Genomic DNA, 72,089 nt, shown 5'->3' with positions numbered 1-72,089 from the left:
TCCCAGTCCTTGATAGATATCATGTTGAGATACATTTTGGTAGGGTCTGTCGATTTATCAATATACAGCTAAAGGTGAAAGAACCTACATTTGTGTAGACTCTTGCGTGGATCACGCAGAACTAAAAATTATTATTATTTTTTCATTACGCGCGTGTGTCGCGATATCACGTGTGCAACGCACGTATCCCACTGCATGAGAAAGCATACATTGTATGCACACGCTTGGTACTTGATACTTGATTCAAGATATGGATTTGTACATTACTAACACATTGTCGTAAAAGTTGGTATCTAAAAAGGTCTATGCAAAACCCCCTACATACCCCCTGTGTAGAAAATATCAGACGGTTATTTATTACTCCCCATCACGCTCAATAAACCGCTAAAACTGATAAATCGAGAATGTGTTGAGAAATACAGGCATTTTTTGGCAAAAAATATGTTTTGCCCCCCTCTAGAAAAAATCCTGGCGACGCCCATGCTACAAGCATGGTTTAACGATCACATGTACAATTTACCGTAATTTCCTGCGGATAAGGCGCGCGGCGGATAAGGCGCAGGTCCCTAAAATCACCCCCCAAAAAAATTCAAACGCCAACAGATAAGGCGCACCGCCGCATAAGACGCATGTTTAACCGCACACAGAAGAACACCAGGCGTCACCCGGTGTCGGTACATCGCCACAAAGGGGCCATTGTGTTGCCTTCGAACGATCACACTATTCGGAGGATGAATTAAACCGTAACCACATTGGCTGGTCACATGTAGAGCCATGAAGAAAAGACCAATGTACATGTAAATTGATACCGACCTTCATCCATTCAGCCAACGCGCGCTGTGCATGCTTGCTTGCGGTTTCCGATCCTGGCCTTCCTTGGCCTTTTGTTAATGCAGTGCGGCCCAATCAGCGGCCAGAAACGATGGTCCACGCGCTGTCTGAAGATATTGCAACACACACGCTGGATCAGATTCCTAGACTTGCCCAGTCCCTCCGAGCCAGATGTTGCGCCCTCTACCGGTGACTAATACAAAAACTAGCATCGCCTATGTATATACCATAGGAAAATAATCCCGTCACACCGGGGGAGACGTAACAAAAATGTTTTATTATATTTTTTAAAGATTGTTGTAATGTTTTTTTTGTATTTAAAGTTCTTTTCCTTTATTTCAAACCTATAATTTGTTAATCACGTTCATAAGATATTTGTTTAATACATCGCTTCTCTTAGTGTTAGTTTTGTTTTCAAGATCATTAAACTTATTTGATATCTTACTAATAAAATAAACGAAACAGACACATGAACCATCTCTTTTCTCGTTTGGTCGTCCTGATAAGGACGGTTTGTTTTGTTGGACTCTTCAAAGTTTATTTGAAGCTATATGTCAGCGGAGTATATGCTATAAGCTATATGTCAGCGATGTATACATCGCGGAGGAAGAGACAGCCGATCGTCGGGCAACAGACCTCGACGACGAGTTGCTGGCTATGTTTCATAGCGACAGCGAGGATGACGACTTTGACGGCTTTCCAGACGTCTAGACAAACAAGAAAAACCAACTGGCTCTTTTCAGAGCCACCACATCATCAAAAAAGAGATTGATATTGTGCTGTCTGAATAAAGTAACAAATAAAAAGTTCAAAGGGTCAAAAAAGGTTTCCCAAATCATAAGAAAAGTCCCAACAAATCCAGAAACATAAGTCTTATCATAATATTATCCTAAATATAAAAATTTCTTAAAACAAAACTCCTATTACCATATTTAAAATAAAAATCCTGACCTACTATTATAATAAGATAATACAAATTCCCATAATACTTTTTAAAACAAACGTCTAAAAAGAGGCAATTAATAAATGAACGATTTGAACGTTTAATGAAACAAACGAAAGTGCAACAAATAAACATTAGTACTTCATATTATCCTAAGTCTAAAGCAGACTTCGAAGATATCCTGTACAATAAACACCCTCAATGTTCACACAATAGAACTTGAGTGAATGCGATTTCCAAACGTTTAAGTAATTCTGATTGCAGCATTTTCGGAATGAAAAAACGGCCACAAAGAAAAACGTTTGTATGACGGCATTGTTGGAACGAAAGCACGATCACTAAGGGGGATCAACGCATTGCGGCATTGTTGGAATGAAAGCACGATCATGGGGGATCAACACATCGCGGCATTGTTGGAATGAAAATACGGTCACAATGTCTGGAGAGTTGAGCCTTGGTTGACCGCATTATTGATTGCGGCATTGAAAGAATTCTTCACACAAAGACCGTCACTTTGAACTCAAGCGACACCAGATAAGGCACCTGTAGATAAGGCGCAGCGATGTTTTTGTGGTCTAGAAAGTCAGATAAGACGCGTCTTATCCGCAGGAAATTACGGTACATGATATCAGTTATGATCATTACAAGGTCCAGGTAAGCATGGTTGAATAATCATATTACAACTTGCATACTATATGCAGTTGGGCAATTCCACACTAATGCGCCCAAAAGTGTGACATTTGAGAAGACCTTTAAGTTTTGATGATAAAACTGCAGTCTTGGTCTCTCAATTTTTGCTGTAAACATTGCAAGCTTTGAACAAATGTCCTTACCTGCAAATGATATAACTGGCTTTGTATTTTAGAAAATATAGTGGATGTTGTTTTAAAAAGTGTTACGATAAATGTACGTAACGAAGGACAGACATTTTAGATAAAGTCACAAAGTAAGCATGAAGCTTACTTTGTAAGATGTACCCTAGAGGAATGCTTATCAGTCAAAACCTAGAAAACTCAGAGTCAGTGCGAAGAATTATTTGATATTTTATAATCAGGATTTATACGTACCGGTACAAACAGACTGGACATTTGTCACAAAATGTCTGTCCCTGTTCGTACGTAACCCTACTCACATCATAAATTTGAAGCCAGTGTGAAAACTGTTATATTTTTGCTTGATAACAATGTAAAGTGGCTTATGTCACTGGAAGTGCCTATTAGAAACTTAATTTGTCCTAAGCACCCTTTTCCTAGCAGTGTGTCTGTCCACGTTACATACGTATCACACAGAAAAGATGCCTGTTATTTTCTTTAATATCGGGTAGATCCCATCCATACATAAGCGCAATCGCTTCTCACAGTTCCCAAGGGACTACGGATATCCATACAATTAGAAGTGCAATCGCTTCTCCCAACAATTTAGAAGTGTAGTCGCTTCTCCCAACAATTAGAAGCGCAATCGTTTCTCACAAGTCCCCATGGACTAATAGGATATCCCTAACATTAGAAGTGCAATCGCTTCTCACAAGTCCCAAGGGACTACAGATATCCCTACAATTGGAAGCGCAATTGCTTCTCACAACAATTAGAACACCCTCGCTTTTTACAAGCTGATAAACGCTGTGAATAATTTACTTATCTGCAGCACAAGAGCCCATGGAGGGAGAGTGGCTTAGATCAATCATTACAATGATAATGGACGTGGCCCAGCACCCCGGCGATAGTCGCTTGTCCGTTTGTGCTGACCCTACCACTCATAATTTGACAAATAGACAATGGGCTCTTGTGCTGCAGATAAGTAAATTATTCACAGCGCTTCCAAACCATCCAAACAACCTGACAACCACTAATTTTTTTAAATTTTTTTTTTTGTGGGCCTGCCCAGCTAACACATTCACGTTGTAACAACGTTGCAAAAAGGTCACGTTTTCGTGGCGGCAACGTTCAGAAAATTACGTTGCGGCAACGTAAAAATGTTGACTCGCGTGCACGTTGCCACAACGCTATTACACAACGTTTAAAAGACGTTATAAAAACGTCAATGAAACATTTATTACAACGTTTTCAGTACACGATCCTGCAACCCTCCAGCAACGTAATTGTCACCTTTATACAACGTCTTGGCACGTAAATGCAACATGATTACGACATGATTACCACCATGACGGAACGTTACTGCAACTTAATGGCCACTTAAAATGAACATTTATACAACCTTGTGGGGACATGATTACACCATGATTGGCACGTTACTGCAACTTTTATTGGGACGTTCCTGCAACCTTATAGGCACGTCACGACAACTCTTTTGCCACGTTAATGCAACTTGTTGGACATAACTACAACCTGATAGGCACGTTTCTGCAACCTTTATGGGGACGTTCCTACAACCTTATGGGCACGTCAGGGCAACTTTTTGGCCACGTTAATGCAGCTTGTAGGACACATTATTGCAACTTCATGGCCACGATGTGGGGACGTTTCTACAACCTTAATTGTTAGCACGTCAATGGCTCATTACAGACGTTACTGCAACTAAGTCAACACGTTCCGGTAACTTTGTGGGCACCTCACAACTTTTCAAAAACGTTCACGCAACTTATTAGATACATCACTGCAACTTTGTGGGGACCTTGTAGCAACATTGTTCCTGGCACGGTTTATTAACTAAACTAATCGTGCAACGACGATATACCTGTCTGCAAACAATAAACAAAACAAAAATTAACCATCAGACTTACTGTTTCTACATTTATTACAAAGAATGTATCCGGTGAATGCATGGAAGCAAACCTTCGTCAATCATTATTATTACAAAGCTAGTATAAATCTGATATAACAGTACAATGTCGCTTTCAGTTCGCCTATTTAAAAATAACACATTAAAGCCTCTTGATTCAGTTAGAAAACCAATGATCTAGTTTTGTGTGTGTTTTTGCTGGGAAGCAGGAACAGTAAAACAGATTGCCCGCCAACGGCATTATTTTGTCAGTTTCCCTTCAAAACGAAAGAGTGTCAGATTTTGTGCATATAATTATACATGTATTCATCTTCAGCAAGGATGGGCACAAGTCTATTTATTTATATGCATATATTAACCTTTAGCAAGGATTTAAATGTCCTGAAATTGCTAAGCTGGGCAGGCGTACATCTCCGGGTGACTACCAGTTATGCTATAAGTAACTTTAACGTAAAATATTATTCTTCAGGCAACGTGGGACTGAGTTTTCTGACAACATATTTTATGTTTTCTGTTATTTTTGAGTTTCATCCCGAAAACACAATTGGTTTTTAAACATTGCTATCTTAGTAATTCAAAAGTTACACAATTTGAACGAACTTTGTCAACAAAAATATCAGGACGTTTTTACTATTGGCAAGTAAGTTTATATAATTTAACTGTTTGCGTTCACATTCGAGTCAATCCCATATCCGTTTAGAATCGATTATACAATGAAAAGGGACATCATGAACCAGTCTACTTGCATAGTGGATCTGCGCGGCCTAAAATGATAAAACCTCCTATTTTTCCCCAATATACAATGCTCCCTCCAAAAAAAAAAGAGCTAACAATACTTTCTTCATTACCATTAATTAGTCATTGGGACTTCACCTTATATTTCTTTGGTTCTCATTTTTTAATCGACCCTATTTTGGGATATGTTTTTCCGCCGACAATTTCCAAAACCCCATTCACAGACAATTTTTTTCCAAATAAAAAAACAAAGAATATTGCATTCGAGCAACTAGCTCTGTGTTATTCTGAAATGTTATTTAAATTGAATATCATATTTTTTTCTCGACTTGAAAATTACGGCTTACGGAAATCAGAGGAAGAAAGACAGATGAGAGAATTTTGCCTCTCATTATAATATTGCTGCCACTACAACTAAATTGTTAATGAGATGCTTCGTCCAGACATTACTGTAAGTCGTCTATAATTGGCCAAAATGGGTTTTTTAAAAATTGTATTCAGTGATATCAAATCATGATAAACTTATTGCATCATTTAGTTTACCATCTTTACGAGTGCAACTTTAGTTCAGATTGTTATTGCTTTTTGACTGACCGACTAGGCTTCATATAAGGGCAAATAAAAATAATTATGAGAACCACGGAGATAAATAGGGAAGCCCTAATAGGCCTACAAGAAAACAAATTTTGAAGAGCACGAACGATGCACTTATTTTCACGCAAAAGATGCAGTGTCGTTATTCATCATCTACAGGGTTTGCAGGGTCGACAGGGTCGGCGGGCTGAACAGCGTTGGCAGGGTTGGCAGGATTCTGCACACACACACAAAATAGAAACAAATAAATGTAAAGATTTGTCCAGATGGTGGACAGCCGATGATGACCAACCGACTTATTTTTGGATTATCTGTCACTTCTTTTTGGATCATTATTGTGCATGAGAAGGTAAACAAAATGTACTGACATTTCATTTTTGTGTTCCGCAAGCGTACTGCGATTAATGCTTCAAAGGCAATTCTGGTAAAGAGTACACCATCCGCAAACAACTTCCAGTGTACAAGTTTGTATATCTTGGATAGATATTACACTGTTGTCTTCAGCCATTAGTGTGAAGTCGACATTAAGATAACTTTGCCTTATATAAAAGAGTTGTTTTCTTACTCTGTAGGCCCAGGCCTACTTGTTAATTTTACAGGCAACTTAAATACTGTTCACAGTAATTTGGTGTAATTAATATTACCCTGAATCTTGCCCTCCGGGCTTGTTTAGTGGGGCAAACTTCCAGAATGAAGCTATGTCCTCCCCTCGCCTTGGCCTCTGCTACTCGACGAGTTGTCATGCAGGCCCCTAATAAATGATAGAAAACATGAATTTAATGCTATATCAAAATGTACACGAGAAACTACCGACATTTTAAAAGGAAACAGCAATTCGTCTATTTCGACCAAGGTGTATTTTCAACACATTAAAAGTTAATTTCACCATCTTACAGAGATACATGTATAAAAAGGTCATGTATGTTGAATTACTTACAGCAACAACCTTGAAGAGATGTATGGGTTGGTCTTCAAAATAATTAGAAACTTCTTCCCTCGAAGACTGCTGAAGTTAAAAGTTAAAACATGCCACATCCAGCAGCCAGTGCACTCACGTATAGCAAACCTGTGTACTGCCTACCTGGAGAAAGGTTAAGGTTGAGTAATATGTAAAACTAATAAAGTTTGAACACAGTATCATGATGTCCCCGTGCTCTTCAACCCATATAATGTCTTATTTTTCACACACAAAAACTAGTCTACAAATGACCCTAGTTTTAGAAAAGGCTTTTATAGTTCGCGTATTTTTCATTGATCTTGTAACAGTGCTGACCTGGCCCTGAACCCTACTCCATACACTTTGGTCAAACTCCCATAAATCACGCCAAACCCTGGGAGCTATACAGCCCGAAAGCCCGGATTGAAACTGTATACACTTGTTATGTACGAGCCAACGAAAGCCAGATGACCGTTTATACGAGTACAGTCCTGGTACGTGAACTTTAGGCCTGACCCTTGGGACTGAAATGCTAATGCGCGTTGCTATTAGTATTACAACCGTACACTGTCTTTGAGCGGGAATTTTATAACGGACTGTTTATGCTTAAATTTGCGCAAGTTTTAGTTAAGAGAAAATCAAATCAGATCTATAAATTAAGAGATACCCCAGGTATACAATTTCACGGTTGTTGGCTCGGGTATCATGGGTATCTCAATACAATATTGTTACAGTTTGATTAATTCATCAATTTGAAAAAAAATAAAAACATAAGCCTATACTATAGTACACAAATCAAAAGTCTTCTCGATATAATGTATACACTTCCAACATTTTGCCATTTGCTAAAACAATATCTGTTTTATCTAAAATTATAACTATCGAACAAATAACTTTCCAACCTAAAGTGTTGTTAAAAAGGTCTAACATGTCTCACATGAATTCGAGTAAATCTGATCCACATGAATATTATTTCCTTGGAATATTACCAAGATTTTATTATTAAATTGAAAACCAGATGACTTGAACGTTTCTTTCAGTGTATGATCCTCCAAAACTGTTCGCATTGACGAGCCTCCAATCTCAATTGAGGCACATATTTTCACTCTTAATTAATCTACATTTATTCTGATCGAGTCTGAAGAACATTTTCAACATTTATAAAAAAAAACCAAGATGATAGGCATAGGAAAATCTTCATTTTTTTACAGCGACTTTGTTCGAAAAGTTGTTTTACTTTAATTTGATCCAATTTCTTCAGATTTTTAGACAATGTGTTCGACACAAGAATGAAGCCAAGATACAGAAAATGTCATTCCTACCTTCTAAGAAATGCTGTAGTGAAAATAACTTGCTTCAGTGGTGACCATGGCTAATTCACATCAACTGAACGGCGAGTCGGCGACCATTATACTAGTGAGCTGCTGCTGCTAGATCGCTGACTCGACTGAGCAGAGCGATTCAAATAAGCTATCACGCGGTCTGGACGTGGAATTTCTGCTGACGCGCATGCGCCATGGTAATATTTTCTTTGAGAACAGGAATCATATTTCAAGTTACGTTGGTGTGTGCAATAAATATATACATTGAGTATACAACAATGAATATGAGCGGGAAACAGTCGCGCTTTGACCACGATCTCATCCATCTTAGACCATTAGAAAAATATATGGAAACATTATATTCCTACTACGACAAAACACACATGATGATGCTCGAAATTTCATGAGTTACATTATTAATGCAAGGCGGCACCCAAATGTTAATTATTATCAAATAAAACATCATTAATTAAAACATTATGTTCACTTCACATTCAGTAAATCGTAATCACAATGTTTTTGTCAATACCACAACAGCATGGATCATAACCCACAGCATAATTACAACTTAAATTCAGTGTCAAAACACCTTTATAAAACGTTACAGCAACGTGAGGTTCACAACATAGCAGCAACGCTGTGAAAATACCAAACTGCAATGTCACGACAACATGATATTTACAACTTAACAACGACATTATGATGAGACTTTTATGCAACGTCATCATAACGTCATGAACACAGCAACGTGGTGTACATATTTATCTACAACGTCATGACAACGTGAGATTGACAACATACCAACAACGTTGTGAAAGTACCCACATACAATGTTACAACAACGTCATGATTATTACATCACAGCAACGTTTTGAAATACCAAACTACAACGTCGTGTCAATGTGATTTTCACAACTGAAAAAAAAAAACGTTATAAAATAACGTAGATGGAAGGTTAACTCAACGTCATGATTATAACCTCACAGCAACGTTGTAAACATTCTAAATTACAACGTTCTCACAACGTAACATTGACAACTTAAAAACAACGTCATGAAAACACCTACATTCAACGTAACCACAACGTCATATTTATTACTTTATTACAACGATTGTGAAACGACCACCATACAACGTCAATACAATGTCATATGATGACTTTCGTACAACGTTGTACAAATTACCGATATACAACATTTTTACAACCAACAATTATACAGTCAAACGTTGTGTCAACGTTGCTTGAATGTCATCGTGACACGTTACCAAATGACAACATTTTCACAACTTTGCACAACGTTGTGGCAACGTGATGTGTTAGCTGGGTGGTTACCCGTTTGTCTCTGACTTTACTGTAACTGGAGACAATACTAAACCAACAAGATGCATGATCAACTAACTACTGTTTATCCACTAAACCCTTGAATAAACTCAATATCTTAACATAATAAGAATACACATTCCACAATACTTTGGATTTCGCACCACGTCCCAGCTAATACAACTTGCCACAACGTTGTGCAAAGTTGTGAAAATGTTGTCATTTGGTAACGTGTAATGATGACATTCAAGCAACGTTGCCACAACGTTGACTGTATAATTGTTGGTTGTAAAAATGTTGTATATCGGTAATTTGTACAACGTTGTACGAAAGTCATCATATGACATTGCATTGACGTTGTATGGTGGTCGTTTCACAAACGTTGTAATAAAGTAATAAATATGACGTTGTGGCTACGTTGTATTAGGTGTTTTCATGACGTTGTTTTTAAGTTGTCAATGTTACGTTGTCAGGACGTTGTAATTTAGAACGTTCACAACGTTGGTGTGAGGTTATAATCAATAATTTTGTTGAAATACATGTGTATCATGTTGTCGTAACATTGCAGTTTGGTATTTTCACACCGTTGCTGTTACGTTGTGAACCTCAGATTGCTGTAACGTTTTGTAAAGGTGTTTTGACAATTTAAGTTGCAATTATGTTGTGTAAAATCACATTGTAGTTACGATCCATGCTGTTATGGTATTGACAAAAACATTGTGATTACGATGTACTGAATGTATAGTGAACATAATCTTTTAATTAATGATGTTTTAATTGATATTCATAAATACCTAAGACGGTGACTGCTCTTTGTTCCGACACCCCTATGTTCCGACAACCTAGATTGTGTTACTCCCTTTTAGGGTTAGGGTTAGGGTTAGGGTTAGGAATAGGAATATGTGCAGTCGGAACATAGGGGTGTCGGAACATAGAGGTGTAACCCCTAAGACGGTTTAGGCATTCCTATTGGTCGAGAGCCTGTCACGTGGCTGGTCTTAAACGGATGATAAAGGCATGGCTAGCTGGTTTTAAACACTTTTCCAGTGTCACATGAAATTTGGACTCCCATGAAATCCGGTGCCTTTTAACGTTTCATTGGTTGCACGTTCAAATTCCCCACGTATGCATGCCCAATACTACCAGTGAATCATTATTTCATAGTCCGATATTCACACTACACAAGCCCAGCTGCGTTTTGCGCGACATCGCGCAGTACGCGCGACCATGGAGGTGGAATGCGCGATGCGCACGCAATTGTGGAGGGGCATTCCATATTATAGTCAGAGGGGTGTTTCGTAAAACATGAAGTAAAATTGTTGAACAAAATGGTTAACAACGTCTAGTTTTTGACTTGTTTTGATTTTTGGACCGAAAAGATTTGTTTTTTTACCAAAACAGTATTTATGAATGGGAATAAATATGTGTTCCGTCGGTATTAAACACTCTGTTTAAAACCGGTGAGAGTCTGGATGGGTGCTAATTACCCATCCAGACTCACACTGGTTTTAAACAGAGTGTTATAATACCGGTACCTCCGAAACACACGTTTATTCCCTTAATAATTAACATTTGGGTGCCGCCTTGCATTATTAATGTAACTCATGAAATTTTGAACATCATCATGTTTTGTTTTGTCGTAGTAGGAATATAATGTTTCCAGACATTTTTCTAATGGTCTAAGACGGATGAGATCGTGGTCAAAGCGCGACTGTTTCCCGCCCATATTCATTGTTGTATATTCAATGCATACATGTACCTCATTGCCCACACCAACGTAACTAGAAATATGATTCTTATTCTCAAAGAAAAATATTACCATGGCGCATGCGCATCAGCAGAAATTCCATGTCCAGACCATGTGATAGCTCATTTGAATCGCTCTGCTCAGTCGAGTCAGCAATCTAGCAGCAGCAGCTCACTATAACGGTCGCTGACTCGCCATCCAGTTGATATGAATTAGCCATGGTCGCCAAGCAAGTTATTTTCACTGCAGCATTTCATAGAAGGTAGGAATGAAATTTTCTGTATCTTGTCCTCATTCTTATGTCAAACACATTTTCTAAAAATCTGATGAGAGGATCAAAGGAAAACAACTTTTCGAACAAAGTCGCTGCACAAAATAAAGATTTTCCTAAGGCGAGCCATCAGATAACAGACCGTTCGGGTACCGGGTCCGGTATGCTAATTTCTTTCACCCCAATCGGTACGAAGCCAGAAGCCACCCGGTCACTGAAGCGTGACGCCCCAATCGGTCCAAACTGGTGACTCAGGGTTTGACAATAGGCAACATAAATTGAAGTCTGGCCATTGTTGGAGGATTATTCGGCCCGCTGGGATTACCAGCGGCAACTTCTATGAAGCTCATCACAGTCATTATTGCCTACTGGAGGATTAGCGCGTCGCAAATTGGTTCCTTTGTGATGAGCCAGAGCCATGGTGCAGAAGCCTGGTGGAGTTAATCCAGGCCGATCGGTTCCATGCAAGGTCCCAATCCCTTCAACATACTGGGCGACATTTTTCTAATGGTCTAAGACGGATGAGATCGTGGTCAAAGCGCGACTGTTTCCCGCCCATATTCATTGTTGTATATTCAATGCATACATGTACCTCATTGCCCACACCAACGTAACTAGAAATATGATTCTTATTCTCAAAGAAAAATATTACCATGGCGCATGCGCATCAGCAGAAATTCCATGTCCAGACCATGTGATAGCTCATTTGAATCGCTCTGCTCAGTCGAGTCAGCAATCTAGCAGCAGCAGCTCACTATAACGGTCGCTGACTCGCCATCCAGTTGATATGAATTAGCCATGGTCGCCAAGCAAGTTATTTTCACTGCAGCATTTCATAGAAGGTAGGAATGAAATTTTCTGTATCTTGTCCTCATTCTTATGTCAAACACATTTTCTAAAAATCTGATGAGAGGATCAAAGGAAAACAACTTTTCGAACAAAGTCGCTGCACAAAATAAAGATTTTCCTAAGGCGAGCCATCAGATAACAGACCGTTCGGGTACCGGGTCCGGTATGCTAATTTCTTTCACCCCAATCGGTACGAAGCCAGAAGCCACCCGGTCACTGAAGCGTGACGCCCCAATCGGTCCAAACTGGTGACTCAGGGTTTGACAATAGGCAACATAAATTGAAGTCTGGCCATTGTTGGAGGATTATTCGGCCCGCTGGGATTACCAGCGGCAACTTCTATGAAGCTCATCACAGTCATTATTGCCTACTGGAGGATTAGCGCGTCGCAAATTGGTTCCTTTGTGATGAGCCAGAGCCATGGTGCAGAAGCCTGGTGGAGTTAATCCAGGCCGATCGGTTCCATGCAAGGTCCCAATCCCTTCAACATACTGGGTGGGCTCAACCCCGAACGGTCTGGGGAGGGATTCTAATTTGAGGGCTCGCCTAAGCCTATCATCTTTGTTTTTTTTTAAATAAATGTTGAAAATGTTCTTCATACTCGATCAGAATTAATGTAGATTAAGAGTGAAAATCTGTGCCTCAATTGAGATTGGAGGCTCGTCAATACGAACAATTTTGGAGGATCATAAACTGAAACAAACGTTCAATTCATCTGGTTTTTGTTTTAATAATAAAATCTTGGTATTGTGGCGGTTTAGTCTCTTGAGTCTGCTACCACACCACACCCACACCCCAGCAATAGTTCAACCCCAACACACCTCGACGAACGGGGATAATGACGACAATAAATGGGGACGGACACAAATCATACAGAACCAGTATCCTTCCTTTAATTTATTCTGCTTACACCCGCACGCCTTTCCAAAGGCGCTTCGCCTACGTGACAAAGTCAAATTCTCACAGTACACGTTTAATTACAGTGAATGAGGATTACTGATTCGTTCAATATTCATGAATTGACAAGCGCTATATTAACTAATTTCCAGGGTGGTTCTGTAATTAATGATCTATACTGTGATTGGGGTCTCGATTATCCGAGTAAATCAAACTCACACTATGTATGAGGCTTCTTCCCTGGACTTCAACTGATTCGCTAATTGGGACGTCTGCTCAGGACGATTGCCAAACGGGAAAAGAGGACGAGCAACGCCCGCACTTGTTTTTATACAAAAATGCCATGCTAAACTGGTACCCTCCAACTGTGTGAAGTACACATAAGACGGCTGGAAACCAACTAAGGCATAGCCTAGCAACCTAAAAACTTGGTTGTCCCATTAATCGATTCTGCATTACGCTACATTGGCGCCTTCTAGGTTTGGTCAGTCCCTGACCTATGAACTGATACAAACATAAAAGCAATGCACCTACTTTTACGAAACTGTAAAACTGTAAACTTTGTCAAATATAAACTCTTACTTTAAGAAGTAAACTCTGACAATAAACTTTATAGAAAACTTTGAGAAAACATTAACTTTATAGAAAACACTTTGAGGTAACAATAAACTTTAAGGAAACACTTTTGGGTAACACTTAGACTCTAGGCGCGACAGCTCATATACTCTATGGCAAGTGTCTGACAGTCTAGAGTTCAACAAAATGGATCACTGTTTGCCTTCTAGCGGGTTCCAGCCACGAAGTTAGTATCAAAGATTCGCTGGGTGTGGTCCTTAGTGATGAGCATTCCCTTGTGGAATACACTACGCGTCACCACCTCTGTGCTCTTCTTCACGTTGGCGATTTTCTCCAACTCTTCGTTTGTTATCCCTGGTCCTACGCTCACGACGCCATCCTCTTTTCACACCAACCTGCAGATCTGAGTGGCTTGCTCGGGTGCAGTATCCTCTGTGGTAGGCGGGGCTTTCGGGAAAACTACATCATAATGACGTGAACGATGCTCATGTACGGTCTGTCTTGCACCATTGACTACAGTTGTGGAACCTTCCTCTGTGATTCTCACGGCCGTACCAGAAAGCAAGTAATCGATCCGGAGCTCCGGAGGCGCAGGCGCCTTCCTCTCTTCATCCCGCGGGAGGGACTCGGCTGCTGAACTCTCCTGCTGCCCATCAGCTCCTTGTTGTTGACTCGGATGCGTCATCGCAATCGGGGTCTCCATCAGCTACATCGGTGCTAGAGTGTTCCTGTAACTCTGGCGATGCTAGAGGTGATGAAACTGGCCCCAGCTTGAGCATGCCATCAGCTACATCGGTGCTAGAGTGATCCTGTAACTCTTGTGACAGAGAAAATATCGCATCAGCGGTAGAGCGAGACGAACGAAAGCCACATTGGCTCTCAGGAAGGATCTTGTTGGCAATGACCTGCAGCCTAGGCAGTAGCACACGGCAGAAGACCTTGCCAGCTTAGCTCAGTAGAGAGATGCCCCTGTAATTACTGCAGTCTTGTCGATTGCCTTTGTTTTTGTACAGAGTGATTATATTGGCGTCTTTTATATAATCATGAAACTACATGAAAGCCAACACAGTCCAACACAACGGCTCCAAATCCAGGAAGTTCGACATTCACCGGGGCGTCAAACAGGGTTGCGTGCTTGCTCCTAGGGACCCTGTTTGGAATCTACTTCTCTGCATTACTTCACCGTGCATTTCCTGACCCCTCAGGAGTACTGCTCCACAGCTCTGGGAAGTTTTTTAACCTCTCACGCCTCCGTGCAAGAACAAAGATCAGAAAGGTTCTCATCAGAGAGCTCCTGTATGCAGACGATGCTGCCTTTGTTGCACACTCCGAACCTGAACTTCAAGACCTCTGCAATTCTTTTGCCAAAGTGTGCTCGGAGTTTGGCATGAAGATTAGCCTCAACAAAACAGTAGTTCTCTCTCAGGGGACACCAGCTCCACCCAACATCTACATCAATGGTTCAGCACTAAGTGTGATAAACAAGTTCTGCTACCTTGGTTCCACGATCACTAACAACAACTCTCTGGATGCGGAGATCGACACTCGCATTGGGAAGGCTTCAACCACCTTTGGTCAGCTTCGTTCCCGCGTGTGAGACAACCGGGACCTCTCCATCAATCTCAAAATCCGTGTGTACACAGCTTGCGTACTGAGTGTCCTACTTTACTGCAGCGAGACTTGGGCCACGTACAGCCGCTAGGAGCAATGCTTAAATTCATTTCACTTCCGTTGCCTTTGTTCCATACTTGGCATCACCTGGAAAGACCGCGTTCCCAACTCCTCCATCCTTGATCTCACTGGAGCAACTGATATGTTCACCATGCTGAGAGTACGTCACCTTCGATGGACCGGTCATGTTCGCAGAATGAATGATGGTCGCCTCCCTAAGGACATCTTCTATGGTGAACTGGCTGATGCCCCACGTCCTCATGGTCGCCCTAGGTTGCGCTTCAAGGACGTCCTTAAGCGAGACTTGTCTGCCTTTGACATTCCGCAAGATACCTGGGAAACTGTTGCACTGGGTCGCTCCTCCTGGCGCTCTGCTATCCACTCAGGGCAATCAGTCTCTTCACAGACCAACATTGACGATTGTGAAAGACATCGAACTCATCGTCGTTTACGACGAGACAGGCCAAGATGATGAAATGAGAGGACTCCCCTTTCAATTTGGGTATGTCGCTTCCCACCTCGTTCTGCTGCATGTTAGGTGGTATGGGGGAGGCTAGAGGTGATGAAACTGGCTCCAGTTTGGGCATGCCATTAGCTACATCGGTGCTAGAGTGATCCTGTAACTCTGGTAACAGTGGAGGTGGTTGGATCGGTTCCAGAGGGGGTAGCTGTTGCTCTTCGTCCCTGGTCTCTGTATAATCTGGTACAAAATCTGCCTCCTCCATTATTCCTCTTTTGATAAAAGTCTGCTGATGAAAAACATTTTTAAGTATTCATGTTCTATATGTTCGTTCCCCAGCTAATGCTGGGTAACAGAGTCTATATGAGTGTGTGTGCTAAAAGAGTCAGAATTGTTTAATACAAGTGGTAGTCACCTAGGGAGGGTGGAATTTTGATGAGTCTCCCGCTCCGTGTGGAGACGGTCTTACCGACCTGGCAATCTGGGTCAGGTTGGAACAACAAATCAATCTCTATATCAAGTGATTCATCTTCCTTTTCAACTGGTGCTTCGCTACTTACATGTAGAAACTTACTGCGTTGTGTCCGCAGCCAAAATGGTATTTCCATGTCCTCGCACCTTTTGATAAGGTCGTGATGTACCACTGTGCTTGCCCTTTTACCTTTTATTCGACACAACAGGGGGGGGGGGGGGGGAAGCACCTCAGTAATGAGGAAAGGACCCTGCCAAATTGACTGAAGTTTACTTGATTGACCAGTTTTGTGAGTCTTGTTTAACTTGTACACCACATCTCCTTCCCCATAAGTGCTTTGGTTCTTGGAATATTCATAGTACTTCTTTTGATATTGTTGGGAACCTCCAATTGTTTTCCTTGCCAGGCAGTGGACTGTGCTCAACCTTTCTTCGAGTTCTGCTACGTATTCGTGAGGTTGGTTACTTTTATTGTTATTGTCTTTAATATTAAAGACCAGGTCAAGGGGTTGTCTCACCTCCCTCCCCAACATCATCAGATTTGGAGTGAGACCTGTGGTACGGTTTGGGAGAGCGCGTATAGCGCCAGTGAGGATGGGGAGGTCTTTATCCCATTTTGTATGGTCTCCCTTCAGATAGCATCTTATCATTTGTAGTATGGGGCGATTATATCTTTCCACTTGACCATTAGAGCTGGGGTGGTACCTAGTTGTACGTGTTCTAGCTATGCCTAACAAGTCACAAACGGCTTGGAAAAGAGAACTTTTTAAAATTGGTGCCTTGGTCGGTATGAACTGTCAAAACAGGTCAAAAATTAAAACTAATTCCAATGATCACCCCTCTAGCTATATAATTGAATGTCCAGCTCGCGAGTAAGATGTAAACAACTCCTTTTATGGAGATTGGCGCACGCGTACTGCGCGATGTCATGCAGATGCAGCTATGGCGAGTGCATTGTGAATTTAAGACTATAAAATACTGACTCACTGGTATTATTGTGCATGCCTTCGCTACAAAGGATTGTGGAAAGCCATCCCCTGTAACGTTGAACATATTTTTGCGCACACTGGTGTGTCTGCAAACAAAATCCATCCTATGAGAGCACAAAGACAATAGTGGTGCAATGTACACAGCGATGCATGGAATTTGGTATGTTTGAGGATTTCGTTAGCATTTGTACCATGTACTTGGTGATTTCAGTAACCGTTGTGTATGTGACATTATAAGTGTATTTACGTTGATCAAGATTGTTATGCTGAATCTAAAAACAAAGTTGATTATGTCCACTGAACATATTTGTATCGTCCTATAGACCTCATTAAATCATTTGATTTGACGCCACATTTGTCATAATCCGTTTATGGAAACGAGAGTTACAACCGCCAGAAGGCAGTGCCTGAGTGACCACGTACGTTACCGAGGAATACAGCTACAGCTGTACCGTATGAGCCTGTGAGAGACGATGCAATCATGCTTCTCCAAAAGTCTCTGCAAAGTACACGTAAAAACATTATTTGTGTAGGGACAGCATTGCATTCTACGCATTGAGCAAAAATTGATGTTCGAGATAGGTCTTTCTACAGTATTGGGTAATTTTTACGGACAAAGGTTACATGAATATTTTTTTAAGAACCATCCATTGAAGAATTACAAGTTATGTGATATTGTCGAGTATGTATTAAAGATATGGCACTTTCCACAGTAAAGTGTACAGAGTGACCCAAAATAGGAATTCTTTAAAGAAAAAAAATTAAAAGGTCAACTATGATTTGGGTATACATCCATCTTCTCAGAAGTGTTAGTGAAAAGATAAGATTCTCTTGTACAATAAAAATATACAGAGTTGAATAGTAGTACTAGCAAGGTATTGCTTACGTAATGGGACGGACATGAGGGTACCACATGGAGACTACCAAGAAGTATTACAAATGTTGTTGTGCGTTTTTATAAAGTAGAGATAAGTATCCAATTGTCGTTTACTCTAGATTAAAAAAAAAAATCATATGGTGGAAAAATATTGAAATGTATACCGGACCACAATACTTTTTTTCACAAGGGCAGTGAAGATATTTCTATTTTTTAGTGACAGAATCTGGTTTAATACATTTAGAGTATTGTATGAAGAGCTTAATCAATCAGTGTTCTTGTTGTGCTCCCTTTATTATAATCCTTTTCAAAAAAATCTGCAAAAAAGGGCCCTGTTCTGCAGTGAAGGTGAATATTGGCGTCTATAGGCTTACCTTCGTAACATTGACGGACAACAAAAACATGTCCATTAAGTGTGAGATTTTCAACACTTCATTGCACTAATTTTTCAGTTTATTACCCCTCAGCCGAGAGGCTCGAGGGGTATTGTCATCGCCTAGGGCGTCCGTCCGTCCGGATGTGTGTGTGTCTGTCTGTCCGTCCGTCCGTCCGTCCGGGCAGCTTAGTTTCCGGATGATAACTTGAGTTAGAAATGTTGTTTGGGGTTGTAACTTCGGTAGGGGGTTGCCCTTGGGAGTAGGCAAGTTGGGATTGGTTTTGAGGTCAAAAGGTCAAAGGTCAAGGTCACCGTGGTGAGTTAAATGTAAATGGTTTCCGGATGATAACTTGAGTTAGAAATGAGATTTTGGTGTCTAACTTTGGTAGAGGGTTGCCCTTGGGAGTAGGCAAGTTGGGATTGGTTTTGGGGTCAAAAGGTCAAAGGTCAAGGTCAGCATGGTGAGATAAAGGTAAATGGTTTCCGGATGATAACTTGAGTTAGAAATGAGATTTTGGTGTCTAACTTTGGTAGAGGGTTGCCCTTGGGAGTAGGCAAGTTGGGATTGGTTTTGGGGTCAAAAGGTCAAAGGTCAAGGTCAGCATGGTGAGATAAAGGTAAATGGTTTCCGGATGATAACTTGAGTTAGAAATGAGATTTTGGTGTCTAACTTTGATAGGGGGTTGCCCTTGGGAGTAGGCAAGTTGGGATTGGTTTTGGGGTCAAAAGGTCAAAGGTCAAGGTCACCGTGGTGAGTTAAATGTAAATGGTTTCAGGATGATAACTTGAGTTAGAAATGAGATTTTGGTGTCTAACTTTGGTAGAGGGTTGCCCTTGGGAGTAGGCAAGTTGGGATTGGTTTTGGGGTCAAAAGGTCAAAGGTCAAGGTCACCATTGTGAGTTAAAGGTAAATGGTTTCCGGATGATAACTTGAGTTAGAAATGAGATTTTGGTGTCTAACTTTGATAGGGGGTTGCCCTTGGGAGTAGGCAAATTGGGATTGGTTTTGGGGTCAAAAGGTCAAAGGTCAAGGTCACAGTGGTGAGTTAAATGTAAATGGTTTCAGGATGATAACTTGAGTTAGAAATGAGATTTTGGTGTCTAACTTTGGTAGAGGGTTGCCCTTGGGAGTAGGCAAGTTGGGATTGGTTTTGGGGTCAAAAGGTCAAAGGTCAAGGTCACCATTGTGAGTTAAAGGTAAATGGTTTCCGGATGATAACTTGAGTTAGAAATGCGATTTTGGTGTCTAACTTTGGAAGAGGGTTCCCCTTGGGAGAAGGCAAGTTGGGATTGGTTTTGGGGTCAAAAGGTCAAAGGTCAAGGTCAGCATGGTGAGATAAAGGTAAATGGTTTCCGGATGATAACTTGAGTTAGAAATGAGATTTTGGTGTCTAACTTTGATAGGGGGTTGCCCTTGGGAGTAGGCAAGTTGGGATTGGTTTTGGGGTCAAAAGGTCAAAGGTCAAGGTCACCGTGGTGAGATAAAGGTAAATGGTTTCCGGATGATAACTTGAGTTAGAAATGCGATTTTGGTGTCTAACTTTGGTAGAGGGTTGCCCTTGGGAGTAGGCAAGTTGGGATTGGTTTTGGGGTCAAAAGGTCAAAGGTCAAGGTCACCATTGTGAGTTAAAGGTAAATGGTTTCCGGATGATAACTTGAGTTAGAAATGCGATTTTGGTGTCTAACTTTGGAAGAGGGTTCCCCTTGGGAGAAGGCAAGTTGGGATTGGTTTTGGGGTCAAAAGGTCAAAGGTCAAGGTCAGCATGGTGAGTTAAAGGTAAATGGTTTCCGGATGATAACTTGAGTTAGAAATGAGATTTTGGTGTCTGACTGAGGTAGGGGTTTGCCCTTGGGTACAGGCAAGTTGGGATTGGTTTTGGGGTCAAAAGGTCAAAGGTCAAGGTCAGCGTGGTGAGTTCAATGTAAATGGTTCCGAATGATAACTTGAGTTAGAAATGAAATGTTGGTGTCTAACTTCGGTAGGGGGTTTCCCATTGGTACAGGCATGTTGGGACTGGTTCTGGGGTCAAAGGCCAAAGGTCAAGGTCACCACGTTGAGTTAAAGGTTAATGGTTTCCGGATGATAACTTGACTCTGGCTGAGGGGTTTCAACAGCAACGCTGTTATTTTAAATATTTGTAGTATCACAAAGTTTGAACAAGTTCCTCCTCTAGATCACTTCTCTGACTCCCTTTTTACCCCAAACCCCAGCCAGTCCCCAGCCACACCCCGTATCTTGTTATGAGGGTGATTTTAAGGAGTTCCAATTATCTGATAAATTTCCTTCTTGTTCATCAAAATCATGGCTAGAGCCGTGAATGAACTTTATTAATTTTTAATATTGGTATTAGTGGACATTACTTCAGGTTGAATTTGTTTAGGCTGCCCTCAATATGTGTTAGTGCCAAATCCACCGTTTGAGACAGTTATAGCGCCCTCTGAAAAGTTTGTTGTTATTATTATGGGATGGCGAGTGATAGGAGTGTGGAGGACTAAAGTTTTTTTTCTACCTTTTAACAAGCTTTCTTTTGGACTCTCTCTCGACTTATGGATATTTGTGTGTGTTTTGGAGCTATTGGTTATAAGAGGAGCTTCTCATAAACTGTAAGAACACAGTAGGCAAGGCAATATTGAAGAAAATAGAACTGATTGAGGGCCTTGAATGAACAGTGTGTGAACTTGTGTTTATTCTTCTGAGAACAATTGAAGCGTTGGCAACTTAGGCCCAGTCCTGTCCACCAAATAAACGTGAAAAGTGTGCTTCAAACTGAACTTCAGAAGGGCCCATAAATAGGCACGTACCAGTTGAAAAAAAATGTCCAGTTTACGGGAGGAATACTGTTCCATAGACTGAGTTACAAGTATACACAGAACTTAGAATAGAACTGAGTACAGAGTAGGCCTACCCTGCATAAATTGCCAGAATGGATGAACTAGATCATTAAGTCATGTTGTCCACGGTTGACCCATGGTTACCGACACCCGAAGCCAGTCCGGGTGGTGCTGCGGGTGGTGGAGAAGAACCAAATGAAGAGAGTGCCGGTGCCTTAACATCCTTTCTTCAGCAACAGGGGGAATCAATGAAACAGCAAAACCAACTGATGGAGTTGTTGGTTGAGTGTCACATAAGATCATCCCTCCCCCAAAGACAGATACAGCCATTCAGTGGAAACCCGCTTGATTACCATGCATTTGTGAGGGCCTTCGAGCACACCATTGAACCCAAGAGCAACAAAGTTTCCAGCCAAGACCAGTTTCAGCACAACTGTGAGTGGTGAATCAGAACAAACTGGAAGCAGTGGAGCCTGCATTTATTGCAGTGATGCTAGCCATTGCATAGAGAACTGTGCAGTACTGGCCAGCAAGCCATATGAAGAGAGAATTGAGTTCTGCCATGCCAAGGGGCTATGCTTTGGGTGAATGCGTGCATCATCACATCTTGCAAGAGACTGTAAGAAAAGACAGAAGTGCAGCATTTGTCGACGGTGGCATCCTACAGTACTACACAAGAATGGAAAAGCCCTCAGCAGCCTGATGCTACACCAGTCAGTGCCGTCGATGGAAAGCAAACTCGGCTTTATAATGGACAGACCGAGGTACATGTAAAGGACAATGTTAAATGCAGTTTAACAAACTCCGACAATGTGTGTCCTACTGAATCACAAAGAAGGGGTGGTTCCAGTCATCCTGAGGTCAAGAAAGACAGGAATGCAGACAAAAACCTATGCATTCTTGGACTCCGGCAGTAATGCAGTCTTCTGTGCTGATGCAGTGGTGACCCGGCTTGGTGAGAAAGGAAAGACAGTCAACATACAAGTATAAACTTTGACTGACGAGAAGGTGGTGAAGGGTCGTGTGTTGTCAGATCTTGAGATAACGGACCTACAGAGTCAAACAGTCATCAGTCTCCCAGAAGTCTACACCCAGACACAAATCCCGGTAGTCAGAGAAGACATCCTCACCCAAGATGACTTGAAGGAATGGCAGTACTTAGACAGAGTTGAGCTGCAAAATGTTGACGCAGAGGTGGGGCTGTTGATTGGAAACAATGTCCCCAAGGCGATGGAACCACTTGAAGTCATAAACAGCAAGGACAGTGGCCCCTTTACCTGCCGATCAGTCCTTGGTTGGCAGGTTTATGGGTCAAAGAGAAATTAAGGTCAACAGAGAACCAGCTCCCATAAAGTAACAGTGAAAGCCAAAGCAGACATTGATAATCAGCTGGAGAAGCTTTTCAATCATGACTTCAATGAGAGGATCATAGAAGACAAGCCAGAGAAGTCCAGACAGGATTTACTCTTCACCCAGAAGGTGGAGAACTCCATCAGAATGGTTGGCGACCATTACAAGATTGCACTCCCACGGCCCATCTGCAAAGGAAGTTCCAGAGACAACCAGAATTCCAGAAGGAATATACAGGCTACATGGAGTCCATGCTTAGCACGGGTTACATGGGGAAAGTTCCCGACGGAGAGGCAAGAAGGGATGACGGCAGATTATGGTATTGTGGCGAAACCGACCCCTGACACTATTTGTGGCGGAACCGGTGATTGGCGGAACCCAGGGAAAACTGGTCTTATTTATCCCAGGACTCTAGCCAACTCCTATTATCCCACAAAAAATATTTATTAGCCTAACGAACGGGTGAGCGGCTACCCATACGCAAGGGGGGACAATTAACGAACGGCGGACTAAGCCTAGGGGCTGTTCGTTTGGTGGAAATATACCACCGTTTTGTGATTGAGTAATCAATTGAATGTAATTAGAGCAATATACAAGTAGCCCCAATAGGCCTCAAGGTGAATTCAGGTAACCCTCACGGCAGACCTAGGTAACCCTCACAGTGAACCTGAGTAAACCTCACAGAGACTAGTGATTCCAAAGACGGTTATCGATAGGATTTATTCAAGAATCTCAATCATCAATAGATTATTGTAAATAATTGCAGCTTAACAATATTCTACAATAATGCACAATAACAGCAATTACGAGGCGATGAATATCTCTCATACAGACAGTAACCCTCACTGCTTGTAACAAGGGTCAACTGCACCCTTTGTAGTAAACGTAGCCTTAGGTAACCCTCAAGTGGTCAACTGCACCACATGATAATGAACTTATACAAACATAATCCCTGTCACAGTTCCAATAATTACCCTCGCACAGATTGAGCTATCCCAATAAACCTCACAGAGGAAAGGTAACCCTCAACCCAATTCAGCGTCAAAGCAGGCTGTACTATGTAATCCAAATAACCCTCACATGAACTGAGCGGTCACAATAACCCTCACGGGAAACCAATTACCCTCAGAGTGAGTTATACATGTACAATATAAACCTTACGTGCAATAAACCTCACACAAAACAGGTAACCCTCACAAGTGCTCAGAGCACGGCAGGGAGTAAACTCGTCAGGCTAGCTAGTTCACTGATTACGGCAATGATCGCCTCAGTCATAAACCCCACCGAATGGTGTCCAACCCACGACAAGCAATCTACCACCGAATCACAGTCCCACCAGCCTCTCAACCCAAGTTCTATAACTCCTAGCCCTTTTGTTCTAGCACTAATCAAGACACAATAATCAGCCTTAATTTCACGACTAGTATTCCATCTAAATCTTTGTCCCAAATTATCTTAGACATTCGACACTGAATAACAGACCTTGAGCTACAACTTCACTCAATATATATTAGACAACACTTAGCTCACTGCTAGCTAAACCCAGAGCATCAACTCCCGAACCCAGCCGCACCAGAGCGTCCACCGTCAGAGATGAGCTCCTACTCCCGACCGGGGAGTACGCAACAGCAAAGAAGACCCCAGCAACGGCACCACGACTTGACTCGTCCCTGAACCCCGAAGCTTGGCTTCTTGCGACTTGGCAACAGCACCAGAACGCGTTCCTACTGCATTGACGCCATCTTGCGAACTAACGAGATGATCCCAGGACCCACGCTAAAGCATGCTAATTCGCGCACAGTCTTCCCAATACGCGATACTGATTGGTCAAATGCACGCCATGAATCATTAATCTCCTGATCACGCAGCACAATTTATTGCTGATTGGTCAACGCGCACTTCGGCATTATAAGCACGCACCGGATGTCCTAGATCACGCGCATAAATTATTCCTATGACCTAGACTCCTACACAAGTCTACATATACCTGTACCCCTGTTTCGCCACAGTATCTTCCTCATCATGGTGTCATGCATCCACAGAAAAACAAGATAAGGGTGGAGTATGACTGCACAGCCGACTACAGAGGTGTCTCCCTCAATAAACAGTTGATACACAGCCGTGTTGACTAGGTTCAGGCAGGATCAGGTTGCCCTCATGTCTGACATTGAAGGCATGTTTTCCCAAGTCTTGGTGCCCAGAGACGACAGAGATCTGCTGAGGTTGTTATGGTGGGACAATGGTGACATCAAGAGACCCTTGACAGAGTACCGCATGACAGTACATGTCTTTGGTGCAGTCTCTTCTCCTTCATGTGCAAACTACGCTTTGAAGAAGACAGCAGATGATCATGCAGGATGTGAAGAAATTGCGCACATCATCCATCGCAATTGTTATGTCGTTGATTGTTTGTGCTCAACCCCGACAGTGTCAAAGGCAGGCCAGCTTGTCAAAGGTTTGACTGAAACATGCAGCAAGGGAGGATTCCACCTCACAAAGTGGGTGAGCAACAAGAAGGAAGTCTTAGAGAACATCCCAAAAGATGAAAGAGGCAGAAACTGGAAAGACTTGAACATCGATGGTGAGAAGTTGCCCGTTGAGAGAACGCTTGGCATGATGTGGTCCATTGAAGATGATGAGTTTGGATACAAAATTGAGATGAGAGATAGACCACCGACAAGAAGAGGTATTTTATCTACCGTCAGCTCTGTCTTCGACCCCTTGAAATGTGTCTCACCAGTTGTGCCTCCAGCCAAGCAATTACTGCAAGCAGCATGTCGGATGAAGTTGGGATGGGATGAAGAAATTCCACCAGATCTGAGTAAGAAATGGCAGAATTGGCAGTTGGAACTCCCAAGACTGGCGGAGTTCAAGATGGTAAGATGCCTGAAGCCAGATGGATTTGAAGAACCAAAGTCAGTCACCTTGCACCACTTTGCTGATGCCAGTGAGCTGGGCTATGGCACCATATCTTTCCTGAGATTGGTGAATTATGAAGGTGAAGTCAAGTGTTCATTCCTGATGAGTAAATCACGGGTCGCCCCACTCAAGCAGGTGACAATTCCAAGAATGGAGCTAACAGCAGCGACAGTAGCAGTGAGAGTTGACCATATGATCAGGAAGGAGCTGGAGATCGAAGTAGATGACACCTACTGGACTGATAGCATGTCTGTGCTACGGTAAATCAACAGTAGAACAACCAGATTTAAGACATTCCTCGCCAACAGGTTGGCATTTATCCTTGACGGCTCAAGTCCAACGCAGTGGCGTCACATTGAATCTCAACACTCAATCCTGTTGATGTCTGTTCAAGGGGAAGGAGAGTTGAGCAATTCCTACAGATGGATGACTGGAAGAATGGCCCAGGGTTCTTACTTCAGCCATGATGAGTGGCCCACAACACCAGAGCTTGGTGCAGTTGAAGTGGGAGAAGACTCGGAGGTTAAGAAGAATGTTCATGCCTGCACCATCAAGCCAAGTGAGATGGAGAAACAGAGCCTGGATCGAGTAATCGAGCACTACTCAGACTGGATGCGACTGAAGAAGGCAGTTTGCTGGTTGCTAAGATTCAGAAGATGGTTGATAGGCCAGCCCGAGTCCCAGAAAGCTGAACAAACTCCGCAGGGTGGACTAACTCTGAAAGAACTACAAGCAGCAGAGAAGAAAATCTTGCAACATGTTCAAAGCCAAGCATATGCAGATGAGATCAGAGCCCTTGCCCAGAGTACAGAAGATGATGGAGGGAGCAGACAAAAGATCAAAGGAGTGAAGAAAACCAGTTCCATCTACAGAGTTGACCCAGAGAGCTGTTAAGAGTTTGAGGAAGATTGAGCAGGGCCTCACTGCCAGTTGATGCTAAGCACCCCATCATCCTTCCCAAAGCCAGCCACGTGTCAACCTTGATCATAAGACGCATTCATGAGACATCCGGACATAGTGGAAGGACCATGTTCTTGCAAGTCTTCAACAGAAATATTGGATTTCGGGTGCCAACTCCGCAATCAGAAAAATAGTCGGCAAATGTGTGATGTGCAGACGGTACAGAGCCAAAGTCATGGAGCAGAAGATGGCTGACCTCCCAGCAGACAGGATCAAACCTGATGAGTCCCCCTTCACCAGAGTAGGAATGGACTACTTTGGGCCACTAGAGGTGAAAAGAGGTTGCAGTGTGCTAAAGCGGTATGGTGTGATTTTCACCTGTCCTAGCTTCACGAGCTGTGCACATTGAGAAGGCTGACTCCCTAGACACGGACTCATGCATTGATGCTATCCGGCGATTCATTGATTGCCGGGGAAATGTGACAGAGATGAGATCGGACAATGGCACCAATCTTGTGGGTGCTGAAAGAGAACTTAGAACAGAAATCAATAAGTGGAACCAGGCTCAACTGAACAACAGATTGCTGCAGAGGAACATTCAGTGGACCTTCAATCCACCTGGAGGGTCCCATCACGGTGATGTATGGGAAAGGCAGATAAGAACTGTAAAAAAAATGCTTTTCTTCCTGATGAAGCAGTTTATTTGATGATGTTACGTCTTACAAGGAGCAGTTGAGGCAGGATATATTTGCAGAGTTCAAGCCAAAGTTGCAGTGTATGAATGGAGATTTGATTTGCACATGTTGTGATTTCAAATGAGGTGCGAGCCAAGCGCTGCCTCTACCCTTATGCCTTTGTTTCAAACATGCAAAAAAATTGTGAATGGAACCCTCAAGCCAGCTAGTTGCATTCATGTTCGCGATTCAGGAACAAGGACAAGACATTGACTGTCGCGAAAATCTGTTTCAAGGATCAAGTTTGCAGTGACATTGAACTTTGCAATTGACAGTTGAAATACTTGGAGTGGAACTTCAAAAAACTCTTGAGTCAGTGACACTTGCAGCTTATTTGTAATATAAAGATGAATCATTGTGCTAAGTATATTTTTTTGTGCTCAGCTTTTACACATGTAAAAATGTTTGTATGATCACAAGTCATTAATTGAGAACAGAGCTCTTGTATTGATTGATTTGGAATATGTAAGTTAGAAACTGAATGTTAATGAGTGTTCATATTTTGATTCAGTACATTGGTTATACAATTTGACCCCCAAAAAACAGTTGGCAGTAGGTGTGAGGTTAACGCTAAAGATTGTTCAGGTGACCAGTCTAATAATTCAGAAGCTCAGTTTTGCCAGATGTCAAGTGTATTTATTTTTTGCAACATTGCCATAAAATGTACAAGTTGAGTATGAGATGTGGACTGTTAAAGTATTTTGAATCTACATGTACTTCTAACAGGATTAATTGTACAGTGGAATTGTTTGCTAGTATACAATGTACATAAACAAGCTGATTCTTCATGTGATTTCAGTTTGAACAAGTGTAAACTAAAGATTCGGTATTAATTGTTCTTGCTACATAGAATACGCATGGATTTGTCCAGTGTATGTAATTCTCAATCTCGAGCAAATTTTGATGATCATTGAAGGCATTGTGCATTTTATGAAAACAATAATGTAAATAGGATGAATTTGATTCGTTATCACTGTTGTTTAAAAATGCAAGAGGCAGATTTCAGTATGTCTTTTTGTTTTGGACTCATTGTAGTACTCTAGACGGTTGAATAATTGAATAGAATATTTGCTAGTGTGATATTCTTACAGTGTTAAGTTATACAGTGTCTAGTAGAAATGGAGGTTATGCAAATGCATATAAGTTAAGGTTAGTTGAGTGGTCGGTTACAACCCGACCACTCTTTGGAGTTGTTATGATTAATTGAGTGGTCAGGCACAACCCGACCACTGTCTAGAATTGTTCTCAAAAATCTTCTTTGTTTGGTTCTTTTTTTTTCCGGATAATAATTCTCCGCGGGTTTTCTGCTAAACGGTTTATGGTATGAAGTTGTAACTTTCAACATATATCGACCCTGATCCCGAGTGGTACATATTACTCTGACGGCATGATGACGACATCGGGTGTCAAATTACAAGCGATTTTAGCTGAAAAAGTGACCAATTACTTTCACCTATAACTCTTGAACCGAATTATCGATAGTGTTTGTGTTCAGTAATCAGATAGACCATGAATTTATAAACATTTTCTGTCATGTGCGTGGACTCGCTTGACCTTTACTTCCGGGTCTACCGGAAGGTCAAAGTTAGGTGAATTCAAAATGAAGACTTAAGCCTCATATCAAAACAAAGCAGAATTGTTTCCAAACAGTTTACGGTATGATCTAGAAACCTAGTGTAAACTTGCACCATGTTACGAAGATGTTATAGATTTTGTTACGTTATCATGATGTCATTAGGTATCAAATTACTAGCGATTTTAGGGCAACTTCTGACAAATTAGTTTGCGCTACATGTATATCTTTTGAACCAAATAGAGTATCGTGTTCGGTTTTTCGTGAGGTTGTAGACTGTGCCTTGAGAAACATTTTTTTGTCCCCGTACACAAAAACCACTTGACCATCACTTCCGGTGTTGCCGGAAGTGCAATGAAAACCTAATATAATTCAAAAGCGGAAGCATTTTACTACCGACATATATATTATGCAAGTGTTTAGTGAGAAATGTAAGTCACAAAAAAATAGTGTGATGACGCCAGTTATGAGTTGTTACGATTAATTGAGTGGTCGGGCACAACCCGACCACTCTCTGTTTTTGTTCTGATAAATCTTCTTTTTTTTCCCGGACAATACTTCTCCACGGCTTTTCTCCTAAACCGTTCCTCATATGAACTTGTAACTTTCAATATATATCGACCCTCATCCCTAGTGGTGCATATTACTCTGACGTCATGATGACGTCATCGGGTGTCAAATTACAAGCGATTTCAGCTGAAAAAGTGATCAATTACTTTCACCTATAACTCTTAAACAAAATAATCAATGATGTTTGTATTTCATAATCGGATAGACCATGAATCGATAAACATTTTTTGTCGTGTACGTGAACTCGCTTGACCTTCACTTCCGGGTCTACCGGAAGGTCAAAGTTGGGTGAATTTAAAATGAAGACTTAAGCCTGAAATCAAAACAAAGCAGAATTTCTTCCGAACGGCTTACGGTATGACCCAGAAACCTAATGTGAACTTGTACCATGTAACGAAGATGTTGTAAATTTTGTTGCGTCATCATGACGCCATCAGGTATCAAATTACAAGCGATTTAAGGGCAACTTTTGACAACATAGTTTGCGTTATATCTTTTAAACTAAATAGAGTATCGTGTTTGTTTTTTCGTGAGGTTGTAGACTATGCCGTGAGAAACATTTCGTGTTCCCGGACACAAAACCACATGACCTTCACTTCTGGTGTTACCGGAAGTGCAATAAAAACCGAACATAACTCAAAAGCAGAAGCATTTTACTACACACATCAAATTAGGAAAGTGTTTAGTGAGGAATGTCAGACAAATGAAACAGTGTGATGACGTCATCTTTCGAAAGGGCGCCCCCTAGCGGCACATAAAATAGTGTGAGCTTTCTTTAATTTGACAACCATTCATTCAAATTTTACCACATCGCCCCTTGATATTCTTTGATTAACCACATATAACTTGGCAAGGTTTCAAATTCATGACGTCATCAGACCAGAAGTTACTTCTATGAGAATTTGAAAACAATCATATTTTAAATGTAATTCTTTCAATTGATCCATGTCGATCTTAGCCCAAAAAAGATATCCATAATACAATGTTCACCTTTGCTTCCAAATACTGTTTCATCATCAAACCGGAAGGTGGGTGTTATGAATACATACGTTATTTTACTTTACAATGAACATCTCTTTCCGTTTTTGAATAGTGACGTCATCAACCAAGAAATAACTTGCATACATGTGTACATAGAATGCTTACTCAAATTGATCACACCATTAAAGATGTATTTTTTTACTTGAAGATAAAAATAATTGATTTTACTGGAAATGATTTATTTCGAAATCCTTTGTTCTTACATAAAAATATTCATAACTTAAAGGAAACATGCAGTGGAAATTCAGCTCATCTTGTTTTCATGCACATTACTATGTGTTGCAACAATACATACAAGATCTTAATACTTGTTTTCATTGGAAGTGACAAGAAAGTGGTAGTTTTTCAATTATTAGTAAATCCTTTCATCAATATATAAGAGGGCGCTATTTTGCTTTTGTCACACAAGGTACTCCTTGCCACAGGTGTGTTATGAACAGTACAAATTAGTCCTTCAAAATTACCCACACAAATTTTTTTTGAAGAAATATTTGCCACTACGATTGTCCAAATAAGCTGTTTTACATGATAAACAATAAAAAGTGGAATTTACTCCAAGAAAATAAAGAAAACTTTGCCATAAATTTGTATACACAAAGCTATGGAGACACTACGGTTCTGCCTTGAATGACATCACGCTTTGGCTCATGAATATGGAAATTTTCATTAGCATAAAAGCTTAAATGTTGAAATTTCTCTCTTTTACTGTTACAAAGGAGGTCGAAACTTCAAAGTTACATGGCAAGAAAGCTGTTTAAATGTATTTAAGTCATATAAATCCTACTACATGTTCCCGTTAACTGGACAGTGTTTCATAAAATAGTTGTCTACCCGACCACTCTGCGTTTGTAACAACAAACGGAAACTCTAGTTGAGTGGTCGGGCACAACCCGACCACTCTTTGAATCTGTTAGAATTAATCTTTCTTTCTTTCTTTTCAGTACAGCACGTTTCCGCGGGTTTTCTCCTAAACGGTTTATGATATGAACTTGTAACTTTCAATATAAATCGACCCTCATCCCAAGTGGTGCATATTACTCTTACGTTATTATGACGTCATCGGGTGTCAAATTACAAGCGATTTTGGCTGAAAAAGTGACAAATTACGTTCATTGATAACTCTTGAAAAAAGTAATCAATGATGTTTGTATTCTGTAATCAGATAGACCATTAAAGCTATAGTCCATCATTTGCAGCCATCCGTAAAGTAACTGGCGTAATTACTGTTGAAAAACAAACTTGGTTGAAAGATAGTAAGGGAACTAAACTCCCTGTGAAATTATTCTTTCTGGGAAGCTGTCATTTTGAAGTAATCAACGAAAGAAGGCATTTACAACGGTGATTCTTAAGAAGCACCGTAGGAAAATTTAAATTAGTAGTTCGTTTTGTTATTCAGCGCAGTGCGCACAAGTATTGGAACGACGCACACGCTCGCGCAGTTGTTATAATTCGTCGGATCAGTGCGCGACGCCGCGTATAGCTGCAATTCAAAACAATTCAAAACATGATTCAGTAACTTTTGATTTGAAATTGAGATCTTAGAATGCTGCTTTTCTCGGAATGTACAGCTGAAGCTTAGCTGAAACTTCATCAGGTTAGTTGCTCAGTATCCTTCATTAGATTTTGAACACTTTTGTTGCTTCAAACGAACAAAATGCACTAATTACAAATGATGGACTATAGCTTTAATTGATAAACATTTTTTGTCGGGTACGTAAACTCGCTTGACCTTTACTTCCGGGTCTACCGGGAGGTCAAAGTTAGGTGAATTCAAAATGAATACGTCAGCCTGAAATCAAAACAAAGCAAAATTTCTTCCGAACGGTTTACGGTACAATCACAAAAACTTATACGAACTTGTACCATGTTAGGAAGATGTAATACATTTTGTTACGTCATCATGATATCATCAGGTATTAAATTACATGTACAAGCGATTTAAGGGCAAATTTTGACAAAACAGTTTGTGCTATATCTTTTGAACTAAATAGAGTATCGTGTTCGTTTTTTTGTGAGGTTGTAGACTATGCCGTGAGAAACATTTCTTGTTTCCGGACACAAAACCGCTTGACCTTTACTTCCGGTGTTACCGGAAGTGCAATGAAAACTGAATATAACGCCAAAGCGGAAGCATTTTACTACAGACATATATAGTGTTGCGTTCCCGCAAATTGCGCAGTTCACTTCCTTCCCAACCAATCCATCCATTCCACTCAGTGCACAGCGTAATGCTTGCAGCGATCCTGTGTGCCCTCACACAGGTCAAAGCTTTACCACAAAGTCTTAGACACAGGCACAAGTGTGCAGCACGTTGTACAGTACGCTATTGTATAGCGCGCAATGCACATGTAGTTACTTTCGTGACATTACTTCGCATTTTGGCTTCATGACCTTTGAAAATACGGTAATGCGGAAAATGAATTTTGCAGCCTCAAAATTACTTACTCCCCAAGTCCTTTTATCCCACAAAGTATAAAATATTTCAATGTTTTACAGCATGAACACTTATATGAAGTATTTACATGAAATGACTCTTAAAAATGCAGTACCTGTCTGGGCGTGGTATCCATACACAAAATTTATAAGAGTTGAAATGTGATTAACTCTTGCAAATTTCCATTTGTTGGACTTGATGGAGTTGCCCTTTAAGAAAAAAAGTTCATTAAAAAAAAGAAGATTTTATCACCAAGAATAATTACCGATCAAATTTTTCTCCCTGTCTTTTGTCTGTAGATAATGTTTGAGACATTTAACACACCAGCTATGTATGTTGGAATTCAAGCAGTGCTGTCTCTCTATGCATCTGGACGTACTACTGGTATTGTCTTAGATTCTGGTGATGGCGTTTCTCACACAGTACCAATCTACGAGGGCTATGCTTTACCTCATGCTATCTTGAGGCTTGATCTTGCTGGCCGAGACCTTACAGATTACCTGATGAAGATCTTGACTGAGCGAGGCTACTCTTTCACAACAACAGGTCAGTTCACATGTTATTGAAACTCCAGGGATATAGTCAATACCATACAAACATTGAATGCTTCAAATGGTGTAGTAAAAATAACTTCCTGAGGTGATCCATTAACGTTGTTTTCCCATAGACTCTACCCAATTGTTAAGTTTGAAAAAAACAAAAACACACTTAGGCCCCCAACAATTGGAATGTCATTGGCAGCTATTGAGCTGAGTGAGGACTAAAGATCACACACACATTCAAATACAAATGGGACTAAATCATTTGAGTCAAGACCGAAACAATTTGGGTTTTTTTTAATATGAGGAACAAGTTCACTCTCTTTTTCAGAAATATTGAGGGCGATTTTTGTCTGTTTTCCTTTGCAAAATTACATGCATTCTTGGAGGTGAGAAATGTTGTGTTTCATTGTATTTAATGGGTATTCATCAGTTCGACGCGGGTTTTTGTTTTTCCTACTCTTTTTTTTTCTTCAAATGTCGGCTGATGTTGCAGGTGACGCTCTGATCCCCTTAAAACTCTCACAAATATCCTTCAGAGTGGATCTTTAGGTGACCTCGGTAAGGTCATAAGGCTTGAGAATTCTGCACCTACTTATGATCTCCACCGACATGAACATTCTTCGAGAAATTTTAATAGTCAAGACAAAAATCAGAGAAAACAGTAGTAACGTTAGACCATACAGCAACATCGACATGATTAAAAATGTGCAGCAGCAGGATTCCAGTCAAACCAGTGGGCTTGAAAAAAGAAACTTTTTAATTTTGCCGATGTGCACATCTATGGCAACGTGCGCAGACCAGAAACCGGAGACTTTTTTTTTTGGCCTGACATGTACTTTTTCCCTATGTTATTTATATGAAATAGAGCGAGCCACATATTTTTGAAAATATTGTTTTCCTAATTAGTAGCTTTCTTTTTGGCTCGCCCTTTAGATAGCTCATTGAAATAACTTTTCATTGTGGACATTTTGTCCACATCGCTTTGGATTTAACGTTGCTTTTATAAGAGTTTACTTAAGAGTTGTTCCGATTCCTTTTGTCATATTGCAGCCGAGAGAGAAATAGTTCGAGATGTCAAGGAGAAGCTGTGTTTTGTTGCTTTAGACTTTGAACAGGAGATGGCCACAGCAGCATCTAGCTCAGCTCTTGAGAAGAGCTATGAGCTTCCTGATGGTCAGGTTATTACCATTGGAAATGAGAGATTCAGATGTCCAGAGGTCATGTTCCAACCAGCTTTCATTGGTAATACCATTTCTAAGTGGTTCTTTTTTGTGTGTTTTATTGGCTGTTTTGGCAAATATGCCGAAACAGCCTTTGTTTTCGTTAAGATTTTTTATTTATTAATTTTTTTTCCTTCCCTTTTCTTTTTGTTCTAACCCAAATCCCATAGACTTTCTACACGGTATATTAACCACTCCACTTTTGACCTAAAACAAACTCGTATTCTGATAAAACTTACAATATATAACAACCCCATAAGTGAGCTTGTGTCCCGAAGAGTGACGTCATGATTACGTCATCATGGGTCACGTGACGTCATCCTAAACATGCAAACTTTAAGACCCTATATCTAAAGAACTGTAAGTCCGATTGGGTTGAAACTCGGTATGTAGGTTGACCAGGATGTGTTACAGGTAAAAATTGAGTTGACCTGGTCATCATGACGTCACCGTGTCATTTTATATTGTTTTTTTTGAAGTTTTGGACCTTTAATTCAAAATTCTTTTTGTATTATGTTTGCTAGGTAACAGGTATATTCACAAAATTGTAACAATTGTGTGATGTCATTATGACGTCATCAAAAACGCTATTTTTTGAAACATGTAAAAAAGTAAAACTGCTGCAAACTGCTTACTGACTGGATGGACCTGAAATATATAAATCTTAAAATTAATGTGGCCTGACGTTGCGAACTTAGCAAGTTCTTCTTCAGAGGCTAAAACAGAAATGACAGAGGTACATACATTAACATGGGGGTGCACACAAACATGCAGGGCTGAAAGAAGAAACACAAAAGGAGGATTAAGTGGGAGAGGTGTAGAAAGATGCAGGGGAGGGTGGATGAGAGAACAAAGAAACAGAGGGAGATGGCAAACCACAAGGGGTCTGGTGTGAACAGGGGAGGGACCAGAAAGGGGAAGGATCAAAGGTCACAGGGAGTGGGAACGGACAAAAGAGTGTGAGAGTGAAGGGATGATGCGGGGGGGGGGGGGGGGGGGGGGGGGGGGGAACAGTATTGAGGTGGAAAGGGATGAAAGATGGGGGAAGATGGGTAAACACAAACAAGGAAGACCAGATGGATTATCTGTAACAGAAGACAATGGAGGAAAAAAAGGATTAATCATTTCCAAGTTGGATGTTGAGACCAAGTGGTTGAATAGTTCGAAGACGATTCATCCACACTTTCTCTCTGCTGAGGCGAACTGAGTCCTTGCGATGGCCAAGAGATTCAATGCCCTGCAAAATCATATCAGAAATGGAGTGGTTAGGCAGGTTGAAGTGATGACCAACAGGGGTGTCTAGTTTCTTGGTGTTGACCGTTGACCGGTGGGCATAGAAACGCTTCTTGAGCGTATTCTTAGTCTCACCTACATACTGCACTCCACAGACCCTGCAAGAAATGAGATATATGACATTAGAGGTGTTACAAGTGATGTTACCAATGGTTCTGTGGGTAGTGACAGAAGAGTAGCCAGAAAAGGAGTCAGACTCCTTGATATGAATCTGGCAGACAACACATCTGAAACTGCACTTGAAAGTACCATGCTGGGTGGGAGGGGATGCATCTAAGGATGGGACTTCAGCTCGAACAATCATAAAAATGTTGAAGTTTTTGGTTCTAGTTAACTTGGGGAAAAAAATTAAATGCAGTTGTCATGTATCATCTTTATAACTTCAGTTAGGTTCATATCATTGCAGTATATTTTATGATTTTATTGAGGAATTTTAATTCAAGGAAATGTTTAAGTTTGTAATTGTTACATGTACATGTATACTGGTATAACATGTACGTGTGTGTATACCGGTATAACATGTACATGTACACTATGGATTTTGGGGATGTGCATGAGCTTCTGGTTTGATCTTTTAGTTTATGGGGTTGGAGTAAGGATGGGGTAGGGGAGGGTGGGGTGGGGTGGGTTGGGGGGGGGGGGGATTGGGGGATAGGGTTGGAGTTAGGGTTTGTGTGAGTAGGATGAGTAGGGGAGCTAGGATGGGTGGGGCGGGGTGGGTTGGGGTGGGGAGAGGGTTTGGAATACTGGGTTTGGGTGGGGTGGGGATTTGTAGGGGTGGGGTGGGAACAGGTAGGGAGAGACAGGTAGGGAGAGGATGGGCATGGATGTAGGGGTTGGGTTAGGAGGGGGTTGGGCAGGGGGCGGGATATAGGATCGGAGTAGGGGTTGGGTTGGGGATGTGTAGGGATGGGTAGGGATGGGTTGTTGTAGGTGTTGGATAAGGGGAGGGGGCAGTATAGGGATCAGAGTAGGGGTTACATAGGGTCAGGTGGGGATGTATGGGTGGGGAATCGGGTGGGCGGGATATTGGAATTCGAGTAAGGGTTAGGGTGGGGATGTGTAGGGGTGGGTAAGGACAGATAGGGGAAGATAGGGTAGGTGGGTGTAGGGGGTTGGGGTAGGGGAGGGTACGGGTCAGGGGAGGGGGAAGGAGATAGGGATTGGAGTTTGGGTGGGGTTGGGATGTGTAGGTGATAGGGTGGGGATGGTTAGGGGAGGATGGAATGGGTGTGGGTAGGGGGTTGGGAGGGGGAGGGGGCGGGTTGGGGATGGGGTAAGGTTTTGGGATGGGGTAAGGTTTGGGGGAGGTGGTGATGGTGCTGTGTCTACATGTACATGCATACCCATTCTTGTTATGCATTTGTGGCGACTACACAAGAGTTTTCCCATGGTAATACAAGTACGGGGACCAGAAGACACTGTTGGGGCTGCAAAAATCCACAACTGGGTCCTAATTACCCTAACAATGAAAAACTCCCCCATAATTCAGTGACGGCTAACCTATATACATATGTATTTATTAGGTAATCTGTTAACTTTTTATGTTGACATTTAAAAACTGACCCCTACACCTAGGCACATCAACAAGAATCCTGATCCCCTTCCATCATGCCCATCCCCAACCCTACCTTCAGCCTCCCTTCCTGCCTTGGACAGCGAGCCATGGCGGCTTCGCCGTTCTAGTTAAAATGCGGAAAAGCCTGTGTCCTGTTCATCGAACAGGCATAGGTCTAGTTTTTCTTACTTTTTCTTCTTGTTCTAACCCAAATCCCATAGACTTTGTACATGTTTTATTGACCGCGGCACTTTGGACCTAAAACAAACTCGTATTCTAATGAAACTTAATAAATGTAAAGACCCCATATTAAGTTTGTGTCCTGAAGAGTGACGTTATGATTACGTCATCATGGGTCATGTGATGTCATCTTATATGTGCAAACTTTAAGACCCTATATCTAAAGAACTGTAAGTCGGATTGGGTTGAAACTTGGTATGTAGGAAGACCGGGATGTGTTATAGGTAAAAATTGAAGTGACGTCATCATGACGTCATCGTGTGATTTTATATCGATTTTTGAAGTTTTGGACCTTTAAGCCATATCTCACAAACGCAATATGTTAAATTCAAAATTCATTTTGTATTAGGTTTGTTAGGCAATACGTATATATACATACACATTTTTTAAAATGTCTGACGTCATGATGACGTCATAAAAAATGCGCTTTTTTGAAACACATTTAAGGGAATGTTCGATCGTCATGAAACTTTAGTACACAAAATCTTGACTGACGTCACGATGACATCATCGGTAGATTTTTAACAATTTTTAAAAATATTTACAATTTTATTCTGCTTACAAAATTTAAACACTTTTATTCATCCGATTGGTTTCAACATCAGGGCTCGGTCATACTGTACTTTCAATGAAAGACATCTCTTGGATTGATGTTGAAACTTCCGGTAAACTTTTGAGACCATTTTTACCCAAATGTGTGACAAACATGCTCCTTTGAAACAAATTAAAATTCCTAACAGGATTCCTAACTGGTTCAACGTTGAGTACCTTGTTCTTAGAAAAGAACTGGAACAAACTAAAATTCATGCTCAAACCACCAAATCTCAAATTGATTGGGATGCTTTTCGTCATTTGAAAAAACAGGATCAATAACTTAGCCAAAAAGTTAAAAATTAATGTTCGCAAGGTCAGGCCACATTAATTTTTAGATTTATATATTTCAGGTCCATCCAGTCAGTAAGCAGTTTGCAGCAGTCTTACTTTTTTTCAAAAAGTTAAAGCGTGAATTCTATGAATCGTCTATTAATGATGCCATAAACTTCGTACACAAGCGCGGAAGTGGCGTCAGGTTGCAACATTTTTCCCTGGCGTGTTTAGCATGTGTATCGCCACACCCGTACAACCAAGCCATTTTGTGTGTATAGGCTCCTTACGACAAAATGGATAGTTCAGACGATGATTTCTTTCTGACTAAAACTAGTTTTTGCAGTGACGGCGGCGAATGTGACAGTGAAGATGCATTGGTAATTTTCGGAAAACAAATTTTCACGCAGACGGTCCTATTCAGGCTCATTATGGAGAACAGTTGTCCGACGTGTTCAAAGTGTGGATTTGTAATTCTGAATCCACACTTTCATAAAGATTCGTCGGTCTGAATCCACACTTTGTGACCAGTGTAAGAGATTCGTAGATCCGAATCCACACCTTAACAATAGTGTGACGTCATAGCAATGGTTTAAAATGGGGCAAACTGCTTGGCCTCTCGTTTTGGTTGCTTGAGAACTGCTCATGCAGACAATTTATGCGCAGGATTCAACATTATACATGTAGTCCTCTCAGGTTGAACGCAGAGTTTTTATGCAGTGCATGTGTGCTCTTGATTTTTTTCAGTGCAATTGTTTTGGGTGTGTGTATCTGTATATTGTTTGTTTTTACTGGCTGGTCCGTGATTATTTTTTATATATTTTAAGTGTTTTTATGTACTCTGCATTTTACTGTTTACTGTCTTTAGTGTTTTCTGTAATTGTAATTTTAAATGAATTGTTCTGTATAATTGCTGGGCACCTCTGGAAAAGTAGCTACGCCCTATAGCCCGCTATCTCCAGACACCCGGCACTCAACACTGAAAACAGCTGAGCCCCAAAACTAGACACACAACCAGCTAGTCTCTCACCGAACAATGATCACCACTGTAACAATCAGTCCCAAACAACAAAACAGCGCGCGCTCACCCAGGCACGCAATATATACCAGGTACGTGTAGACGCTAAGTCACGTTTACGAACCACGTGCATGTACTAACCCTATGGTGCGCTAAACCTATGGGAATTGTTAACCAATCACGCATGTCCAGCAACTTACGGAGCTCGTAAGCTCCACCCAGTCACTGCACACAAGTGATTAAGCGTTAGTGCTATGATATGACGTCACAAATAAACAGTTTCCGCCACAAAAGCCTGAGCATGGCAGAAAATGTCCCCATACTCTAAAGCCATAATACAAAAATAAAAGGAAAGTGTGAGCATCTTAACTTCTTCTAAATAATTCAATATAAAACTTAAAGCTTAACTTAATCTTTAAAATTCATAAGAAAACATAAGGCTTAACTTCTTCTTTAAATTACAATGTAAAACTTAAGGGGGAGCCCTGATATCAAAGTTCATTAAATATTCACAAAATATAACATGTACTTTACTTACATGTACTTTACATGTACAAGTGCTTCACATGTGCAAAATATAACATGTACTTTATCTACATGTACATGTACCTTACATTTACCAGTGCTGCACATGTGCAAGAACACCAAATCCCAGCTCATTAATTATTCACAAGATTTTTGTGCATGGTACAAGGTGTCGAAAATCCATGTACCTGTACAACTTCCCCAAAATTTTGCTAATTAAATATTCACAAGAAATTTAAGGAAAAACTATACTCTTCTAGATCATATTTAGTTCATTAAATATTCACAAGGAATTTAGGGGAAAATTTGCACTGATTTTAAGGGCAGAAATTTGAGGATAATCTTAGACTGGTGGAATGTACACTAAATTTGATGGCAAGATATTCGCAAATCCAATTTTACATGATTTAACAGGATAAATTTTACAGAACCTAAACCAAGATTTTTTTCCAATTAAATTTAAACTTTTTTTTTTCTTTATCGACAATAAACTTTTACAACAAACATTTTTAGAAAAACTTTTTAGAAAACTTTTAAGAAAACATTTTAGAACTTGAATATTAGAACTGTTTAAAACTATGTAAAACTGTAGACAATTAGTTCAATACACAAAAAAATTAAACTGGAACGCGTCGTTCACTGGAGTCGAGGGATGCCCGTTCTCATCAGCGGACACTTGCCTGTAGCTCATCCGGTAGTTCTCTTTGGAGACAATGATGTTGCCACACGGCCATGTCTGAGATGATGACTGGACCCGCACAGTTGCCGTCCTTATCCTTTTTCGGGGGGGGGGGGGGGGAATGTCTTTCTGGAATGGGGTACTTTGGGGCCTAGTTGGGATGCTCATGCCACCTCTTCCAGTGGGGGGATGGATGGAGGATGTGGGGGATGAATCAGGGGAGGCTGGAGCCTCTTCCCTTAGACGACCTCAAAAACACATCTCAACAATAACCATTGTCCGTGACGGGCAATGGCCCGAGCAAGTCTCTTGCTACTCGTTCCTTCGGAACACGAACTCGATAGTACCGTAGGGACGCAACCTTCTTTTTAGCAGCGGACTTTCTCCTGGCACAGATATTGCAGCCTCGGAGAAATGACTGCACGTCCGCAGACATGCCTGGCCAGAAGTACCTGGCTTTGACTTTGGCCAGAGTTTTGTTGACCCCCAAATGACCACTAAGTTACCCACCGTGCAATTCTGACAGACTTTCCTCTCTAAACTTCAGTGGCAACACCAACAGCCTCCGGATGGACTTGACCTTGACCTTTAATCTGACCCGACAAAGACTTCACCAATTCAGCCACAGAGTCCAAAGTTTTGGCCTGCTTATTGAGACCACCTCGCAGCCTGCTCCTCGCTCCACATATTGACCTCACGACACGACTCAAAATGGCGGAAGTACTCCTTCCAGAGCACCTTTCCGCTGTACCAATCAGGGGTTATGTTTGGCTTGCGGTTTGGTCGCTCCAAACTCTCCATCTGACCCACATCACCATGGACTCGTGCCTCTCTTTTCAGTGGCCACGGACCCACTGACGAGATGTCAACTCGAGCTGAACTGTTGTTCTTTGCCTCGACTGGTCGAGTCGCAAAACTTAACAATTCGCTCTTCACCTGTGTAGGGGTTACCATCCCCATGTCACCAACGAACGGGTTGGTACTCGCCAAACCCCGTTCCACGCCACCTTCAGGGATAAACAACATCAGATCATCCTTTTGATCATATGTCTCCCTGGCAACAGGCGTCGACTGCGCTCGAGGGAATATCCCTGAGCTCTGTCCTTTCTGAGGTGTACTTTCCATGAAAGTCACCTCCCTCCCCACTTTAGGGGCTGACTCAGGCACCACATTTGCGCCTGAAACTCTCTCTGTTGCTCCAGAGACATACCCGGAAGTCTCTTTGGGCAACCTGAGCTCAACATCGGAATCAATCCGATGGCGCACACGCCGATTCGCAGCTGGCGTGCCCATGTTTCCTTTCTTTTGGGAAACACCCGACTGCGACTCCATGGCAGCCTTCAACTTCTTTACAATGAGGTCATTTTTCCACTGCAGAAATTGGGCTTCCATACGCAGTCTTTGCACCTCGGCCTCAGCACTTGAGGTGCCCACTCGACCCTTCGAGCCTTCGCTCATGATTCTACAACAACCACAAAAATAACCACAGAAATCAACAACAATAATTCAACAATTGTGCAATTCAATTATTCAACAGAGAAATCAACTTAATCATTTACAATCATCCCACTTCTGACACCATTTGTGGCGGGAACCCCCCGGGCCAACCTAAGTCTGTTAGGATAAGTCTGACTCCTAGTGGTGTGAAAACAATCCTCCCAAACCAAGGCTCTTCCCTAGACGAGAGATCACTCAAGATGAAATCATCGTAGGGCATGTGACATCATGTGATAAACTTTATTTTTGGAAATATTCTAAGCATTGTGAACAACCTTTAACTGTATTAAACACTCTAAAAAGTGACTGCAAAGGACAAACATAGCATAAACATTTAAAAAATGCGAAAAAGCCCTATGTTAATTCTGTTTGAACAGACATAGCTCTAGTTGTTCTGATTTTTTTTCTTTCTTCTTTTTGCTCCACAAATCCCATAGACTCTGTACACGATTGTAGTACACGCCACTTTTGGCATTTATCTTTGTCCTACATTATTCAAATCATATGCATTGTCCTTATAGCAAAGCTGTGTCCCGAAGAGTGACGTTATGATTACATCATCATGGGTCATGTGACGTTATCACAAACGTGCATATTTTGAAGTGCTATATCTACAGAACTGTCATTCCGATTGGGTTTGAAACTCGGTATGTAGGTAGACCGGGATGTACTTTAGGTAAAAATTGAGGTGTGATTGGCTGTTTCGGCAACCAGCCGAAACAGCCTTTGTTTTCGTTAAAGGTTTTTCTTGGCTGTTTCGGCAACTGGCCGAAACAGCCTTTGTTTTCGTTAAAGTTTTTGTTCTTTTCTTTTTTTTCTTCTTTTTTAGCCATTCCCCATAGCATTTGTACACGTTTTCATAGTGGAAGGCACTTTGGGCACTAAAATCAATCCGATTGACTTTATACTCGGCACTTAGACCAGCATCTGAAGATGTGTATAAAGCACGACAGGTAGCTTTTCATTGTAATGATATGGTCTCCTGGAGAAGATTGCGGACAAAGATTATAGCAGGTATAGCCGTGGCAAAGAAACAGTATTATGCCACTCGGGTTGCAAAACTCACACAGAGTAAACCATCGGCTTGGTTTCACCGAATTCGCATGCTTACTGGTAATGACAAAGACCATTCGTCAGTGTATATTCCAGGAGTTGATCCAGATAATGCGTTCATGATAGCATCTACTATTAATGAACATTTTGTATCAGTTGCATCAGATATGGATTGTGTTGACCTTAGTAGACTCCCAGCATATTTACCCTCTTCCCAACCTTGCCCGTATTTGTATCCATGGGATGTTTATAAGTCGCTCCAAACTATTAAACTCATGTCTACAGCTGGAGGGCCTGACAATATTACAGCACGGTTAATTAATCATTTTGCCATCAAACTCGCTACTCCCCTTACTCATATTTTGAATAAATGCTTCCAACAAGGAAGAGTGCCCAATGCTTGGAAACGAGCTATTGTGATACCCATACCCAAGTCCAGCCCACCCTCTGTTGACAAGTTAAGACCGATATCTCTGACTAACCACTTCGCAAAGGTTGCGGAGGGATTTATTGCAAAGTGGTTGTTGGAGGACATTGGCCCCAGGTTGGATCCTGCCCAGTTTGGAAATCGCAAAAATTTCTCCACAAATCATTATTTGATCAATATGCTTCACCTTTTGTGTTGAAATGCTGATAAATCAAGATCGGTTGCTACTGTGACTACCACAGATTTTTCAAAAGCATGTGATAGGATTAATCACACAATAGTGTTGAATAAGTTAATCCATTTGGAAGTGCGCCCTTCTATCATTCCATGGATAGCTGACTTCTTAACCGCTAGAGAACAGTGTGTTCGTTACCACTCAATATGTTCCAGTTGGTTGACCTTAAATGCCGGAGTCCCTCAGGGAACCAAACTTGGCCCTATTTTATTTTTAGTTATGATTAATGATGTCAGACTTGAGGGTGATAACCTGGCCGTGTTCAAATATGTTGATGATTTATCGATTGTTGAGTGTAGACCATCTTCGCAGAATTCTTGCTTGCAGGACGCCATCGACAGCCTAACAAATTGGTCTATGCAAAACAGCATGAAATTAAATCCTTAAGTAAGTGCTTTCAAATGAATGTTCATTTCTCTAGAAATAGCCCTGTAATGCCTGTTATTTCTGTTGATGCTTATGAACTCTGCATTACATCACATATCAAGGTTTTGGGGGTTAATATCAAAAGTGATCTCAAATGGGACAAAAAGGTGGACAGCATTGTCAAACGTGCTAATGGTAAAATCCACATGTTAAAGGGAATATACAACATTGCAAACATCGAAAAATAAAACTACCACGTTTTTATGAAATACCTTACTAGGATGTTGGTAAATGACAGTCTAAAGCATCCTGTAAAATTATGGCACCTGGTGTGAAGTCAATATAAACAATAGTCTTTCCTATGAAACAAGAAGTCTGGACTCTAGAACCTCTCATAGCCTGGCACTTGCCTCTGATAACGAAATAAAAGGGGTTTGTTATGTTGGGAGACATAAACAAAGGCTAGCCTAGTCCTCAGCTTCTACTGACCAGCCCCCAGGGCATGGAGTTCATTACCCTACCATATGGCTAAAGGAATGTCCACCCAGGGCTCGGACCATGCTGTCTGAGTATATCCTTCACTGTACAGTGAAAAGGCACTGTCTCAGAAAACTAAAATATAAAGGCGACTTTTCTCCCTAAAAAATACTATACAGGTTGGAAAAGTCAAATCAAACTACAATGTCAATCACATCTATGAAGTATGAACTTTCATTAACTCTAGCTACTTGATCACAGTTGACTTCAGTAAAACGAAAAATAAAGAAAAACTAGAAATGTGTTTGTGGACAAACACAAGCTGTTTCGGATATTTGAAATACTCTGAGCACGGGATGAACAATCAGTGACGTCACTATAAATGTCATCTATAACAGCACATTATAATATGTACATTTCAAGTTACAACCAAATCGAACATTTTAGTTCTGTAGATATAGACCTATAAAAGAATAAAATGCCCCTTAAAGGGACTTCACATGACACTTGATGATGATGCCACTTCAATTTCCATCTATAACACATTCATGTGAATTTGCATACCATGTTTTAACCCAATCAGACTTGTACTTCCGAAGTTCAGTTTGAAGAAAAACGTGTACAAAACTAATAGGGAAACAATGCATATTTAATGTGATGCAACCTGACACCTCATGACTCCACGATGACGAATTTCTTCTAGGACCATCTATGGGTAGTGGTCTAAGTGTGTACCAAGTATAATGTCGATCAAATTTACGAAAGTGCCAAAGTGGAGCGTTTTAAAACGTGTACAAAACCTATGGGGAAAATGTACATCTTTAATGTGAAGTAACGTGACACCTGATGACGTCACGATCGCGAATTTCTTCAAGGACCATCTGTGGGTGTTGGTCTCAGTGTGTTCCAAGTGTTACGTCGATCGGATTTACGAAAGTGCCGAAATGGAGCGTTTTAAAATGTGTACAAACCCTATGGGGGAAAATACATCTTTAATGTGACGTAACCTGACACTTGATGACGTCACGATCACAAATTTCGTCTAGGACCATCTGTGGGTGGTGGTCTAAGTATGAATTAAGTTTAAAGTCGATCGGATTTACGAAGATGCCAAACTGGAGTGTTTTAAAACGTGTACAAAACATATGGGGGAAAATGCATCTTTAATGTGACGTAACCCGACACCTGATGACGTCACGATCACAAATTTCTTCTAGGACCATCTGTGGGTGGTGGTCTAAGTATGTACCAAGTCCGAAATCAATCGGATTTAAAAAAAATGGCAAAGTGGACTGGTGGAAGAAACGTGTGTTAAACCTATGGAGAAAAAGTCTGAAAAAGGAGAAGAAAAAAAAGAAAAAACTAGAAATGTGTTTGTGGACAAACACAAGCTGTTTCGGATATTTGAAATACTCTGTGCACGTGATGAACACTTGATGAAGTCACTTCGAATGTCATCTGCCAAGTGAAAAGTCAATCGGACATACAGGTGTATAGTGCCAAAGTATTATTTGAAGAAAAACGTGTACAAAACCTATTGGGAAAAGTGCATCTTTAATGTAAAGTAACCTTACACCTGATGATGTCACGATCCCAAACCTCTTCTAGGACCAACTGTGGGTGGTAGTCTAAATGTGTACCAAGTCTCACGTCGATCGGATTTACGAAAGTGCCAAAGTACAGTGTTTTAAAACATGTACAAACCCTATGGGAAAATATGTATCTTTAACGTGACGTAATCTGACACCTGATGACGTCACTGTCACAAATTTCTTCTAGGACCATCTGTTGGTGGTAGTCTAAGTATTTACCACGTCTGAAGTCGATCAGATTTACGAAAGTGACCAAAGTGGAGTGTTTTTAAACGTGTACAAAACCTATGGGGAAAAATGCATCTTTAATGTGACGTAACCTGACACCTGATGACGTCAGGATCACGAAATTCTTTTAGGACCATCTGTGGCTGGTTGTCCAACTATGTATGAAGTCTAAAGTCGATCGGATTTATGAAGGTGCCAAAGTGGAGTGTTTTAAAGTGTGTACAAAACATATGGGGAAAAATGCATCTTTAATGTGACGTAACCCGACACCTGATGACGTCACGATCACGAATTTCTGCTAGGACCATCTGTGGGTGATGGTCTAAGTATGTACCAAGTCTTAAGTTGATCGGATATAAGAAAGTGCCAAAGTGTACTGGTGGAAGAAAAACGTGTACAAACAATATGGAGAAAGAGTCTGAAAAAGGAGAAGAAAAAGAAAAAAAAAGAAAAACTAGAGGTATGCGTTTGTGGACAAACGCAAGCTGTTTCGGCTGTGACGTGTGTTGATGACATGACGACATCACCTCAAATTTCATAGATATTTGATACGTACATTTATAGTTACATGCCAATGGAATCTCTAGTTATACAAATACCATACAATATAGGCCCTGACAATTATCCCTTTAATGACGGCACATGACGTGATAATGTTTGAAGCAAATCTAAGTTTGAAGCCAATGGAACTAGCACTTTCAGAGATAAATGGTGTGAAATATAATAAATACCATAACTTGAATGTTTGGTCACATGGTATGCGATGACGTCATGAAGGCGTCATCATGGTGTGATCATGACGTATAATGTGGTTTTGTACTCATATCACACCCTGGAATGCTTGCGTACCAGCTTTGAACCCAATCGGACTGGTACGTCCTACAGATAGAGAATCTTGAGAACTATAGCCGTCAGGTGATACTGTACAATAGTACGTACGTCATTGTGACGAAAATTGTTTTTGAGCCATCAGTGTGTGGTATTGTAAAATCTAATGTCGATCAGCTTTAGCAAACTGTCAAAATATAATTATTAGCTGAAGAAAACATGTACAAATCCAATGGAGAAAAGCTGCACCTTTTAAAGTGATGTCAGGTGACATCAACATCAATAGGATATTTGCATATGTTGCAGGGAGTTAAGGTGAAAATATGGGTAAGAGACGCGCTGATAAAACAGCACATTGGATCGGGGTTTGTTAAATAGCAACAACGCTCTGAATCAAGTGAATATGTGATAAAAGGAAAAAAAATGTAGAGCATTGTGCAAAACAGGGTTCCAGAGCTATACGGGGCCGTCTATTGTAAGTCTGCTCATATGCCTATGCAAATAGCTAGACAATAGCGATAGAGAAGAGAGTGAGGTTTATCGCTGTAGTACTAGAAGTGTGGAGTTGGAGTAGTTGCTTTTTGGGCAATTTTCTTGAAATACTATGCAGGGCGTAAACCAATGTGTCGAACTGGAAGTATTAGTCAGCTTGTGGGACTAAATAAAAACTGACTATTTCAGGTAAATCTCAGGTCATGTATCTTTTTGAGCTCCATATCTTGATATTTGACGCGCCATTTTCAAACAGGAGGAATGCCTAGTCCTGTTGCCGGGAATGTTGGATAGTTTTTGTTTCTCAGCACCACCCAACCGTTACTAGAAATATCCTTTTCCACTGTAAACTGTTACAAATAAAAAGTGTATATTAGCTTTTATGACTGCCTAAACTCACAGTTGGCATCCAGTTTTGCCCTTACTTAATTTTAACCTATCTTACTTCAGTTCCCCACCATTTCCATTTGTCACATAGCATTCTTTGAGCCGCACACCTCCAATCCTGTTTGTATCCAGCCCCCTAAAAGCCATGGCTAACCTCCAACACGGAGTGGCCTGTCATGAAATTTGGCCTGCGTGTCATTTTGCTTGTGTCGATCTGTGATTTTGGCCTTATGTATTGTCCTGGCTATGGCCATGAGTGCCGGACCAATGCAATTGCACGTCACGTACATTTTTGGGCATTTCATCAATGGAAACACTAGAGGGCAGCAAACAACTTTAACAGTAACATACATGATTCATGTTGGGAGTGAAAATACCAATAGTACTGAGCAGACGAGAAGGGAATTAAATTTAATCACGTCTTGGAAAGAATTCCATATACGGACTCCAGTTATTTTCCTAGATATGAATTGAAAAGTACCAAAAGTTGTAAATCTGACGAAGAAACGGAAATTTAGGAAGGGAAAAAATCAAGATTTTCTTTAAAAATACTTTGACGTTTCCTGTCATGGCCCATAGAGGTGGAGGCTTATATGGAATTCTTTCCAGCGTTCCTAACGTGGCGCACTTGAACAAATCCCCGAAATTCCCACATTAACATTTAAGAAATTCTCTAAAGTTGTTAACTTCTGATAAATCATGATTATCCCAACTCACATACCCAACTACAAGTTTGTCACATTTACGTAAGCCGCATAAATCTGTGGCATCATGACTGTACCGCGTAGAGTGCGCGGGGACCTGGCCAGCTGTAGGGCAGCAAGGCATGCACGCGCACGCTGTCAAAATGTCAAGTTGGATAACGGTCGAGTTGTCCGACCCCATGTGTACAAAGCCTATGGAGAAAACAACGTGCACAATGCCTATGGAGAAAAGAACGTGTACAAACCCTATGGAGAAAAGAACGTGTACAAACCCTATGGAGAAAAGAACGTGTACAAACCGTATGGAGAAAAAATGCACCTTTAATGTTACGTAACTTGACACTTGATGACGTCATGATTACGAATTTCTTCTAGGACCATCTGTGGATGGTGGTCTAAGTGTGTGCCAAGTCTGAGGTTGATGCAATTTAAGAAAGTGCCAAAGTGACCTTACGAAAGAAAAAACGTGTACAAACCCTATGGAGAAGAGTCTGAAAGAGAAAAAGAAAAAAAAAAAAAAGAAAAAAAAAAGAAAGAAAAAAAAAAAAACTTTAACGAAAACAAGAGCTGTTTCGGTTGTAACCGAAACAGCTAAAAAAAAAGAAAAAAGAAAAAAAAAGAAAAAAAAAACTTTAACGAAAACAAGAGCTGTTTCGGTTGTAACCGAAACAGCTAAAAAAAATCTTAACGAAAACAAGAGCTGTTTTGGTGTGTACACCGAAACAGCTAAAAAAATCTTAACGAAAACAAGAGCTGTTTCGGTGGGTCACCGAAACAGCTAAAAAGTCTACTCTGATCCAGAATAAGGCCAATTTTGGACCAGTGCAACCATTGTTTCACATAGTGGAAATATCTATGAAAGTCATTAACTTTCTCCAAGTTTAACTACAATAAAACAATACTTCCTGAAATCAAAGTCAAACAAACTAACATCTATATTAATCTTTACAATTTCCACTTCTGTTTGTATGTGAAAACTAAGGATAAGATGTAAATAAAAGTAACTTTTCCTACCTGAAATGGAGAGGGAACAGAAGAAACAGCAGCTTAGTTGGTGGGAAAATAGCACCAAGGCATGTTAGGCCACACCACCCCAACCGCTGCACCCTCTGGGCTCAGGGGTCAGTCCACTTTCAAGTAGGGGTTACCAGGGTAGAGCAAATATTTAACTTTAAGTGTGAAGGAGACCTGTTGTTTAAATTTGTTTAATGTACAAAAAGAGATCTATAAATTAGGGGGCCTCATTTACATCATGCCACATTTTTATAAGGGATTGAAATCTTCAAGGTTATATGGGATTGAAATTCTTAGGTCACAATAATTTTAATTTTTCGTTATGTAAATTGCAATGGACATGTTTTTAACAGTATGCTTTGTATGCTGATCTGTAAAAGTCATTGTTCATGTTTTAATGTTTTTGTTTGTGTGTGTAAATTGTAATGGTGATTGTTGTCAAATAATTTGTTGATTTGGTGTTAAATAGTTTATTATTTTGTTAAATCCATTGCAATTCAGTTTTTTAGCAAATTAAAATGAAAATGAAATAATTTGAAGGCCTATATCTCCATAACTACAGGTCCGATTGGGTTGAAACTTGGTATGTATCTAAACCGGGATGTGTTATAGATGAAAATTTAAGTGACGTCACGATGACGTTATCACGTGACATGTGACGTCATATTAAATGTGCATATTTTTAAAAGGCCAATATCTACAGAACTACGTACAAGTCTGATTGGGTTGAAACTTGGTATGTACCTAAACTGGGATGTGTTATAGATAAACATTGAAGTGATGTCACGATGACGTCATCACGTGATATGTGACGTCATATCAAAATTGCACATTTTGAAGGCCAATATCTACAGAACTACAAGTGTGATTGTGTTTAAACTTAGTATGTACCTAGACCGGAATGTGTTATAGATGTTAATTGATGTGACGTCATCATGACGTCATCACGTGACATGTGACGTCATAATTCAAAGCCCTATGAGAATGTAATCACATATGACATTATATGCATGCATTTTATTATAAACAGAACTCCTTCCTTGATGGAATGTTTACATGTACTTGAAACTTTACTTGTCACATGTCACAAAAAGTTACCGAAACAGCCCTATGTTTGTCCACAAACATACTTGACATAAATCTAGTTTTTTTTTTCTTGTTTTTTTTCTTGTTTTTTTTCCAGCCATTCCTCATAGCATTTGTACACATTTTTACAGAGAAGGCACTTTGGGCAATAAAATCAATCCGATTGACTTCATACTTGGCACACACTTAGACCAGCATCTGAAGTTGTGTGACGAACATTGACGTCATCATTACGTCATCACGAGTCACGTGACGTCACATAATATGCGATTTTTCTATTGTGACCATTTTCTAGCAGAATTCGGCTAGATCTGACAGATTGGGCTATATCTCCAGAACTACAGGTCATATTGGGTTGAAAGTTGGTATGTACCTAGACTGAGATGTCTTATAGATGAAAATTAACTTAACGTCATGATGACGTTATCACGTGACATATGACGTCATATAAAATAAACATACATGTATTTTGAAGGCCTTTATCTCCAGAACTGCAAGTCCAATTGGGTTAAAACTTGGTATGTACCTCAACCGGGAAGTGTTACAGATGAAAATGAAGTGACGTCACGATGACGTCATCACGTGACATGTGACGTCACATTAAAAGTGCAGATTTTAAAGACCTATATCTACAGAACTACAGGTCCGATTTGGTTGAAAGTTGGTCTGTATCTAGACTGGGATGTGTTATAGATGAAAATTGAAGTGACGTCACCGCCAGTAGTAATGATTACGCCCTCTTGGGTTCGTGACCTTCGACCTTTTTGGTCTTCGTTCTATCGTTTATCGCTCAATGTGCGTTCTAGCCTTTGTTCATTAAAGTCTCCCATTATGCCCGATAAGTTGATTACAGTTGCGGTTATTGTGTGTGTTGGATTGAACTCTTGTCCCTACTGGCGTGGTGGCAGTGTTTTGAGACGAATCTTCACCGTAGAAAGTGTGGAAAAAGTGCTTCAAACCTCGGACAAACCGGACACATACGGTACATAGCCATTCACGTACACGATGAATGACTGTACAGTTATACATACAATTGAGTACATCGTCTTGTCATCCAGTGGTTATTTTCGGAGTGCACTATGGCGTCCACACACCGCGCACCGAAGCAGTGGTGCTTGAGCAAGGTAGAAACAGTAAACACTTTGAAGAACTGGCAGCAAAACCTTCAATATACGCTCTCACTTGATTCCAACTTTGCTCCATTCTTAGTGGAGGGCTGTCAGTGGGGGAAGAAAATTAAAACGGCCTCCCTACGAGGTTTCCAGGATGACAATGACACAGTCCCAGTGGACAAATGCAAAACTGCTCAGCAAAAAGTAACTATGCTTGAGCTAATGTTGGGGCAAATCGCCAATTATTGCCCCGTGATATCCAGAAATACCATTATGAAGAACTCAACCTCAGTACAGACCATATGGCAAGTCATACGCCTACACTTTGGCTTTCAATCAACTGGCGCCCACTTTATTGACTTTTCTGACATCCACCTCTGCCCAGATGAGCGACCAGAAGACCTGTATCAGCGCCTCGTGGCATTTGCAGAGGACAATTTACTTCGCTCGGACAGCGGAATTTCCCATCATGGCCAGCCAGTTACTGAGGATGAGGAACTGTCTCCCTCCCTAGAGAACTTTATCGTCCTAACATGGTTGCGTCTGATACATACCAGTCTGCCAAAGTTAGTGAAGCAGCGATACGGTACAGAGCTCCGGTCACGCACACTCGCCTCCATCAAGCCTGAGATATCACAAGCCCTTGACTCGCTCCTGGAGGAAGTTAATACCTCCGATCGTACAGCAACCTCACGCCCTCCCCCTTCACGCCCGTCTTTCGGCTCGCAACCCAGGTCCGAACTAGGTCATTCACAACGACGCCCCTCTCGTTCCCAAAAGTCATGCCCCATCTGCAAACAGGTTGGACGGAACAGTTCAAATCACTTCCTGAGCGAGTGCCCTCACCTCCCCGAGCAGGACCGACGCTTTATCCTGAAAGCCCGTCAAATCGCCAACATCCTGGACAACAGCCCAGAAGATGAGCCCCAAGTAGTCAATGAGGATGAGGAGAGCCCTGACACGAACAAGAGGGACAATCCCTCCGCCTTCAGAGTCCAGACACGACATTCCCTGTACTTGGACACGTTTTGTGGCCATCACACCATCCGCATAACCATCAATAGTGGAGCCACAGGAAACATGATCCGTGCCTCCACTGCAAAGCGCCTAGTGGCTACAATAAAGGAAAGCTCCCAGTCTGCACATCAAGCAGATGGTTCATCCCCACTCACAGTAATGGGCGAGACACGCCTCACACTCTCTCGTGATGGCCGCGAGTTCTGCTTCGAAGCCCTAGCGGACGGAACCTCGATGTCGGTGCACTTGGTGGTACACCTTTTATGGAGACAAATGATTTGGCCGTTCGACCAGCCAAGCGCCTCATCTCCCTCGCAGATGGAACCACCTTCCTCTACGGCTCACTAACGGACCAACGCAGGCCTCATAGCGTCCGCCGTGCACATGTACTTCGTGCCCCTGCCAGCTCCACCACTGCCTGGCCAGGAGAATTCATTGAGGTACAACTCCCCAAGGACATATCGTCATCGGACAGCACTTTCGCCCTTGAGCCCCGCACTGATTCCCCTAGCACCAATATGGCTGACCCTGCTCAACTCTGGCCTCCCCCGGACATAATTGACAGCATGGCAGGGAAGATCCGCATTCCTAACTTGACTACGGAGCCACGTGTACTGAAATGACATGAACACTTCTGTCAAGTTCGCCCTGTGTTCATACCTACCCCACCCCACGACAAAACAAGTGAGCGCGGTACCAGCCAGAGCTGACCAGAAAAGCAACTGCCCCGGCCGGCCCCACACCCAAACTAGTCTCCCTTGACCCAGACAACATACTTCCTAACGAAATGAAAGCTGCTTTCCAGTCCCTCAACCAGGAGTTTGATGAGGTCTTCAACCCGGTATTCAATAGTTATAATGGCAGTGCTGGACACTTTGAAGCTGTCATCAACATGGGACCCGTCCAGCCCCCACAGTATTCAAAGGACAAACTGCAGGAGCTTCAACACAAATTTGATGATCTTGAACAAAAGGGTGTCTTTGCACGTCCAGAAGAAGTAGGCATCACAGTCGAATACCTCAACCCCTCCTTTCTCATCAAGAAGTCAAATGGTGGCTTTCGATTAGTCACGGCCTTTGCCAATGTTGGCCGCTATAGCAAGCCACAGCCTGCCCTCATGCCTGATGTCAACTCCACCCTGCAACAAATCGCACAGTGGAAACACATTATTGCCACTGACCTCACCAACGTCTTGTACCAAATCCCCCTATCCCGCGACTCCATGAAGTACTGCGGAGTAGCCACCCCTTTCTGCGGAGTTCGCGTCTACACCAGGTCAGCAATGGGCATGCCGGGCTCAGAAACTGCACTTGAAGAGCTTATTTGCCGCGTGCTGGGTGACCAGCTGAAGGAGGGCATTGTAGCCAAGATCGCAGATGATCTGTATTGTGGTGGCAACACTCACAATGAGCTGTTACATAATTGGAGGCTGGTCCTGCATACCCTGTACAAATGCGATCTTCCCCTCTCTGCCAAAAAGACTGTCATCTGCCCAAAGACGACCACCATACTCGGATGGGTTTGGTCACTGGGAACACTCCGTGGGAGTCCTCATCGCGTCGCAACCCTTGCATCATGCTCCATCCCTGAGAAAGTCGCAGGCCTGCGTTCTTTCATCGGGGCATACAAAGTCCTTGCCTACGTCCTTCCTAACTGTGCCTCCATCATATCACCCCTAGATCGGTTGATCACCTTCAATGGACTGACGACACTCGCACCGCCTTCTCCAATGCTCAGGGTTCCCTCTCTAAAGCTCGTACGGTCACTTTACCTCGCCCAGATGACCAGTTATGGATTGTCACAGATGGAGCTGTCAAGAATCATGGCATTGGTGCAACTATGTATGTCACACGCCATGGTACGCTGCTCCTTGCCGGCTTCTTCAGTGCCAAACTCCGTGGGCCAACTTGGCTCCCGTGTGAAGTAGAGGCCCTGTCAATTGCTGCTGCCACTAAGCACTTCACCCCATACATCACTCAGGCTACACACAAAACATCCATCCTCACCGACAGCAAACCCTGTGTTCCAGCTTATATGCCATGGGGAATTTTCCACCAGCCCCCGCGTATCTACATTTCTGTCGACTGTCAGCCGCTTTCAAGCCACAGTCCGCCATCTCGTAGGGTCAGCAAATATCCCATCAGACTTTGCCAGTCGAAATGCCCCAGAGTGCACTGACTTTGCTTGCCAAATCTGCTCGTTCATGAAGCATACAGAGGATTCCATCGTCCAGCTCATCTCTACACAGGACATTGTCGCTTAGGCAAGGTGAAGCTGCCATTCACCAGTCGATCAGCCTGGGCAAACTTGCAGGCAGAGTGCACAGATTTGCGCCGTATGCATGCTTATCTTCTGCAAGGCACTCGTCCCTCCAAAAAGGTCACCAATGCCAAAGATGTCAAACGATACCTCAACGTCGCCACCATCGCCAAAGATGGGCTCCTGATCGTTTGCAGAGATGAGCCACTTGCTCCCACACAGGAGTGCATTGTAGTCCCATGACAGGTTTTGGATGGCCTCCTCACTGCCCTTCACATCCAGCTCAACCATCCATCATGCCACCAACTCAAGTGCATTGTCCATCGTTACTTCTACGCCCTCGACATGGACAAGTCCATTGAGAAAATTTCATCTAGTTGCCACCAATGCGCTGCTCTCCGCAATGCCCCCACTACCGTAAAGCCTCAAACCACTGAAGATCCACCAGATGCTGTCGACATATCCTTCGCGGCCGACGTTATCAGTGAGAGTGTCACGTCTTTCACAGCCACATGCTTCATAGAGGATGAACGACACACCAACCTTCGGGACGCAATTATTACCCTTTGCATTGAGTTATGCCCACTTGACGGACCCCCAGCTGTGATACGTACTGACCCAGTACCAGGCTTCAAGTCCCTTGTGACTGATGAGCTCCTGCAGCAGCACAGGTTGACCATTGAAATTAGCCGCATCAAGAATATCAACAAGAATCCAGTTGCCGAAAAAGCTGTCAGAGAGCTGGAAGACGAGCTCCTGCGCCAAGATCCCATGGGTGGCGCCGCAACACCGCTGACTCTTGCATTAGCCACATCTTGCCTAAATTCCCGCATACGCTCCTGTGGTCTTTCCACTCACGAGATGTGGTATCAATGGGATCAGTTCACAAACAACCAGATTCCCATCACCGATCCGTGACTGTGTGAACACTTGTAGTGTTTAGGACAAGATATATAATGCCTTCCTATGGAGTGGCACATGTGTGGCAGAATAATCCCCAGGGCTGGAAGGCAGTCTACCCCTATGAAGGCCCATTTTTCTTTCTTTATGTAGCAATAGATTAGATTTTGATATTACATGTTTAGCTTTTGTTTCTTGTTTCAATTGAGCGCAGCAACAAAAAGCCATATCTTCCGTTATCCCACGAACGCAACATGCTAAATTCAAAATTCTTTTTGTATTATGTTTGTTAGGTAATAGGTATACATGGGCGTCGCGAGGGGGGGGGGCAAGGGGGGGACTTGCCCCCCCTGGAAAAGCAAAAAAGCAAAAATTTGCCGAAAAATGCTTGTATTTCTCAACACATTCTCGATTTATCAGTTTTAGAGGGGGGGGACAAAATGTCCCTGCCCCCCTCTAAAACTGATAAATCGAGAATGTGTTGAGAAATACAAGCATTTTTCGGCAAATTTTTTTTTTGCCCCCCTCTAGAAAAAATCCTGGCGACGCCCATGAAGGTATATAAACATGAAGAAAATCAAATACCGTTTCTTGATTCATTTTGAGAGAGATGACTTTTAGAACGCTGAGAGTAATTTATCTTTACAGTTAACACGTGAAACTATCTATCTGTATAAAAATAACGGTTGAGATTTCATTTAATTAATTTATGTGTTTTGGGACTACATGTTCATGTACGAGGAACATCACAGGTGTTGATAAAAAAGGTTTGAATCAATTGGATTTTGGCATCCGTAACTGTCTACATGGGGAATAGTTCAAAGTCGTTGCTGACTCAAGTCAGATTTACTTAGTTAGTCGATATGAAATCCTAAAAAAAAAACCCACTTATTTTACATCTTTCAAGAAGCGTGACAAATTTCCCCCCCACAGAAGTGTGGTGGGATGAAGGATGAAGCTCTTGTTATCGAACTAGTGGGGAGGAGGGAGGGATGCTCTACAGGTAAGTATCGCTCGTAGACTCCCACCACACTTCTGTGGGGAGAAAGTCTACTTCACTCACTTACCTGTAGAGCCACTACATTTGCATAGAGTAGCACCGCCTTAAGGTGGTGGGCAGTGAGATATGTGTATTGTAAGTTCTAGTTTAATTAGTATGGAAGTATATATATAGACAATATAAACTCCCTGTAAGCTCTATGTGTATATACATGTAATAGTCAACCCTTAAACATTAATTAGGGAACTACTATGAAAACTAGTAAAGAATTAAGCATTGGATGGGACTCACCAAGTCAAATCCAATGTTAAGGTCTTTCTTCTGTAGTTTTGACGGCAGATTTTCTGGCTGCCGTCAGGACTGTGCATCCAGGTCTTCCCTCAGACTGCAATACATCTTTCAGGTAGCAGGCCGAGAATGTGTTTGGAAACCCCTTTAAAGAAGGCCCAGGATGTTGCAACCGCTCGAACATCATGTGCCCGAATGTCCGATCGGGACTGACTTGGCCAGTGGTTTGCTGCCGACTTAATAGCTGTCACAATCCAACGTGTGATTGTGTCTTGAGATGCTGGTCGATGAGGTAATGTAGACGTAATAAATAGCTGTTTTGTCTGACCCCTTGAGTGTTTTGTTCGGTCAACATATCATTTCAGAGCTCGTACTGGACACCACATCTTGTCTGATGGGATGGAGGAAAGCGATTTTATTTTCGATTTTATTTTCTGGGAGAAATATATCCGGTGGTTGAAAGGAAGCGGATTGATTTTTTGTCAGGAATCCAGAATTGGGGATCAATCGCACCCAATTTGGTTCCCACCGCACGTGGCCATCTTCTACTGTGAGCTCATGTAGTTCACTGCGACGTCTGGCAGTTGCTACAGCTAGCAAAAATACCACTTTTATTAACAGGTGTAATAGTGAAGCCTGACTCAAGGGTTCATACGGGGCCTTTGAAAGACTAGCAAGAACATGAGTAAGGTCCCAGGAAGGTAAAAGTTTATGTGTGGGAGGTCTTGTTATAAACATCCCTCGTAACAGATGGCCAATGGCTGTATTGTTGGATACTGATGAACCGTTGGGAAAGCCTTTGTGGATCGCCGCAATAGCTGACCTATAATTTTTTTATTGTGGCTATCGTTATCTTAGACTCGAAGAGGTAAACCAGAAAATCCCCAATATTTGTTACAGAAGTATTGGTGGGATCGAGAGAGTGCCGTTTACACCATTTATAGAAATGGTGTAATCTGCTATTATAGACAGTCCTTGTTGAGGGCCTTCGACTCTGTGCTGCAATGTCAGCAGCCTTTCCTGAAAGGCCCGCTGCTGTAAGGGATCTCTGGACAATGTCCAGCAAGTCAGGTGGAGATCTGTCGGGGCTGGATGAATGAATCCCGACACCGGCTGAAACAGCAGATCTGGTCTGTGAGGTAATACTACCGGCTGATGTATCAGAAGTTTCACAAGTCTTGTGAACCATGGCTGACGTGGCCAAAAAGGGCCATGAGGAGAAGTTTGCATTTCTCCTGCTCCACCTTGGCTAGAACTCGGGAGACCAGAGATATGGGAGGAAAGGCATAAGCCAGCATGCCGTCCCATCGGATTGACAGTGCATCTATGTGCCATGCTCAAGGACTGGGCGTTCGAGAACAGAACACTGGTACAGTACAGTGCAATTGAAAGTTAACCCTGAAAGGGGGAAACATTTTCACACTTTTTCCACTCTCAAGAACTGAATATTCATTACACAAAATGTGAAAAGTTTTCCCCTTAGTGTGAACAGTTTTCACACATTTTTCACCAAAGTGGGAAAAAAATTTGCACCTTTTTCACACAAAAAGTTATCATGGTCCTCAAAATGCGTATCTCCCAGTATGGAAAACAGCGGATCATCAATCTAAAACAGAAATATGTTCTTTCGTTTGCTGAAATTCGAAGGAGATTGCTGGAGGAAGACGGCATAAAAATTTCAAGGCAATCCATTTCTAGGTTTTGGCAAAAATATGAGGCAACTGGCCAATTCAAGTCTGGCTATGGTGGCGGTCAGAAACCAGCATTGAACGCAGAACAGCTAAATTATCTTGATTCCAAATTGTTAATTTCCTTAATATGACGTGAAAGATACCAAAAGTTGTAAATCTGATGAAGAAACACTGATTTAGGAGGGGAAAAAATACAAGATTTTTTCTGTCTTTGTACAGCAGGGCTGCGGTGGCGTCCGTACGTGGACTTGTTTCCCGAACTTGAAAGTCGCATCGTCGTACATTTTTATCTGTTGACGACTTATAATGGTGTTTAAACTTTAACTTTCAAAACTAGTGTCCAAACGCTGGCACTTAGCTGCCGCTTCAGCCATTTCTTCTTTGTGCTTTTTTTTAACTCTCTTGTTGGACGGCATGATGATGTATCGATATTACATGTACATGTATATCACTGACTGTTTGATGGTAAACGATATCTGAATTTGAAATCTGGGCACCGTAGTGGGAACATTGCAGTGGAACAATTTTTCACGACACATGTGTGATTAAACAGGGCTCGAATTTCATGGAAAAAAAGCACTAGACAGCAGGTCTAGTAACAGAAAATGTTACTGGACCTGAACTATTTTTACAAGACCTGTGTCATAAATAAGTAAAAAAAACCAACAACATTTTGCACTACATGTATGTGACAGGAAGACAACAAAATACTACATGTATTTACGAGTCTCCCGTTTTGTTTGTGCACTTGGCTAGTTCCCTGGAAAATTAGTCTAATTCTCTTGCAGGGGCACAGCAGTCCTTCATGTAAAGAAACTCCAGGAGAGCTATAAATGCTTTTTTTTTTCAAATCTTTGAGGAGAGCAAATTGATTAAAATCCATGGATAAACGACGGTAAACATTGTTTTTGTTTTGTTTTGAATATAAGGATTTATTCAAGGGGCTAAAATTATTATTAGTTTTTGCATAATATGCTCAAGTGGCTAAAATTTATATTAAAAAAAATATCTGAATGGAGATTAATAAAAGGTTTGAATTCTGCTACGCTTTCATTTTTCAATACAGTTGTCAGTTGGTTCATCAATTAATTAATCTTGGAAAATGGAGTTAATAAACGGCACATACACATGATAAAGCAACTGAATACTTGTTTTCAGATGGATCCGTTAAAAATATATGAAAATGTTCAGCCTGAACTATTTCCATTGCACTACGAAAGCTATACAAAAAGGGCCTCAAAAATGACAAAAACTTGTCTTAAGTGTTAATGAAAATATCTGCCATCGATAATCTTAAAAATAATGGAAAATGCAGGTCATTTATACCATGTGCACAATGCTAGTTACGACGAGAAACTGGCTAACAATGTCTGAACTTTGCTTGGTACGAACATGCGATGATGCACTGTGTGTTGTGGACCGGCAGTGGGCCGGCATTGAGCTTCGTTTATCGGTATGTGATTTTGGTGAAACTCGCTACATCGTTTCACTTCATATACCAGTAGTATTTCCTCGAAATAAATTCACGAACACGGGAAATACATACACAGACAAGAGAGATCAAGTTCTGTGAGTATAAGCTTGCAAAGATCGTCTTTCTCCATCGATGTTTTCTTGGCATTTTCACGATGTCTGTTCCACGCCGTCCGGCCTACATGCAACTGTACTGCAGTGTACATGCGCGTACCGCGCACGACTATTGCATTGACTGGTTACCGCATTTCCATCTTGCCAGTGCGCGGCGCAGCGGGAGCCAGTCACTGCTGCAATAGCACGTACAGGCCCACGTGTTTTCATACATCAAGCAGCTCTGTATGTACGTTCTGTAACGTGCAACCATGGTGCAACACACCACGAGGTAGGTACCGGCAGCTACCGGCAGCTACATGTGTATACTTTCATCACAACGATTTCGCAACGTTTTCGCGTCCCCTTTCTCACGATTTTCGCACATTTTTCGCACATTGATTTTGTACTCGCCAATTAATTTTTCCCTCGGCGTTCACATTTTTGTTCGGACCGCTTTCGCAGTTTTTTTCGCAACGTGTTTGCACCGTTTTCGCAACCCGTTCGCAGTTTTTTCGCACCGCATTCGCGCCATTTTCGCACTGCATTCGCCGCGAATTCGCAAGGGGTAAAAGTCACTCTCAAAATGCGAAATCATACTGCGAATGCGAATTTTTTTCACAAATTTTCCCATTCCATTTCGCAGTGTTAGGTTTCAATTGCACTGTACTGTAGTTGGTTGTTCTTCGACGACGCAAAGAGATCTATGTGTGATCAATCTATCAATCTGAATAGAATCTGGACCACTTCTGGTCGCAGAGTCCATTCTGTCGGGATGATGGTCCCCCGAGACAGAGCGTCTGCGATGACATTCTCCTTGCCCGGTACATGTGTTGCTGTGAGAGTGACTTTGTTCTGAATACAAAATCGGAACAGTTCCCAAGTTAGGAGGCAGAGTTGGGGTGATCGAGTGCTTCCTTGTCGGTTTATGTACGATGCTACTGTGATGTTGTCGCATTTGATTAGGATTGACTGTCCTATAATTGCTTGACGGAAATGCTGGAGGGCATTGAACACTGCTTGCATCTCGAGGATGTTGATATGAGATGATTGGTGTTCCGGGCCCCACGTGCCTGATACTTGGTGTGGTGGTAACGTGGCTCCCCAACCTAGTAGGGAAGCATCCGATAGTATCACTAGTGAGGGCTGTTTCCTATGGAAATTGAGGCCCTGTTGTAGGTTGGTCGGGTCCGACCACCTCAAGGTGTGGAGACAGAATTGTGGTTATACTTACAACATGGTGCAGTGGATGAATACTTGGACGGAAAAACATTAGTAAATGAAGCTGGATGGGACGCATCCTGAGCCGGCAAAATGGCACTAGGTCCACCATACTGGCCATGAGTCCCAGAAGCTTGAGCCATGCTCTTGCTGGAGCAGATTTATTTTCTAAAAACAGCATTACGCACTGCTGGAGGTTCAGAATGCGGTCCATTGTTGGGCGTGCCACCCCATGTTTGAGATCCAGGACTGCACCCAAGAATGTTGGTGACTGGGTTGGGATTGGATGCGACTTTTTCTCATTGATTATAAACCCGAGGTCTGTAGCCAGACTCAGGCTTAACTGTACAGCTGTTTGCGTGTCCGTTCTCGACTGGTCTACGTACTATAAGCCAGCCGTCCAGGTACATAAACACGGTGATCCCCCGCCTGCAAAGTTCTGCTCCTATTGTCTTCACTATACTCTCGTAAATACTCGTGGGGATGTGGAAAACCCGAAGGGAAGACTTGTGAACTCGTATGTTGTCCCCATTCAGTGAAACCGGAGGTACTTGTAATGATCTGGATGTACCGGAACGTGAAGGTACGCGTCCTGTAGATCCAGTGATGCTGCCCATGAGTGAACTTGAATGGAGTCTAGCACTACCCGCAATGTTTCCATATGAAATCGTTTTGGGCGAATAAATTTGTTGAGAGGTTTCAAATTTAATATCGGTCGCCAAACGCGGGTCTCTTTCTTGGGAGTTAAGAAAAAAGTTGATGTAAACCCCTGTACCCCCTGGGCCGGGGACACAATATGGACTGCTTCTTTTGTTCGAAGTGAGTTTATCTCCTGTTCCAATGCCTCTCATTTTGATGGATTGAGAGGACCGGCGTTTGGCAAACAAAATTGTCCAATGGAGGGAAACTTGTAAATTCGATGAGATAACCCTGACTGATTGTTTTGAGTACCCAACTGTCGTTTGTAGTCTGGAACCAGGACCTTACGAATTTTTGTAAGCGTCCTCCTACCGGTCCTACCATAGGAGGCTGGTGGAGGTTGGGAATGTCATTTACGCCATCCCCCAGAGTATCGGGGGGGGGGGAGGAGGTTTGAACGTCTGACCACGGGTCTGAGGTCTACGGTTGGCTTGGGTAGGTCGTGCGCGAGCACCCTGTCTGTCCGAACCGGATTGAAATCGGCCTCGGGGTGAGTTCCGAAAGGCCTTAAAGGGTCGACGAGCAGGAATCTGGAAAGTGGGTTTTCCTTTCCGTGCTTTTGGGTTCTCCTGAGATGTTTTGGATGTAGGCTTCCGCATATTGATTTTGTTGGTGGCCTCTATGCGTTTAGCCTCTGCCTCCATTAGTTCTTGAAGCTTGCCAGCAAACAAGTCGTTGCCTGCCAGCGAAAGGTCGTCCAAGCGCTTGCGTGCTCCTTCGGTTGGTAGATATAATGCATCCAACACGTTAGCTCATTGGGATGACGTGGCAAGTGTTGAGATTCTTGCGAATTGTTTAAGGACAATGCGCAGAGTATTATCAAGGCAGTGAAAAGCTGCCGTCACCATATCCGCAGGGATGGTGGAATCTTCTTCACAGCCAAGGGCGGATCCAGAACACAATTTTTGGGGGGGGGCCAAAAAAATTTTTGGTCCCCCAAAAAAGTGGGTAAAAAAAATTACGGCGTGGGGTTCGGGGCCCGCTTAAGGGCCCCGAAAATTTTTTGGATTCTAGATGCTCTGTGGTGCGATCTGAGGCAATTTCTGACCACTTTAACCAATGTTTTTTTGAGGAAAAGATGGTGGTGTACTCATTGCCTGCCTTTATTGCGATGTCACATAAAAAAAAAAAAAATTGGTTTCGTTTTGGGGGGGGGCCATGGCCCCCTTTGGCCCCCCCCTGGATCCGCCCTTGTTCACAGCCACAGGCTAGATATTCTGTGAGGAGGAGCATGAAGGATGATGAGCACAGTCCTAAACGAGACGCCTCGTCTAACTTCTTCAGAACAACTTCAAGTTTTCCTCGGGCCCGATCCATGAATGACCCTTTAACGGGAGTTGCTCCGCCATCAGCCGCTAGTTTGTCTTTAACTGATTGTGGCATAGACGGGACCGACAAAAAAGACTCAAAGTCTTCTTTTGGGAGCCGAAATAATTTGGAAGCCCGTTTATCGTAAGGTTTCCACTTCTTGGTCTCCATTACGCTCTTGATGTGTTCTACGCACATTTTTTCTGTGCACATCCGGACAAACACATTTAACAGCTAACCATGAGTGGGTCCGTATATCGGTCTGACTGGACCTGGGCCAATTACGAACAATGAACCATTTGCCGTGTGGCCGTATTCGGAAATGCAAGTACTCGTACTCATACTCGTACCACAAATACTCATACTCGTACTCAGAAGTACAAGTACTCATACTCGGAGAGCTGAACTTTTACTCGGAAGCACAAGTATTCATACTCGTACTTGGTAACCTTAGTACTTGGCATTACTCGGTATATACTCGGAAAAAAGTACTCGACTTCAGCACTGCGTTATAGGTTGCATAGCTCATATCTTGACCGCACAGTAGTAGCGTATGCAGTTCGCAGTACTGTACGGACTAGCTGGCCGTAAACCTTTCTTGCAACCATGACTTTTTTAAAAACCAGTCGTGAATTTTGTTGCATGCAAATAGTCTGATTTACTTTAAGTCGGTATACATTTAGAAAGAAATCCTAAAAAAACAACCACTTATTTTACATCTTTCATTTCCCGTACCATTTTAACTTATAAGATCTTATAAGATTCTTATAAGAATCTTATAAGATTCTTGTAAATGAGTAAGAATCTTATAAGATTCTTACAAGTGAGTAAGAATATGGTAAGATTCTTATAACAAATTTTCAAGTCAGAATATCTTCTGATAACTTCTTATTGTTGCTGAGGAATTCTTATAAGAGACCAAAGTTTGAGTCAGAATGTTAAAGAATTCTAAACCCTTGAGTAAGAACTTGGTAGGGGGTCTCTATAAGAAACTTTGTCAGGAGGATTATGTTAATAAGCTGGCTGCTAGTGGGCCACAAGTAGGTCACATGACACAGTGACCTTGCATTCCAGAGATAAACAGTCAGTGAGTGTGGGAAATTTGAAATTTGCAGTCAGTATTAAGTGCAGCAGTGTTGAGTGCACAAGTACTGGCTTGCAACTGAGGACAAAAATTGTATAAAACTGGATCAAAATTGTGTATATATATTCCCTGACATGGCCTTTGGACATGATTTTGTGTTGATGTACACACTTAACCTGTACATTACATCCAAAATACATGTGTGCTGGACCAATATCTGGATGGAAGTCTCTGGAAAGAATGCTGTCAAGAATTGTGAGTCAACACTCTCAAGCTGTTTGCATGATGTTGTGCACTGCAACTGGTAAGTCTTCATGTACATGTACATGTACATGGGCATGTTTTATACTTTGTGTACATACAACTTAGACACTACATGTATTTAATTCTTTATGTGTTAATATAACTGTACTGCTTTGACTGCATTTACATAATCAGGTGTCTTTCAAATGACAAATTAACTTAAGCATGGAAAGGGAATTGAAAAAATAGTACAACTTAATCGCTTAACGCTCAAAAGCTAATACTCTTAAAAAATACTCTTAAAAAATTCAAACCTTGTTTTTACATTACATTTGTATTAATTTTAAGTATTCTGTTTTTCATTTCAGATAGAGCAAAATTGCAATTACATGATTGTGGTGGACTACATCCTTAAGTCTGGATTCCATCCTCGATATTCAAGGTCTTTCATGAACATCAAGCAGAAAAAAATCAAGTCGTCATCAAAGCCTGCATCTCACTGATCTTGACTATGCGGACAATCTGGCCCTCACGGCTGATCAACTGTGTGATGCTCAAGACCTGTTAACATCTCTTGAGAATGCTGCAGCCAGCTCTGCCTGTTTCTTAATGCAAAGAGGACCGAGTACATGACCATCAATGAGGATGAAAACCACTACCCAATATACACCTGACGGCACCTAACTATGATTTCAGGTACCTTGGGTCCTATGTTGCCGACAGTAAGAAGGTCTTCACTCGCAAAGGAATAGCTTGGAATGCATGTAACAAGCTTCATAACATCTGGCAATCAAGTATAGCACAATCAACAAAGCTTGCCTTCTTCAGAGCCTGTGTGGAGAGCATTCTTCTCTATGGAGCTGAAACCTGGACCATGAAGAAGGAGCTTCAAGATCGCCTTGATGGCACATAACGCTAGGCTTCTTATGAGGGTGCAGAACATCTCATGGCGTGAGCACAGGACTAAAGAACAGAGTTACGAAGACATTCCACCTATGTCTGCTATTGTGTTGCTCAACGACGTGTTCGCTTTGCTGGCCACTGCTACTGTGCTGTAACCCGTCATATCTGATGTATTATTTTGGAGAATTCCATGCCCTCATAGAGGACAAAGACCTTTCAACTACATTGATGTGATTGGCAGAGAAATTGAAGACCTTCTGTACATAATGAGGGATAAAGACACCTGGGGTGGCGTTGTGGACGAGATCTCGGTTGCGACCGCTAGATGATGATGATGATGATGAATATGATATTTAATCTAAAAATTAATGTGGCCTGACGTTGCGAACTTAGCAAGTTCTTCTTCAGAGGCTAAAACAGAAATGACAGAGGTACATGTACATACATTAACATGGGGGTGCACACAAACATGCAGGGCTGAAAGAAGAAACACAAAAGGAGGATTAGGTGGGAAAGATGCAGGGGAGGGTGGATGAGAGAACTAAGAAACAAAGGGAGATGGCAAACCACAAGGGGTCTGGTATAAACAGGGGAGGGACCAGAAAGGGGAAGGATCAAAGGTCACAGGGAGTGGGAACAGACAAAAGAGTGTGAGAGTGAAGGGGGATGATGCCGGGGGGGGGGGGGGGGGGGGGGGGACAGTATGGAGGTGGAAAGGGATGAAAGATGGGGGAAGATGGGTAAACACAAACAAGGAAGACCAGGTGGATTATCTGTAACAGAAGACAATGGAGGAAGAAAAGGATTAATCATTTCCAAGTTGGATGTTGAGACCATGTGGTTGAATAGTTCGAAGACGATTCATCCACACTTTCTCTCTGCTGAGGCGAACTGAGTCCTTGCGATGGCCAAGAGATTCAATGCCCTGCAAAATCATATCAGAAATGGAGTGGTTAGGCAGGTTGAAGTGATGACCAACAGGGGTGTCTAGTTTCTTGGTGTTGACCGTTGACCGGTGGGCATAGAAACGCTTCTTGAGCGTATTCTTATTCTCACCTACATACTGCACTCCACAGACCCTGCAAGAAATGAGATATATGACATTAGAGGTGTTACAAGTGATGTTACCAATGGTTCTGTGGGTAGTGACAGAAGAGTGGCCAGAAAAGGAGTCAGTCTCCTGGATATGAATCTGGCAGACAACACATCTGGAACTGCACTTGAAAGTACCATGCTGGGTGGGAGGGGATGCATCTAAGGATGGGACTTCAGCTCGAACAATCAAGTCCCGTCGATTTCGAGGACGCCTGTAAGCCAATGTTGGCCCGTTGGGGATGGCGCGGGCAAGGCGATCTGAAGTATGGAGGATATGATGATCGTCATTAGTGATTTTGCAAAGGGGAGGGAGATTGGGGTGAAACGTGGTAACCAAGGGAATCATGGGTTTGGCCATGGCATCAGGGGCCTTTCCCGTGAGAGCTAGATTTCTGGGGATAGCTTTAGCTCTGGCAATGGCACGATGAACTTGGCGAGAGCTGTGACCCCTGGCCACCTAGTTGTTCCTCAGTATCTGTGTATGGTGGGAGAAATCGGAATCATTAGAACAAATTCTTCCGAGTCTGAGTGCCTGGCTAAACGCTATGCCAGTTTGATATTTAATCGTCAACAAAAATCTACATGTACATGTACATACATTACAAGTGTGTATTTGCCTGCAATCGGGGACCCCTATTGTCTCTCTTTTGTTTGTACTCTTGACTTCATGTATATAGGAGAAGTACCTTTTTTTGGAATATTTATACATCAGATGACTGGTTTGGATCACTTTATTTAAACGAAAAGAATTATTGTATTCCAACTTTTCCTCTGCAAGCTGTTAATTATATGATCAGTTTCATGTGTTGTTTTGTCCTGAAACAAATTGTAAGTATTAAATTAACTCTTTTAGCCTACTTTTACTGTCCTGGCATCCATTAATTGTTGAGGTGTCATTTTATTTAAATATTTATTTCATCAGCAAAAAAACCCGTCCTTTTGTTAGTCATGGGTTTTCATAGATGTTTAGTAACGAGCATGTCTATTTATGATGTAGGTTTCTAAGAATATGTGACACCGGAAAATGTGACACGACAAGGATGGTGTACATTACTGTGTCTGGTTCATTTAATGGTGAACTGCATCTTTTAAGTGAAGCAAAACCAAAACAAAACCCTGAAAAGATACAAAATAGAATTTCCATATAAATACAATGCTTAAGGAAATACCAATCCAGCAAAGTAAATTATAAAAAGAACAATAATAATCCTCAGAGATATAAAATCGAACTCAGTAACACAATTTGCTTCTAACTGTAAAGTCAAGTTAAATTCCAAAATGAATTAATACAAGGCATGTGAATGCTTTAACTTGCAAAGACAAAATAGGAAACAACTAAAGCAAATGTGCAATGACCTCTAAATATGACTATGGACTCAGCAAACCATAGACTTAAATCAGTCCATTCATCATTATAGCCTAAGGATCCATAAAGAAACTAACTAACTAGTGTGCCAGTCTAATAAGACACTACTGGTATCTTAGGTCACACGCTCCAATAAACACTGGACAAAGAAATCTCTGCAGGGTAATAAACACTCTTGGCAAACTTCCTGCCTCCCTGTACTAAGGTATGGTGCCTTCCAAGAAACTGAGTGCACCTCATTATATATGCAGCAACTTAGGAGATTAAGGGTCTAAACAGTGGCTATACTACACTGCACTATGGACATCTACACAGGACAAAGGAACTATGAATTTATACTCTAAAAATATAAATCTCAGAATATGTTCATAAAAAAGTGGAAAATAGATGATGAGGAATATAGTAAAATAAGGAAATCTATTCTTGAACTTTGTGTACTCAAGAAGTTAACTAAATGTGAACAAGAAATAAAGTGGATATACATGTAATCAAAGTAAGGGAAATCTAAATCCTTCAAATCCATGGAAAAAGATTATATTTCTAAACACAGAAAGTCATCAAAAGGATGATCTTTTCTCAATATGCAATAATAGATACAACACCACAGTGAATCTGGGCTTCCTAAAGACCATCAATGAATGAATCCACTTTAAATTCAGTAATCAGAGTAAAGTTTAAGAATACTCAAGCTAACTTCGGAATTAATCAAAAAGTGTTCACAAAGTCTCAATAAAAAGAAACTTAGGAACTTTAGCAATAAGAACAACTATTAAAACAATATAAATGAATTCTTACCCCAGTCGAGTCATCCACAAAATCTTGAGGCATTAACTAAAGTACATATGTAGAAGGAAGCAGGACACTGTGTGTGGTGTTAAGAGGACCAGTGCTAGTGGTGGAATGACTCACTCAAGGATAAGTGTGAGCTTTACCTTAAGGGTCAAGCGAGGGCGCTGCGCAGGAGAAATATGTAAATGAGCTGTCACATACTCCCCTGCTCTAAGGTTGGCGTCCCGACAACCTAAACCGATTAATACAAGAAAACAAAGTACAATTAACTATTTACAAAAAAATCATCTCGGCTGGACTCCGGCCAACATCTGCGCCAACAGCAGCTGCGTTTGGCTGATGTCCGCCAATACACGTGGGTCTATCGCAGGTGCAGGGACAGGCATTGCTGGAGTCTCCGACTGGATGACGGACTTCGGGAGGTGATGGGGATTGGAGTGTTGTCCCGCTCCAGCACGGCTGGTGTGGCGCAACTGCTCCGCTTTAGCAAGTGGGACCTCCTCCTCTGTAGTGGGTTCCGCTGAAGAATCTTCCACTTCTGATGGGGGTTGCGGGGCTAGATCGTCAGGGTGGTGCTCCCCTGCTTTGTATAAAACAGCGGGTGCTCTCTCTGGATCTTGCACATTTGAAGAAGATTTAGGGGCCTGGTCCTCGGGGTGGTGCTCTCTCTGGCTCTATGCTCTTGATGATGGCTGGTGTCTCTGGGGCCTCCTCCGGATGTGTCACTATGATAAGGTGTTCGTCGTCCTCCTCTTCTGCATCAGTGTGCGCTGGCAAAACTGGGTCTTATTGATGACGACATCCAGTAGCTGGCGGTTCATCCTCGTCCAGTACCAACGCTCTGCTGTCTAGGAGGTCCTTTCGATTCAGGGTCTTCTCCTTCCCCTCTCCTCAAGTGGAGCAACGATGTAGACGTGGCCGGTTGGGTTCGGCCTCCCTACAACTTTGTGGGGTCGGTTGTCCCACACATCTTGGATCTTGTTTCTCCCCTTGACAGAACGGTTTCGCAGAAAGACCTTTGCTCCAACATGGAGATCCTCATCTCTCGCTGCCTCATTGTAGCGTTGTTGTCTTCTGAGAGCCTCCTTCTCTATTGTGCCTGCAGCTTTCTGAAATGCTTGCTGCATTCGCACATGATGGTCCGCTACCCACTGGTCAAGTTCAGGATCGTCGTCTTCCTCTCTTCCGAACCCAAGAAGGTGGTCTACGGGTAATCTTGGTTCCCGTCCGAAGAAGAGATAGTAGGGGGAGTAACCTGTTGAGGAGTGGGGTGTCGCGTTGTATGCGTAGATCAGCTCTGGGAGATGTTCTGGCCATCTGCGCTTCTGGTCCGGGGGCAGCGTGCGTAAGCGATCGTGCATGGTAGGATTTAAACGCTCGCACTGCCCATTTCCTTCGGGGTGGTAAGGCGTCGTTCGGCTCTTGGTGACACCGTACATCTCACAGAGTTCCCGGATGACTTTGCTTTCGAAGTTCCTGCCCTGGTCACTGTGAAGTCTGCGAGGCACACCAAAACGGACGAACCAGTCTCTCACTAAGCATCGAGCCACCGTTCTTGCCTTTTGGTCCTTGCATGGTATGGCTTGTGTAAACTTTGTAAAGACATCAGTGAGAACCAGCACGTTTTCCACATTGTTTGTGCCAGGCTCCAGGACGGTGAAATCCATGGCGAGAACTTTGAGGGGTCTTTTGGCGATTAAGGAACCCATGGTAGGATGGAGCTTCTTCCCAGCTTTGGCTAACATACACCTCTGACAATTCCGGCAGTACTCTTCGATGTCGTGTATCATCCCTGGCCAGAAACATCTGCTACGGGCGAGTGCAAGGGTCCTTTCTACCCCTTGATGTCCAACCTGATCATGGACTGTGGCTAACAACTGCTCTCGTAGAACTTGAGGAAGTAGAAGTTGACTGATCTCGCCACTCGCTTCTTTTCTTTTCTTGTAGAGAATGTTGTCTCTGGCCTCCAGGTGGTTCCAGAACTTCAGCAACTTCCGCATTGGCTTGTCCTCCTTCATGAGCTTACTGATGTGTGGTTGTCGTCCACTCTCCCAGTAAGTCCACAATCTGCCTAGGTGTTTGTCGTTCCGTTGGAGTGTAGCCATGTCTTCAGTAGAGATGGTGGGAAGGGTTGACATCGCAGCAGGTGCTGTCACATCTGGTCTGATGCGGAGTTCATTTAGTCCAGCTTCAACCAGGGTGCCTCTTACTTGCGAAACAACTGTGGAGGGGATGGGAGTGGAAGAATAAGATGAAGAAATGGT

The 72,089-nt window shown here is 42.0% G+C and overlaps 3 protein-coding genes and 1 long non-coding RNA gene across 4 annotated transcripts; 3 read left to right on the top strand and 1 right to left on the bottom strand.

The window, feature by feature from the left end:
- Positions 1 to 4,507: 4,507 nt before the first annotated feature.
- Positions 4,508 to 8,192, bottom strand: LOC119744875. The gene is made up of 4 exons (XR_005273597.1): positions 8,102 to 8,192; positions 6,780 to 6,923; positions 6,487 to 6,593; positions 4,508 to 6,059 (listed from the first exon to the last, which is right to left on the bottom strand). It is a non-coding gene; the product is annotated as an uncharacterized LOC119744875 (long non-coding RNA).
- Positions 8,193 to 24,945: 16,753 nt separating this feature from the next.
- On the top strand, positions 24,946 to 25,971 carry LOC119745243. Its single transcript, XM_038221467.1, has one exon. It carries the CDS (start codon positions 24,946 to 24,948, stop codon positions 25,969 to 25,971), a length of 1,026 nt encoding a protein of 341 aa, XP_038077395.1.
- A 7,275-nt stretch (positions 25,972 to 33,246) lies between these two features.
- Positions 33,247 to 35,249, top strand: LOC119745242 (actin-like). Its single transcript, XM_038221466.1, has 3 exons — positions 33,247 to 33,505; positions 34,552 to 34,816; positions 35,246 to 35,249. The coding sequence occupies exons 1-3, from the start codon at positions 33,262 to 33,264 to the stop codon at positions 35,247 to 35,249; spliced, it is 513 nt and encodes a 170-aa protein (XP_038077394.1). The 5' UTR covers positions 33,247 to 33,261.
- Positions 35,250 to 54,200: 18,951 nt separating this feature from the next.
- LOC119745241 lies at positions 54,201 to 55,340 on the top strand. The gene has a single exon (XM_038221465.1). The coding sequence runs from the start codon at positions 54,201 to 54,203 to the stop codon at positions 55,338 to 55,340; it is 1,140 nt and encodes a 379-aa protein (XP_038077393.1).
- The last annotated feature ends 16,749 nt before the right edge of the window (positions 55,341 to 72,089 follow it).

This window comes from Patiria miniata, unplaced genomic scaffold, assembly GCF_015706575.1.
Source record: "Patiria miniata isolate m_02_andy unplaced genomic scaffold, ASM1570657v1 HiC_scaffold_7, whole genome shotgun sequence".
Taxonomy (NCBI): domain Eukaryota; kingdom Metazoa; phylum Echinodermata; class Asteroidea; order Valvatida; family Asterinidae; genus Patiria; species Patiria miniata.
Note: the sequence above shows the minus strand (reverse complement) of the source record. Positions and strands in the feature narration are given on the sequence as shown.

Bases quoted from the DNA above. Each gene is read 5' to 3' on its own strand.
- LOC119745243 (XM_038221467.1), top strand. From the start codon at position 24,946: ATGTCTGACATTGAAGGCATGTTTTCCCAAGTCTTGGTGCCCAGAGAC.
- LOC119745242 (XM_038221466.1), top strand. From the start codon at position 33,262: ATGTTTGAGACATTTAACACACCAGCTATGTATGTTGGAATTCAAGCA. The intron at 33,506-34,551 runs GTCAGTTCACAT...GTCATATTGCAG, and splicing joins CTACTCTTTCACAACAACAG to CCGAGAGAGAAATAGTTCGA.
- LOC119745241 (XM_038221465.1), top strand. From the start codon at position 54,201: ATGAAAGCTGCTTTCCAGTCCCTCAACCAGGAGTTTGATGAGGTCTTC.